General features: G+C 37.8%; 5 protein-coding genes and 1 long non-coding RNA gene across 7 annotated transcripts in view; 4 read left to right on the top strand and 2 right to left on the bottom strand.

Moving 5' to 3' along the window:
* Positions 1–12,353: 12,353 nt before the first annotated feature.
* LOC143614120 (uncharacterized) lies at positions 12,354–13,316 on the bottom strand. Its single transcript, XM_077087643.1, has 2 exons — positions 12,969–13,316; positions 12,354–12,899 (listed from the first exon to the last, which is right to left on the bottom strand). The coding sequence occupies exons 1-2, from the start codon at positions 13,314–13,316 to the stop codon at positions 12,354–12,356; spliced, it is 894 nt and encodes a 297-aa protein (XP_076943758.1).
* A 4,164-nt stretch (positions 13,317–17,480) lies between these two features.
* LOC143614123 (putative BOI-related E3 ubiquitin-protein ligase 3) lies at positions 17,481–18,669 on the top strand. Its single transcript, XM_077087648.1, has 3 exons — positions 17,481–17,615; positions 17,704–18,032; positions 18,109–18,669. Exons 1-3 carry the CDS (start codon positions 17,510–17,512, stop codon positions 18,610–18,612), a joined length of 939 nt encoding a protein of 312 aa, XP_076943763.1. The 5' UTR covers positions 17,481–17,509; the 3' UTR covers positions 18,613–18,669.
* Positions 18,670–33,918: 15,249 nt separating this feature from the next.
* On the top strand, positions 33,919–35,703 carry LOC143614126 (uncharacterized). Its single transcript, XR_013150244.1, has 4 exons — positions 33,919–33,998; positions 34,073–34,178; positions 35,163–35,243; positions 35,375–35,703. It is a non-coding gene; the product is annotated as an uncharacterized LOC143614126 (long non-coding RNA).
* Positions 35,704–40,494: 4,791 nt separating this feature from the next.
* On the bottom strand, positions 40,495–41,579 carry LOC143614128 (axial regulator YABBY 4-like). The gene is made up of 6 exons (XM_077087650.1): positions 41,493–41,579; positions 41,264–41,401; positions 41,017–41,164; positions 40,834–40,882; positions 40,674–40,749; positions 40,495–40,545 (listed from the first exon to the last, which is right to left on the bottom strand). The coding sequence occupies exons 1-6, from the start codon at positions 41,577–41,579 to the stop codon at positions 40,495–40,497; spliced, it is 549 nt and encodes a 182-aa protein (XP_076943765.1).
* Positions 41,580–47,693: 6,114 nt separating this feature from the next.
* On the top strand, positions 47,694–50,898 carry LOC143614121 (CRS2-associated factor 2, chloroplastic-like). 2 transcript variants are annotated; one of them, XM_077087645.1, is made up of 6 exons: positions 47,694–48,350; positions 49,025–49,152; positions 49,234–49,459; positions 49,580–49,680; positions 49,759–49,903; positions 50,405–50,898. In XM_077087645.1, exons 1-6 carry the CDS (start codon positions 47,723–47,725, stop codon positions 50,782–50,784), a joined length of 1,608 nt encoding a protein of 535 aa, XP_076943760.1. In that variant the 5' UTR covers positions 47,694–47,722; the 3' UTR covers positions 50,785–50,898. The 2 variants fall into 2 exon arrangements, with proteins under 2 accessions (XP_076943760.1, XP_076943759.1); XM_077087644.1 differs by having other exon boundaries at positions 49,553–49,680; positions 50,405–50,897.
* A 1,309-nt stretch (positions 50,899–52,207) lies between these two features.
* The window catches only part of LOC143614130 (uncharacterized), a 9,259-nt gene continuing 518 nt past the window's right edge, over positions 52,208–60,948 (top strand). Inside the window, exons 1-12 of the mRNA XM_077087651.1 lie at positions 52,208–52,536; positions 52,609–52,642; positions 52,713–52,889; positions 52,967–53,056; positions 53,145–53,210; positions 53,285–53,376; positions 53,460–53,507; positions 53,579–53,633; positions 59,579–59,620; positions 59,740–59,830; positions 60,077–60,151; positions 60,599–60,680. Of these exons, the coding sequence (XP_076943766.1) occupies positions 52,208–52,536; positions 52,609–52,642; positions 52,713–52,889; positions 52,967–53,056; positions 53,145–53,210; positions 53,285–53,376; positions 53,460–53,507; positions 53,579–53,633; positions 59,579–59,620; positions 59,740–59,830; positions 60,077–60,151; positions 60,599–60,680 (1,181 nt within the window). The remainder of the gene's footprint in view (positions 52,537–52,608; positions 52,643–52,712; positions 52,890–52,966; positions 53,057–53,144; positions 53,211–53,284; positions 53,377–53,459; positions 53,508–53,578; positions 53,634–59,578; positions 59,621–59,739; positions 59,831–60,076; positions 60,152–60,598; positions 60,681–60,948) is intronic.

Raw genomic sequence — 60,948 nt, 5'->3', positions numbered from 1 at the left:
TTTCCAAAAGCGAGATATAAAACGGCCATCGCGATCGGATATGATGCTCAAAGGAGTACCATGGCGGCAGACGATTTCCTTGACATAAAGCTGCGCGAGATGCTCAACACGGTAGTTTTCACGAATGGGCAGAAAGTGAGCAGATTTAGTCAATCGATCCACTATTACCCAAATGCTATCATGTTTGCTTGCTGTCAAAGGTAACTTGGTAATAAAGTCCATCGCTATACCTTCCCATTTCCACGTAGGAATTTCTGGTTGTTCGAGCAAACCAGATGGGCGTTGGTGTTCAGCTTTTACTTTAGAACAAGTCAGGCATTTAGCTACGAACACAGCAATATCCTTCTTCATACCGGGCCACCAATAAGTAATGCGCAAATCCTTGTACATCTTATCAGCGCCAGGATGAATAGAATACCGAGATTTGTGTGCTTCACTCAGGATATCAGCGCGAAGATTCTCATCAAAGGGAATCCAGATGCGATTGAGATAGCAGAGAATTCCACTCAGATTAGGGACAAAGAGTGCTTCCGCGCCACACGCTAACTCGGCGCGAAGGTTACCATTACTGATGGATGCGCGCTGCGCGTCACGAATGCGCGATTCAAGGTTGCTTTGAATTGGCGCAAAGTGAAGCTGGGTGCGCGGCAAGATACAGTTAAGCTGGCTGGGTTTACGGCTGAGCGCATCGGCTACCACATTAGCCTTACCAGGATGATACCGGATCTCACAATCGTAATCGCTGATGAGTTCGTTCCATCGGCGTTGCCTCATGTTAAGTTCCTTCTGATCAAAGATATGCTGAAGGCTTTTATGGTCGGTGTAGAGGATACACTTAGTACCATAAAGGTAGTGTCTCCAGATCTTCAAGGCAAAAACAACTGCACCAAGTTCGAGATCGTGGGTTGTATAATTCTTTTCATGAATCTTAAGTTGCCTTGATGCGTAAGCGATAACCTTGCCTCGTTGCATAAGAACACAACCGAGACATTGGTTGGAGGCATCGCAGTACACGACAAAATCATCATTACCCTCAGGTAGCGCAAGAACAGGAGCTTCACACAACAAACGCTTGAGCGTCAGAAAGGCTTCTTCTTGCTTCGAGCCCCAAATATACGGCTTACCCTTGTGCGTCAGAGCTGTTAAAGGCAAAGCGATCTTCGAGAAGTTCGAAATGAAGCGCCGGTAATAACCAGCTAAGCCCAGAAAGGAACGGATCTCAGAAGGAGAGGATGGCGTAATCCAGTTCTTGATTGCTTCAATCTTGGATGGGTCAACATGAATACCCATCTTGTTTACAACATGACCAAGAAACTGTACTTCATCAGACCAGAATTCACACTTGGAGAGCTTGGCAAAGAGCTGCTCAGCTCTAAGCTTTTGCAATACCAATCGGAGATGTTGCTCATGCTCGGCCTTGGTCTTAGAATACACCAGAACATCATCGATAAACACGATCACGAATTTATCCAAGAAAGGCCTACACACCCGATTCATTAGATCCATGAAAACGGCGGGTGCGTTGGTTAGACCGAAGGACATGACCAAGAATTCAAAATGGCCATAACGAGTTCGAAAAGCAGTCTTCGGAATATCTTCATCGCGGATACGCAACTGATGATAGCCAGAGCGGAGATCAATCTTCGAGAAACAAGAGGCACCTTGGAGTTGATCAAAGAGGTCGTCAATACGCGGTAAGGGATACCGGTTTTTAATGGTGAGTTTGTTCAACTCGCGGTAATCAATACACATGCGAAACGATCCATCTTTCTTTTTAACGAACAACACCGGAGCACCCCAGGGCGAAGAGCTAGGGCGAATGAATCCTTTAGCAGTCAACTCTTGAAGTTGGCTGGCCAATTCTTGCATCTCAGCGGGTGCAAGACGATAAGGAGATTTAGCTACGGGGGAAGCACCAGGGACAAGATCAATACGGAACTCGACTTTACGAGCGGGAGGGATACCAGGAAGATCATCAGGAAAAACTTCAGGGAAATCACGCACAACAGGGATATCGCGAAGCTTCTTCTCTTCAGCAGGCTTAACCACATGGGCTAGGAATGCAATATACTTCTTCCGCATGAGCCTTTGGGCTTCGGCGCAAGACATAAGTTTAAGACCACTGGAGGGTTTTTCGCCGTAAATGTAAAGATCACCATTTTCTCGAGGTATGCGAATCAATTTCTTGGCGCAAATAACTTCGGCGCGATTATGCGAGAGCCAGTCCATACCAATGATAACATCAAAGCTTCCAAGAGGCATAGGGATGAGGTCAATCAGAAAATCGTTTTCGTTAAGATTAAGCGTACAATCTTTAATCACTGAGTTAATTAAAATAATTTCACCATTAGCCAATTCAACTGAAAAATCTTCTTTTAAATCGTTGCGCGGTCGCGCAAGCTTCTGCTCGAAGGCGCGAGAGATAAAGCTTCGATCGGCGCCAGTATCAAAAAGTACAGAAGCATAAAATCCGTTAAGTAAAAATGTACCATTAACTACGTCATTATTCGCTTGCGCTTGGTGCGCGGTTATGTTAAAAGCTCGTCCACGCGTTACTTGGTTTGAAATCTGGTTCACCGGATTCGCTTGCGTAATCTGAACTTGTAGTCTCGGGCACGCGTTCCGGAAATGACTGGGATCACCGCAGTTATAGCACGACCTGGGTCGTGGGTTTTGGTAGGTTGGTTGTGGGTTCTGCGGGTAGACTGGTGGTGTTGGCGCAATTGGATTGGCGAGAGGGACTCTACAGTTTTCTACAAGGTGACCAGTGCGGCCACATCGGGTACAAAGTCGACACGGGGTCTGGGTTGGGTGGTGAAATCTACAGGTTGGGCAAAAGGGATGGTTTCCTGTGTAAGGTTTCTTAGGAGGCGGGGCAGGGAGTGCGGGATTGGTTATGGCATAGTTGTGGCCTATAGGAGGTGTTGGGTAGGTTGACAGAGGTTGAGGGGCGTATGCTAGAGGCTGGTAAGCGGGTTGCTGGACTATGGGCGGGTTGGTAAGCGCGTAAGCTTGTCTGCGCCTACGTTTCTGGTTATGGTTTGAGGGTTCAGGTTTGGTTTCTGCGGGTTCAGGGGCAGTTTTGGTCTTCTCAGTTCCCCGCAGGAACAGGGTTCCTGCTCTGACATGGTTGTCGCTGAGCACAGCGGCCAACTCGATGGCGTCAGAGAGGGTTACTGGGTTTCTGGCCCATACAGAATCTTGAATTTCCATGGGAAGACCCCCAAGAAATTTCTCTATGGCTCGGCGGGAAGGGGTAACAAGGTGAGGGACCAGTAAGCTTAGCTCGTGGAAGCGCGTCGCGTACTCGCGCGCTTCACCGCTGTATTGTTTCAAGTTCCAGAATTCCTCCTCCAGGCGCTTAACTTCGTTGGGAGGGCAGAATTCTCGCGTAAGAATTTCCTTGAATTCCTCCCATGTCATGCTAGAAGCAGCCTCTGCGCCACGCGCATGAGCTACTCCATTCCACCATGTAAGCGCTCTAGATTCCAGGACACTGGAAGCATACAGGGTTCGTCTGTCTGAGGGGCATTGGGTGTGGAGGAAAGTGTTTTCTATTTTCTCAAGCCACTGGAGCATCACGGTGGCTCCTTCAAGACCTGTGAACTTTGGAGGGTTACCCGCGTTGAAGGATTTAATGTTATAACTGGAGGTATTGGTATTGTTTTGGCTCAAGGCTTGGGCTATTGCGGCGGCCATTTCCTGGGAACGTTGCTGTCTACGTATGCGCGAGGCTTCTCTTCTCTGAAATCGGCGAGATAGCGGAGGCATTCTATAAAAGTTTTAATTTTAGTTAATATCTTGGTTTTATCGCAAAGTATAACTTTATAAAGCTTGGTTTCACGGAGTTAGATGCTATCAAAAGTTAAAGTAAAATAAATGACCCAAAATGCAGACTTAATAAAGGTAACAAATTCGAATCAGAAATCGACAATTCATGTATCACCATGACTTTCCGAATTCCCAATTTAAAATATACGAGTAAACGAGTATTGGAGATTGACGATTCATGTATCACCATGACTTTCCAATCTTCAATATAAAATATACAAGAAAATGAGTATTGGAGGTTGACAATTCATGTATCACCATGACTTTTCAAGTCTCCAACCTCAGAACATAATCGTAAATGGAAATTGAAAATCAACTATTCATGTATCACCATGACTTTTCGGATTTTCAAATCCCACAAACGAATATGTAAGTAAAATCAATAAAAATCGAAATTCAACCAAAATCGAAATATCGCGAAATAAAACATAAAATCATATACTGCGCGAGTGCGAGCATATTCATAAATAACGAGTAATTAACAATAAGCGCGCAAACATGAGATTTCTCTCATGCGCGAGAAGGGACTCTTAGGTATTCTAGGCCGTTACGTCTAACCACCTATCCTAAAGTCAACGAGCTCTGATACCAATCTGTAACACCCCGACCAAAGGCGGATTATACATCGGGGCGCCACATATTGTTTCATTACTCGTGACACTATTGGTGTCAATATTTATTAATACACATTTTATCGCGCACGCGCAGCGGGGAAAATAAAGAACATAAATCAAACATAAATCAATATATTATAAATTATAACATTCAAACAACATTAACTTGTCTTGATACATTTTAATTCTAGGTCCAAAAGTGAAAACGTCCTACGTGTCCACAAGCTCCAAAACAGCTACTGCAAACCTGAACATGTGTTAAAATAAACGTCAAACACTTGCGTGTTGGTGAGAAATCAAGTTTAATACAATACATAGATAACAATAAATCTGCGCGCAACATGTGTATGTCTGGTTTTCAACAAGGGTGTAATCTGATCGGGACCAACTCTAAGAGACAAGACTGCCAGTGCTCACAATTGAGCTCACAAACAAGACTAACTGTGCATGTGTATACAAAAGAGAAAATCATAAACGATAGTTCTCCCGTGTTCATCTAATGGTACCATGAAAACTGCGGAATAGACCGTCCATACGGTTAATGATCCACACATACAAATAAACAGCCAAGTCTACGTCCTCAACACATGGGATACTGCGCGACTAAAGTTCATAAACAGTTTAAGACTCAAGTTTTGTATGAACACATGAACATCCCAAAGCATTTAAAATAAAAAGGGATTAGATACGAGATAACTCACTTGCTAAACGATGCGGTGTAAGATAAAGCAAGAACCAACTTTAAACAAGCACAAGTTAACCTATAAATAAGATTATTGTTTTAATGATCTGTTTTAAGTCTTGATAATAAGTTAGCATAATTAATAAGTAAATTATTATATAATATATATATATTACCGGAAAAGCAGGGCAGAACAGGGAGGAAGACGGAGGCAGAGAGGAAGACGGCAGAGAGAGCAAGGAGCAAGAGAACAGGAGAGATTAAGTGTTTGTGTGTGATGTGTTATGAAAATATTATTATTATATATAGGAAAACCCTAGGAGACACAAACCCTAGAAAAAGGGGAAAAGATCTCAAAAAGTAAAAGAAAAGATATCAACGGTAAAAAGTTCTGAAAAGTAAAGATATCAAAAGATATGGCAGCTGCAGGGGGCAAGATAAAGCTGTCAGGGAACAGTAAAAAGCATGGGCGGGTCAGATAAAGGTACTGGTCAAGCATGGCAAAAGCAGATCTCAAAAGATTATGTCAGTCACTTTATCTGTCAACCAATGGGGTTGGTGCGCATGCTGCGCCGAAAGTAACTATTCAGACATTAGATGGGTTAGGTCAACGGCTCAAAAGATAAGACAACACAAAAGCAAACGGCTAGATTTAAACAGAAGATACAAGGGTTAAGCGCGGGAAGGCTGAGTGCGCGAGCGCGAAGGCTGGCACAACAATCCTTAGCGCACTGCGGGAAGAATCACAAATCCTTCGCGTGCTGCGTGAAGAACAAGAATTCTAAGCGCATCGCGGGAAGAACATACATTCTTAGCGCATTGCGGGAAGAACATACATTCTTAGCGCGCTGCGAGAAGAGTTCTCTCCACGCATCGCAGGAACAAGATGTCTTCACGCAGGCTTCCATGTAAGGAGTCTGGCGCGTGGAGCTGCAGACATCCTTAAGCGGGAGGAACCAAAGGACAAGCAAAGAGTTAGAAGAAAGAGGAAACAAGGCTTAAGGGCGGGACAGCGACAAGAGGGAACAGAAGGCGGAAAGAGAGAAGGAAGAGGGACGGGACGGCGGAAAGAAAGAGAGAGAAAGAGGCGGAAAGGAAAATATATTATTATTATTAAAAGTAAAATATAAGTATAAATAAATATTAAATCATAAAAGAAAGAGATCGGGTCAGAGAAACGGGTACCTGGGTCGGGTCGGATCGGGCAGATGTCACAACAAGTACCGAGGTCATCCGGGATTTGTCGAAGACGTCCACAAAATATCGAGTAGTATCGAAGCAACGGTCGGGGTGAAAGTTTCAAAAGACAGATTTAGAAAGTTAGACTTTCTTACCAAGGACTTTAGCAACCTCGATCCCATGCGCTGAGAGGTATTCGAAAAAGAACAAATGTTTGTTCTTGAGAAAATCAAAGCAGATTAAGAACGAAGGCGAAGAGCAGGAGGCAACGGAGACGGGGAATGAAATTGTATTTTTATTATTAAATTTGTAATTTTTTTATATTTTTAGGATGTTTAATGTTTTTTTATCATATAAATTAGTTTTTTAGTTATATTAAAAAAATCACAAAATTCGCTGAAGTCATCATTCGCCTGAACCACAATAGGCTCAGCGGTGGCTTCAGCAAGTGTCAAGTCAATATTCAGTCAGCACTGCGTGCCACAATATTATTGGATGAATTCAAAACCCAACTTCAGCGACAACACATGGCCTAATATGGACATAGAAATGGAGAATGGCTACAAATGCCCTTAAACACCTCACGAATTTCTCCTATGCTTAATCATTATGTTTGGTTCGAGGTAATGGGATGAAGATGAAATGAAATGTAAGAAGGAATGGAATAGACATGAGAATAAAATTGATCATTATCATGTAACATCCTAAAAATTTTAATGATGAATAAAGGAAGTTATGTTTAGTGATTTCGCGTAATTAATTAGTATCGGGTAGGGAGCGGGTCTTGGACGTGGATTAATTGAGATGGGTTAAATAAGAATGGGATTTCAGGGATATAAATACCCCCAAAATCCCAAAAATATCTTCATTTACATCTATTTCTTCACACACTCAAAACACACACATTCTAACCGATCAAGATTCGAAGCCGAGACCCGAGATTTTGTTGATAGATCTGAGTTGGTAAGGTAAGAACAAATCCAACAAAGCTAATATTACTGAAAATGGTTAGGATTGGATGGGTTAACCGGACCCGAAACCCAAACTGCCCAAATCGGACCCCTAAAACGTCGATTTTAGGCCGATTTGATGGTTGGGATTTGTAGGCGCCGATCATACGATTCCGTGGGTACCAAAATCGAGTTATTTGGCTAAGAAACGAAGGATTTATGGGCAAACAGATCTGCAGCGCGATAACTTCGCCTGCAAGATTAAGTTCGCCTGATGAACTTCGCCTTCAAGCGTAACTTCGCCTTCAAGCGTAACTTCGCCTACGGCCAAGTTCGCCTAAGGATAACTTCGCCTGAAGCCAAGTTCGCCTAAGGATAACTTCGCCTGAAGCCAAGTTCGCCTAAGGTTTAACTTCGCCTGAAGCCAAGTTCGCCTAAGGTTTAACTTCGCCTGAAGCCAAGTTCGCCCGAGGTTTAACTTCGCCTAAAGTGAAGTTCGTTTAGAAAATAAATTAAAAACCTAATGGAAAATGTGTTAAGACAGTTAATGGAAATAAAATTTTTCCAAGCTGACCTGGCAGCTCGACCCCAGCCAGGGGCTCTGCCCCTTGGACCCTGCTAGGGGCTGCCGCCCCTAGACCCCGCTGCCAGGGGCGCTGCCCCCGGACCCCCGTTCGTTGTGGGTAGTAATTAAGACTAGAAAGATGTTATAAGTAGTGATAGTTAAATTGATATGTATACTTGTTATACAGTCAGCCGTGCACAACTGAAGAAAGGGATTACGATCAACGGAGAACGTAACCGTGTTCAGGTGAGTTTCTAGCCCCATTTATGTGTTACGTTTTCGGGGCTGTGTGCATACTCAATATGTTTGTTAATACACCTATCCTAAGAGATAAGTGTATGCCTTATGTGGATAATGTGAAATGTATGAATGATTGCTTGATGGTACGTGAACGATCTTCGGATATTGCACGTACTGTCAGGTTGTAACGCTATGTATAAGGTAAGTATGTTATGTATGTTTATGTGTATGAACATGATAGAGATAATAGAAGAAAGAAATGATAATGTATTGTTGTATGGTTACGAAAAGGGTACCGAGCCCTAATAATACTCGAGGTATGATGTATGGTTGTATGGTAACGAAGAGGGAATCGAACCCTACTAATATTCGAGAACTAGGGAACCGAACCCTACTAATATTCGAGGAAGAAGGGTACCGAGCCCTAATAATACTCGAGGAAAGAGGGTACCGAGCCCTAATAATACTCGAGGAAAGAGGGTACCGAGCCCTAATAATACTCGAGGAAAGATGGTACCGAGCCCTAATAATACTCGAGGAATGTAGGGCGTAATGCTCTTTATAACATAAGATATGAAAGTAAGTTAATACAAAAGAAAGTAAGAAAATATGAAAGTAAGAAAGTATGAATGTAAGAAAGTATGAAAGTATGAAAGTATAAAAGTATGAATGAAAGAATATAATGTTATGTGAATGGTATGATTATGTGATTATCTAGAACTCACTCAGCGTAGCAGACTTTTAGTATGCACGCAGGTGAGTAGGATGAGGCAGCTCGCTTGAGGAGACACATGGCACTGAACAAGAATCTGGCATCTGAAGACTTATGATGTTTTAATTTAACGCTTTAATGTTGAAAGACAAAGGATGTTTTGAGACAAGTTATGAATTATGTAAAGTTTTATGAAAGTTTTATTTTCCGCGTAAATGTTTTAATTAACTCTGATATTTAGAACTGTGTTTATGAGTAAATCCAACACGAAAGTAGGGCTACCGGTAACGGGGCCTTACATATCATTAATTTGTTTTGTTTGGTTACAATATGGGAATGCAATGAATTATTACTTTATTCCTTTTGCTTTTGATACATTTGGTCCCTTGCCCCCGAAGCTATTACGTTTCTGAAAACAGTTCAATGAATTGTGCACAGTAACTTATCAACATCAAAAAACTATAACTTTGTTTTCAGTAGAATCGATTTTATCATTCAAAAGGGAGTGACGACACAGTTTGTTGCCCGCTTACCAACTCTTTATTGTAATTGGATTCTCTTGTTCAGTAAAAAAAAGATGATGATTCATATAAAAAAAAAGTTGTTTGGTATCCACTAAAAACGTTAAATGAAATATAAATAATAAAAATACTCCAATCTCAAAATAAAAAAAAATTACATAAAAAAATCGCAATGGCAACGGTGGTGGGTAGCAGCTCCGGTGACAACAATGGTGGTGGCGGTGGCAATCAAGCGGAAGGGGTGGTGGTTGCGGTGGCGATGGGTGGGGGTGGTGGTGGGGTGGCGGTGTCTAGCGGTGGTGGCAGCGGTGGTAGCATTGGTGGTTAGGAGGTGATGGTGATGGTAGGGTGACGAAAGCGGTGGAGGCGGACGTGTGGTGGTGGTTAGGCAGCGACGGTGGTGGTCAGGCGGCAGCAATGGTTGTGGTGGCCACGACGATGGCGGTGGTAGCATTGATGGTAAGGTGGTGGTAGCAATGGTAGTGGTGGTGGCAACACTGGCGGCGACAATGTTGGTGGCGCCGGAGGTCGTGGTGGTTGTCCAGTGGTTTTTTTTTAAGAAAATATAGTAAAAAAGGAATGGAAAAAAAAAAAGAAAAGAAAAGAAAAGGATGAGAAAAAATGACTTGGAACATATTAACTTTGAATACTAACTTACCATTAGTGCTGGTCAAATGCAATCACTTGGAACATATATTTTCAACAAGCTTTTCACATTTCATCTAACACATACAATCGAAGTTGGATTCTTAGTTTAGTCTCTTGCAGTCTTGCTAAACGTTCATGGGCTGCTTAATAAAATGAATCCATCCAAGCTAATATTTAAATAAATTCGTAATTTTACTCAAGTTCAAAATATTAATCCGCACCGTTGAATTTTCTTTTTCTTAAGTTGTTCTTTTATGTGATTTTCCCACAACTTTCCCATAACCTATAATTCGATACATATGAAGTCATCAAAACGACTTTTATCTGCAATATCTATAATGATCAATTTATTATGAATAAATAAAATGTTAGTTGGTAATACTGTGGCATAGAGTAAATTATTAATGTGATTGAAAAGTTAAAGGTGTGGGTACGTTTGAAGACTAATGAAGCTTAAGACATGTATGATTGGTATTTAGGCAACACCTATGTTCAATGCATGTTTCTGTAGATTATAGTTGTGGCTATATTCAATGTTCAATATATGACTTTGATTAGCATGTTACTAAGGCAATCATATTTGGTTTATTTATTTAAAGACTCAACAAACTCAAATACCATTCATACGGTGTACGATTTTAATTTTATAGCTTTAAAGTTATCAAAACCATACCAAAAACATAATAATAGACACAAAATTACCATCATGATATATATGCCAGTTAATTTTTTAATAACGTGACAAGCGTAGTAGTTATGCTTGCTACATAATTATTGTATACACCTAATACTAAATCAAATGTAATGATTGCGCACACCTTTAAATATGTTGTACCTTCTTGTATAATAGAGACCTTATTTTGACCGTTCAATAATATATTACCATGCAAGTTTAAGTTTCTGTCAAGGAAAATTATATTATTATTATTATTATAGAGCACGAATAAAAACTCAGAAAAACTGGTAGAAGTTTTAATACCGGATTGATTCAATCTTGACCAAGACCACATAATTTACTCAAATAACTATCCATACACAATGCTCCTGGAACCGGACTGGTTGGTTAGTGTCTAAATCGGTTCAGACCGTTCAGTTAATCACTTTTGACCAAACCCTTATCTGGGTTGTCTGATTATGACACTAAGTGGTTGAATTGAAAAATAATTTTTCAGTCAAACTGGTTTTTTCTTTCTTTCAAAATGTTGTTTACAAATTCATGATTCATGTTCTATTTACTCCGGATGTTGTATTTTGCTAACACTATAAATTGTAACGAAAAGACTATATATATATATATATGTATGTATATATATTAATTTTCTACACTCTTCAATAAAAACTTACATGGTTGACACTTGTCACTCTTTCATTAGTCCTTATATAATTAAACGTTTCCTAACTTGAATTGATATGAATAAACTCGCATGCAATTCTTTTTGTCTAAATCAACCCGTTTTATAGGATGAGTCATGAAAGTCACTATAGTATAAATATAAGTTATTCACAACGTTGCCCAAGTAATGAAACCAATACGACTAAAAAATACGGCTTGTTACATAATTGGCATGATTTGTAAATACATGTTCTAGTGGAATACACGTCCGCTCGCTCAAAGACCTCACGAAATGAAATTAACTAGCAAGACGTTATAAACTACACAAACACCAAGAGTTCAAAACTTTACAAAGATCGGATAAAAGGAACCACACATTCAACTTAAACCAGCTCATCCACTCCTATAACTATTTCAATCAATTAAGTTTTAAATTCATATTTATACCAACTTTAGTTTATAAAATTCGATTCACTTACCATATAAATATATAATCCTTCTATGAATTAGAAAAGTAAATTTGGAAAGAAAACAAAAATAAAAACAAAATATGAAACGAATTAAATTGAGCCTGATTAGTGATTAGGATGGAAAACAGAAAATAAACACCAACTAGATTTGGGTGAAATGAATCTCCAAAAATATAATAACATTCATTCATAAATCATAAATGTGTGTCTGTCATAAATCCAAAATAATATAAGGGGGTGTTTGGTATAGAGAATGGAATTGTAGAGAAATGGAATTGCAGAGAAAGGAAATTGGTCTGAAGAATGAGAATTGACTGTTCTGTTTGGTAGTACAGAGATTTCAGTAGAGAAATATAGCTGAGAATCATTTCTCTTGTTTGGTACATAGAAAATAAACAGAGAATTATATCAACTTTATCATTAGCACAAGTATTTTTTTCATAGCAAATATTTATTAAAAAATAAAAAACATATAAAAAGATGCATAAATTCCAACCAAAATATGCATTGATCAAACCAATTCACATACAAAACATAGTTTTTAAGCAAAAAACATCAACCATAATTAAAACCAATTCACATACAAAACATACTTCAACCATACACAACTATCCCATTGAACCATCGGTATACAACTCGACCATCTCAATTTTCTCTTCTATTGTCAACGCAAGAAAAGAACGTCCTAGATCCACATCTTTACCAATCAAATGAGCTGCTTTGAACCGTTTTTTCGTAGTGATACCTGGTAAAGCTTTCAACTCATCACTAACCTTTTCATAGATTTCACGAGCCTCCATACCTTCTTTGCTAAGTTGTTCACCCACCATCTCCCCAAATCGAAGCAAAACTTCCTTGATATCTTTGCAAGACTCTCGATATATCTCATCTGCATCTGTGCTTCTACCTCTTTTGCGCTTGCTTGTTACACTTCCTGTTTGTCCTTCAGATCTATCAACATTTGGAACGGCTTCATCAACAAAATCAAAGTCTTCAATATCAACAGGTGAGCTTTTTTGTGTCTCTTGAACAACATCTTTTTCTCCAAGGTCAACTGCTTTACTACCAGTAGCTCTATCCTTACCGAATATGGTACACAATTTGTCATAGAAAGGAAATGACTTGTCACGAAAATTCACAGCACCTTTGTGAGACTACAAGACAATTACAAATAAATTAGACTAAAATTTTAAAATCTAAAAAATATATTTTTTAGAATATACCTTCACGTATTCATTCCAAACACTATCATCGGCAATAATACAACATTTTTGTTCATCCCAACCAAACCCACTTGTATGCACCATATCATATACAATGCTAAAGTGTGTCTTCCATGTCTTCATCCTAGACTTTATATGTGGTTTTGCTTTGAGACCAGAGTTAGGAAGACTTACATCTAGCAATTGTTGAACACCATTTAAATAACCTGGTTTGAATCCATTGTCAGCACCAGCATACTTTCCGGATGCATGTATCTCCATTAATGCATCAATTAGCTTTGCATCTTCATCATTTGTCCAGGTATGCTTGCTCCGAGTAACTCCTCTCACTATATTTGAATCTGCCATGTCTACGTACAAATGCATAATTATACAATTAAAAAATGTTGTATGATAAGCTAAAACTCACAGGTTAGGTTTGGTGATGATTAAATGATTGATAGAAGCTGATTCCAGGTACGGCGGCGATGCTGATGGATGTTAGTATGATAAGCTAAAACACCATAACCGAACTCACAGTCATGTTCGAATTCACAGGTTATATAAAATGTGCGACTCCAAACATGACACATTATATCACCTCTATCTACATGTTGCATGTACAAAATTATCCCAAACCACCCATTTAGCAATCAATTTTTATCTTTATTAAATTAACATTCTTAAGATAACTATAAGTCTATAACACACATCAAATGCAAAAGTATGAAATCAATAATTTTTATCTATGACTCATACCTTTGATTGCAAATGCTGAATTTTCTCACAAATACAATCTTAAATGAAACCTGCATAATGCAACACAAAGAAATGAATAAAGAAAAAATTAAAGGAAAACAAAAGTTAGACGGAAATATCAAAACAGTTAACCTAACAATTAGTATAAGAGGGAAATGGACAACTACTCAAACAAAAACCCCCCATAAAGATATTACTCATGTGCATGTTACATAAAGTAAATAACAGTCAAGCTGTGACAGATAAGAAAAATAGTTTTCAAACACGATAGTTTATACATAAAAGTAGCCCATTCCCTTCTATGTTCGATTCAAACCAAAGAACCCAACTTTTGCTTAGCATCATGTAGAGCCATATAGACACACTACTTAAACTGAATCAAAATTAGCATAACAAAAAGACCCATGCTTCCCTTCTATGCACAATTTTAAGTTTTAACCCACTTTACCCAACCCTTTACAAACAATAGATACCATTCTTTAGTTACATTGCAGGGTAATAAAGCTGGAAAATCGTAAAAATAAACCATAATTGAACAAAATTAATTAATTAATTGCAAGTTAGTTGGAATAGTTGAAGAGCGATACAAGTTGTTTGTCAAACACATTAGTGGAACTATTTCTAAAGGGCAATTTGCCACCACGAATCAGTCTTTAAAAAATTAAACTTAATGATATTATCAAAAAAAGTAGAAATCTATCAAAGGAAAAAATCGACAATTAGCAATCAAACTCAGTATGGATTCAGATTGAAGATAATAACATACAGAAACATTAAACCTAACTTTACCTTCTTTTGAAAACTGCTAGCGAACAACCAACGGTGAGAGGGACGAGGGTGAATGGAGCGTCGACGAGAAAAAGCCGACGATGACTGACGAAGATGATAGACATCAGCCAAAGCTGACGGCGAGAAGAGAATGGGCCGTCGAGAGGCAGTTTTTTATTTGAACCTACAGGTGACTGCCGCTGTGTTCCTGAGTTCTATACACGGAGAGAAAAGAATTGGTTTGAAAGGAAAATGAGGAAAATGGGAGAAATGAAACCCTAGAAATCCATTTCTTCGCTTTTTTTAGAGAAACAAAATCAGAGAAATGGAAATGGTTTATTTCCATTTCTCACCTCTTTCTTTCATAAACAAACAAGAGAATTCTTTCAAATTTCATTTCTCACCCCTCAATTCCCTCTACCAAACACCCCCTAATAGATGTGAACACAAGTATTCCAAGGGTAATTAGGTAATTTCAGTAAACAGGGAGAAGAAGATCTGATGAATCGAGGGGGGCGTGATTCCAGAAATTTGCTGGGTCGCGTGTTTGGTGGGCCCCACTCCCCCTACGTATTTCCCCGCCTTTACTTTTATTTCTGTCTGCCAGTCATAAATATTATATATTAATTAAATAGTAATAAAAGAATACGTTATTATTTATATACTAATAAACTTACCTATAAGCAGCAAGTCTCAACTCAACGTCCATCCATCATCGTTCCTGCAACCACCCGCAGTCGATCACTTGTTTCTCATAAACTGCAGGTGCGGGTATAATATTTTCTCTCATGGATTTGTCCAGTTTTTCAAGTGATGATGCATCGATTGTTTTAGGCTTTCCAATTTGCCGTTTCTGATTATCAGAGTATTTAATTTCTGTTATTTTTCACTATTTTCATCTTCTACTTGTATTTCTTCATTTTAATTTCTGTTATTTTTCACTATTTTCATCTTCTACTTGTATTTCTTCATTTTAATTTGTGTTATTTTTTAATTTTAACCCCTTATCGTTGAAAGTTAATCTTGAAACGAGTTAAAAGAAAGTTTAAGGGGTTAAAATGGCAAGTTTAGCAATTGTGTTAAAGGCTTGCGATCTTAAGGTCTCATGTTTAAAATCTGACTCAGGATGGCTGGTTGATATTTGACATCCCGTCTCAGAAAGGCTCATCCATGTATTGGGGGTGGTTCCAAACGCCGTTAAAGAAAAAGTTGTTGAATGCTTTACAAGTTTATCTAGTTTGTTTGAGCGTCTAGTATTTAAGAGTTCGATTTTGTGTTTAGTTTAAGAAGGATTAGTATGATTAATTATTAAGTATAAATAGATGAATTAGGGTCTTTGTAGGTGCGCGTCAAGAATTATAATAAACGCAAAAAGTCGATCTTAGTTGAGATTAGATTTCGTGTTTGTGTTCTTGGGCCTGATTTCCGACAGTTACGGTTGGAAAGAGTGCTAGATAGTTTGATTGACGCTGAATCTACTGAGTTTGTATGGAGGTGGTTGAGTTTGGAAATTTTGAAGATCGATGGCTTGACCGATTGGGTTGTAGACCGTGTTTGTAGATACGTATAGGGCTTGATAGCATGTCTTAGTCAATAGATAATAGTTGAATCACTGGTCTGCTATTCATTGTTTTGGTTTCTATACAAGGATTCATGCCTGATAGTTTATAGTTGTAGACTTTGGCATCTATCTTGGTTGTCAATGATGCGCTTGCCGGCGATAAAGTTGAATATGTGGTGTGCTTATTCATTGCTTCTTAGTGACAATGTAGTGCTTTGCATCATATCTTAATACGTTATGCGTTGACCATGGGCGGATCTAGTATGTTAGATACGGGTTCATGGAAACCCACTGAGTTTCGGATTTTTAATAGAACGTCTATATAAAATATATAAGTGAACTCACGTATAGAATGTTGAGTGAATCCATATGCAAAATAAGTCATTGTGTAATGGTAAAGACTTTGTCTCCCTATATTAACAACCCGGGTTCAATTCTCTTCTTGTGCAAAATTTTTCCCCCTAAATGAACAAGCGTGATCCGAAAAGGTAAGCTTGTTTTATATTTGGTGAAATTACCGAGGGTCTTGAAACTTTCTTATTTTAATTTTGAAGGATTTATTTTATTAGTCGATCGGCATGTATCACATATTGCTTTGTGCATTTGTGGAGTAGGAAATTAAAGAGTCTAATGGAAAACAAACTAGACGGAGTGTATCAAATAAAACCTTATTATGGGTCTCTTATTATTTTATATAATTACTCATCCAAATTACTAGTTTTATTTTTCTATTGATACAGTTGAATGTAGTTATTTATTTAATTAAGAAAAGGTGTTTTTCCTATAAATTGATGTTGCAATGATTAGGGTTGTATGCGAGTCGACCCGAGCATGAGTTCAATATTTTCAAAGGCTAGATTTCTTCACAAAACTGCGTTTAGTATTTATATTATTTTCTAGTTTTAACTCTTACGATTAGTAAAGGGGAAATAGTTTATAACATTGACACATTTGTAATTGTATGAGTCGTAATAGCTACAATTACATCCCATATGAAATTCTATTAGATAATTCTGCGCGTGTTAGGATTGTAAACACAATATATATATTTTTTGTAAAAGGCCCCCAATTTTCGTTCGCTTTAGGACCCGAAAATGGTTGAGCCGCCCCTCCCAACTCGAACTGACCAAGAAATGTTTGCATCCGCTAGTATGAAACTTGAGTGTCTAAAAATAGTGAACCAACTGAAAAAAATTTCTGGATCCGTCACTGGCGTTGATCCTGTAGCTGCACCATTGCTTCCATTCTAGGTTTAGCATCTTTCTAAATTCTTTCCAATTTTAGTATTTCACTAGCTTTATTTGGACACATATTATTTGAAGTATTGTGGGAATCTTATGTTGCTAGGTGCATTATTATTGAAAGGTGTAAAGGCATTGCTTTTAACATTGAGGACTTGTGCATTTAAAATCTAATTCCTTTTTTCATTATTCATTTTTAGGTGGATTGTTTTTATATAAATCATTTCTAGACAATGTTGGGAGGAAGTAACAACAATTCCTTAGTCCCCATGTTTATCGACGACAACATTTTCCAATATCCTTCGAATGCATCAAATCAGTTGCAGCTATTTGGAAAAGGTGAATTTCTATTCTTCTGAACCGACAACTATTGATGTTATGTTACATACTTACATTCATCTGATTTCCTGATTTATTGACGGTGCAGTAACTTATGATCATAACAGTCCTGCTTTTCGCCCCAACAAACGTACACGGGATATCGATGCTAATTTTATGCAAAAAAAGCTTCCGGTTTCACTAAATCACAACTTTTATCATCATGATGATTCCGATCGACCTTCAAGCATATTGAACCCACACCATGTATCTACCGGCTTAAAGTTATCATATGATGATGAAGAACGGAATTCGTCAATCACTTCTGCAAGTGCCGGTATGACTTTAGCGCCATCCATTATGTCTTCTATTGGTGATAGTATTTCAACCGAACTTGATCAACACAAAGAAGAGTTTGAAAGATTCACTATGATTCAGGTGCGCACTATATTCGTTTTAAGTTTTTATACAATTTGGTCTATAGCAAAGTGACATTGAGTGAGATATTTAACAGGAAGAAAAGATGTTGAAAGGGATGAGAGACATACGGCAGAGACACGCGGCTTCTTTTCTAGCTGCGATTGAGAAAGGTGTAGAGAATAAACTACAAGAAAAAGATATTGAAATCGAAAACATAAACCGTAAAAACAAGGAACTTATGGAGAGAATAAAACTGGTGGCAAATGAAGCACAAAACTGGCATTACAAAGCGAAGTATAACGAGTCAATGGTCAGCTTATTGCAAACAAATCTTCAACAGGCATTGGCTCGTGGAAACGACAACCAGTTTAAGGAAGGATTTGGAGATACTGATGTTGAAGTGTCGTCTAATAATTACCTAAGATTAGCCAACAATGTCGGGAAGTCTACTTGTAAAGTGTGTAGGGAAAATGAAGTGTCGGTTTTGGTGATGCCTTGTAGACACCTAAGTTTATGTAAAGATTGTGATAGTTTCACGAGCGCCTGTCCGGTTTGCGAGATGGTTAAAACAGTTAGTGTGGAAGTGTACTTCTCATAAGGTATGTAACTCCCAAAAATCTTATGTTAGTGAGAGTTTTAGTGTTATTATGAGTTATTAATTATCGTAAGTTCAAAACCATTGAAGTTCTGAAGAACAATAGTTCTTGAGGATTTTGTCCGGGTAATGGGTGCCAACATGGGTAATTTCCGTTTTCAACATTAAAGGTAAATTTTACATTAAAACTCTTTAGTCATAACTAATTATTCAAGTGATGTGTTTTGTAGTTGGATTATTCGATTGATTTAAAAGTGTTTTTTGTTTACAAATTGTGTTTAATCAGTTATTTCTTGTTTGACCATAATCTTGTTATATGTTATGGTCATGGTTGCATATAGTTACTAAAGCTTGAGGTATTTGTTTGATTGTCTTGAAATTCTTAAAATAGTTTGCGTTTGAAAAACAATTGCATATTCATTATCTATAGACGTTGAGCTTGATCGAAAGATATTTCCATTTCTCCAAAGTTTACAAAATAAACGTACCGAGTTCGTAATACATCGACTAAAAACAAACTAGAACGACATACACAATCCTAATAACAATATAGAATATTGGCCCTACATTAAGTGGATACTTTTCATTCTTCCTTGGCTTGTTTCTCATTCAATTCTTTACTAGATAACCGTTTAGAGGTTATTGTTTGACTGGAAGCAGCATTATTACTTTGTGTAGCTAGGGATAATAACAATCTAATACAGTAGCATTCGTGGGCTGTGTACCCCCTAATGCTTGGGGCTGGGTCATCATAGGGTATAATAGTTGGGAGTGTGTATTTTGGACCCAACGGCGCTCTCAGATTGGCGTCCTATAGTCGAGCTAACCCGTAGGCATCCTGCACGGTCTTGGTTTCTGAACATTTTGACGGCCCCCTAAATCTCTAGTTTTAACCTATGTAAGAATATGCTTTTGACATAGCCTTACGAAATGCTAAAGTTGTTAAGTAACATGTCGAATGCTTGATAATAGTCTTTACCTACTTGAAAGTCTCAATGGTAGCCAAGGAATCCTCCGCCGTGGCTGCAAACGATTCCTAGTTTAGAAATGACTAATGTCTTCTCTAATTCTTGATTTGGTGTTATGATCAATAACGACGTTATGGTACGTATTAGAAACAACGGACAGCTAGACCTATAGCTTAATGAACATAAATACATAAACAAAAATACAATGACAAATATTCAGCCCTGAAAATAATATCGTGACATTCTACAACTGAAAAAACCGAACCCTTGATAATAAAAAACGATTATGAAAATTCAAAAACCAAATTGAACATGATTGCAGTATGTAGATTCAACTTTAGCCCATAATGAACCAACTCATACTCACCTCTAGTACAAATACACTTGCACCTATGAGCTTGCATATGTCAACATAGAGTGTTATTGTTATGCCCTTCTAATTTTACTATGACAGTTTGCTAGTTTTACTTGTCAACGTCAGTGCTACGCTATGTATAAGTGTTTAATGGCCTGTGTTTCTTTTTTTGTTTCAGTTACGATTTTAAACACTATATTCATGTTTAAGCTCTGGTGTTGAATTGACTCATAACGTAAGTATTGTCATAAAACTTGAAAACACACTCTTTAGTACCCGGTGTTAGCCATTGGGGGCTGCGTACGGAGTACCCGGAATTTGAAATTCTTTTTGGAACGACCAACTAACTAACACCGGGTACTCCGTACGCAGCCCCCAATGGCTAAAGGTAGCCCGAGCCGGCCACGAGTCCGGATGGACGGAGCCCCTAACGGTCCACCTATTGAGGGATTCCCCGGATAAAACACGACCGCCAAACGGCATGACAGCGAGAAGCCGGTAAAACTGGGTGAGATCAGGACTCGAACCCTGGCAAGCCAGAGTCATCCCTCATATCTCCCATATAAATTGGTGATTGTGAGGTTTGAACCCCGTACCTTTCACTAGTAAAGTGAGTGCTGCCACATCCAATTATATAACTAAATAAACATCTAATTTAAAAAATTCACCTTTATTATGTGACGTGGGAGGTTTTTTAGAATGTAAACGAAATTAAAAATTAAGGGCGCGTTCATTTCACAGAATTCGTGAGAATTCAAAGGAATTGGAATTAAAATCCCATGACATGGCGCGTTCGTTTCGTTAGAATTGGAATCTTAATTTCCTTCTGATGCGTTCGGTTTCCAAGGAATTGGAATTCAATTCCTTCAAATTCCTTTAAATGATGGGATTCTAAATCCTTCCAAGATGTGGAGGATTTTAAGTGAATTCGTTGGAATATTTTCTCGAATTGTCTTTTTTTTTTTAACGAGAACAATGAATAAAATACTTTGGTTTTTTTTACTTTTTTTGTTTTCGATTTATATTTTGAGTTATAATTTTATTATTATTTTTGAATATTTTTTTGAGGGGTTTTTGATCTTAATAGAAAACCCCTAAAAAAAATCATAAAAAAACATAAAAAAGTCATAACACAAAATATAAATAAAAAATAAAAAATCTAAAAAACTAAAATGTTTCCGCCGTTATTCTCGTTTAAAAAAAAAAATCTCGATTTCAATTCCTTTGTCAAACGAACGCACCAAGAATGGAATTGGATTTCAATTCCTTCAAATTCCAATTCCTATTGGAATGTTCGAATTCCAAATCCTATTCCCTCCAATTACAAATCCTATGCAAATTCCAATTCCAATTCCAATTCCAATTCCAATTCCAATTCCTTTCCATTTCGTGAAACGAACGCGCCCTAAGAGAAATGTGATTTTAAGGGATCGGAATTCTAACAGGAACGCTATAATAATTAAAACTTGGTTAAGTCAAATTAAGGATCAAGGAAGGAAATTTAAGTTAGGGCGTATTCGTTTCGCAAGAATTGAATGGAATTTAAATGGAAATGGAATTGATTTCCATTTCTTAAGGTGTACATTTTGTTGGAATTAAAATCTTAATTTCTTTTTGGTATGTTTGGTTGCAAAGAATTGAAATTGGAATTGAAATCATTTCCTTCAAATTCTTTTAAATAATGTAATTCTAAATCATTCCAAAATGTGGAGGAATTCAAGTAAATTTGTTGGAATTTTCGATCCGTCGACTAACATGGCCGCGTTGGGTGTGTTCGCATTCGGGTAGACACTTCGGGTCGTAGCGCTTTCAGGTTGGCGCTCCGGGTCGGTTTGCGTTCACTTCGACGTCCCGAGTCAGTTCGTGTTCGGTTCGACGCCTCGAGTCAGCTCGCGTTTGGTTTGATGCCCAGGGCCAGTTCGCGCTTGGTTCGACATCCCAGGTCAGTTCGCGTTCGGTTTGACGCCCCTGGTCAGTTCGCTCGTGGTTCGACATCGCGGGTCAGTTCGCGTTCGGTTCGACGTCCCGTGTCAGTTCACGTTCGGTTCGATGCTTTTGCTTTGGTTTAGCACTCTGCTTCAAAGTTCGTTCAGTTCGACGATCCGGGTCAGTTCGGCTCGACGCTCTGGGTTAGTTCTGATGCTAGACTGTCGCTATCTAGTCAAAAACTATTAAATCAGTGTCCTAATCACCTAAGCAAGCTAGGGTAAGTAGGGTGTCGAACCACAAGGAGTATGTGGTCAGTGTGAAGTGAAAATGATTCATAACATTATGAAGTGATTCAATTAACGAAGTGCTGATCACACTAGCAAACAGTTTGGTTTTAATATTGATTAAACAAGTAGACAACTTTCAAACAATTAACAAAGACAAGTCACACCTGGGGATTCAAGCAAGCAAGCAAACAGTTATCTCATGCAACTTAACAGATTAACAATCAATGATCAACACAGACTGACTAACTAGATAAACCTTAGGCATCCACGCTCACTAACACACGGCACTGGTTATCAAACGGTCCCTGCCAGTGTGACTCAACTAAGAGAAAACGTATGCTTCATCATATTCAACTAGTCAACACAATCCTATAAGCAATTATCATAGCAACTGGCACAATAATCGTTCTGATCGAAATAAACCTAAACTGACTGAGTGCACGATAATACTAGACATTAATACTCATAGATTAATCAAAGATGGTTACAAATAATTCGTTCTTAATACATGAGAAAAACTGTTAAATACAATACTCTACATCCCGGGCATGACTCAAAGGATCTAGCCGCGTCTCGGCATCTCGGGTGTGACAACTGCCCAATCCGACCCGACCCAGGTACCCGTTTTCGAATCCGATTCTTTTTATGATTTAAAATTTGATTATTAATCTTGGTAAAATTAACATTAAATAAATTATATATATATATATATATATATTTTTATATTACTTACTAATAATAATAATTCCTTTCCGCCGTCCCGCCTCCCTTTTTCTCTCTTGTCGCCGTCCCGCCTCCCTTTTTCTCTCTTGTCGCCGTCCCGCCCCTCTGCTTAACCCCCTTAAGCCTTGAACCCTTTCTCTTAACTCTTTGCTTGTCCTTTGGTTCTTCCCGCCTAAGGATGTCTGCGCAGCTCCACGCGCCAGACTCCTTACAAGGAAGCCTGCGCGAAGACCAACTGTTCCTGCGATACGCGAGGCGAACTGTTCCCGCAGCGCGCTAAGAATGGTAGTTCTTCCCGCGGCGCGCTAAGAATGGTAGTTCTTCCCGCGGCGCGCTAAGGATTGTAGTTCTTCCCGCGGCGCGCTAAGAATTGTAGTTCTTCCGGCGACGCGCTAAGAATTGTAGTTCTTCCCTCGACGCGCTAAGAATTGTAGTTCTTCCCGCGACGCGCTAAGGATTGTAGTTCTTCCCGCGGCGCGCTAAGAATTGTTCTCTGTCTGCCTCCGCCCTCGCGCGCGCTCGAATCTTCTCGCGCTAGACCTTAAGTCTTTTCTTCTGTTTAGGTCAGCCTGTATGCTTTTGAAATATCTTATCTTTTGTATGAGCACTTTAGGTCAGTTCCGACATCTGTCCGAAAAGCCACTTTCGGCGCAGCATGCGCACCAATCCTATTGGTTGACAGAAAAAGTGACTGACATAATCTTTTGAAATCTTCTTTTGCATGCCTTGAACAGTGCTTTATCTGACACCTCCCATGCTTTGACCTGTAACCTGTCAGCTTTTCCCCATCCCCTGCAGCTGCCGGCATATCTTTTGATATCTTTTGCTTTTGTTTTCTTGTGCTTTGTTAAGATCTTTTCCCCTTTTTAAGGGATTGTGTTCCCTAGGGTTTTCCTATAAATAAAACTATTTTCTTTTAACACTACACACACTACACTTAAACACTCCTCAAATCTCTCTCCCTTTGCTCTCTGCCGGAGATCTTCAGCGACGCCTCCAACTCCTCTCCTTGCCTCCTTCTTCTCGTCTGTTCTGCCCGGAATCTCGGTAAATATAAATATATAGTTTGTTTTAATTTGTTTAACTAACAAAAATCGATACTTACTGCATATATTCAAGACATTAAAACCAATCGTTAAACCAATAACCTCTTATTTATAGGTTAACTTGTGCTTGTTTAAAATTTGGATTCTTGCATTATCTTTCAACACACCTTTTTCAGGTGAGTAATCTCGTACTTAATCCCCTTTTATTTTTAACGTTTTGGGATGTTCATGTGTTCGTACAACTTGAGTCTTAAACTTGTTTATGAAATTTATGTGCGCAAAACCCCATGTGTTATGGACGTTTACTTGGCTGTTTATTTGTATGTGTGAATCATTAACCGCTTTGACGGCCTATTCCGAAGTTTTCATGGATCCATTAGATGAACACGGGAGACCTATCGTTTACGGTTTTCTTGTTTTGTTACACATGCACGTATGATTTCTTGTTTTTGTGCTCAATTGGGAGCACGGATTGAACTATGAGCTATGATCTAAGGGTTGATCACAATCTGATTACACCCTATGTTAAACCCTAGTTAAGCACATGTTGCGCGCAGTGTTTATTATCTATTTATATCTATTAAACTTGATTTCTCACCGACACGCAAGTGTTGACGTTTTATTTTAACACATGTTCAGGTTTGCTGTAGCTGCTTTTGGGAATCTCAAGGACACGTAGGATGTTTTCTTTTTCTTTGGACCTAGATTAAAATGTAACAAGACGAATTATGTTATTTGAATATTTTAAGTTATGATATGATTTATGTTACTTTACGATTCGTGTTCTGCGCGTGCGCAATGAAAATGTATTTATTAAATATTGACACCCAAATAGTGTCACGAGTAATGAAACAATACGTGGCGCCCCGATGTATAATCCGCCATCGGTCGGGGTGTTACAGATTGGTATCAGAGCTCCGTGACTTTAGGATAGGTGGTTAGACGTAACGACCTAGAATACCTAAGAGTCCCTTCTCGCGCATGAGAAATATCTCATGTTTGCGCGCTAATTGTTAATTACTCGATATTTATAAAATATGCTTGCGCTTACGCAGCACATGATTTCATGTTTATTTCGCGATCTTTCGATTTTTATTGTTAAATTTCAATTTGTTTCTTTACTTGCATATTCGTTTGTTGTGGGGATTGAAAATCCGAGAAGTCATGGTGGTACATGAATACTTGATTTTCAATTACCATTAACTTTATGTTTTAAATTGAAGATTTGAAAAGTCATGGTGATACATGAATTGTCAATCTCCAATATTCATTTACTCGATATTTTAAATTGAAGATTTGAAAAGTCATGGTGATACATGAATTGTCAATCTCCAATATTCATTTACTCGATATTTTAAATTGAGAATTCGGAAAGTCATGGTGATGCATGAATTGTCGATTTTCAATTCGAATTCATTAACTGTATTAAGTTTGCATTTAAATTCATATCTTACTTCAAAATTTGATAGCATTCTCCGCGAAACAAGCTTTACGACGATATACTTTGCGCTAAAACGAATTCCCATACCATGATATTAACAAAAACTAAAACTTTTATAGAATGCCTCCGCTATCAGCTCGCCGTCATCAGAGGAGAGAAGCCGCGCGCAGACGTATGCAGCGTCGTTCCCAGGAAATGGCCGCCGCAATAGCCCAAGCCTTAAACCAAAACAATACCAACCCCTCCGGATACAATATTAAATCCTTTAATGCGGGTAACCCTCCGAAATTCACAGGGCTTGAAGGAGCCACCGTAATGCTCCAATGGCTCGAGAAAATTGAGAACACCTTCCTCCATACCCAATGCCCTCCAGACCGACGAACCTTATACGCCTCAAGTGTCCTGGAATCAAGGGCGCTTACATGGTGGAATGGAGTAGCTCACGCGCGTGGCGCAGAGGATGCTTCTAGCATGCTCTGGGAGGAATTCAAGGAACTTGTGACTAGAGAATTCTGCCCTCCCAACGAAATAAAGCGCCTTGAGGAGGAATTTTGGAACTTGAAGCAGTACAGTGGTGAAGCGCGCGAGTACGCCATGCGCTTCCACGAACTAAGTTTGCTTGTCCCGCACCTAGTTACCCCTTCCCGCCGACCCATCGAGAAGTTTCTTGGGGGTCTCCCCATGGAAATTCAAGATTCTGTATGGGCCAGGAACCCAGCAACCCTCTCTGACGCCATCGAGTTGGCCGCTGTGCTCAGCGACAACCATGTCAGGGCAGGAACCCTGTTCCTGCGGGGAGCCGAAAAGACCAAACTCACCAAGACTGTCCCAGAACCAACAGAAACCAAGCCAGAACCCTCAAACCGTAACAACCTCAAGCGTAGGCGCAGACCCAATCATCAAACCTACGCGCTTACCAACCCGTTCGTTGTCCAGCAACCCGCCTACCAACCTCTAGTATACGCTTCTAACCCACTGTCAACCTACCCAACACCCCCTGTAGTTCATAACTATGCCTTAACCAATCCCGCACTCCCTGCCCCGTCAACTAAGAAACCTTACACAGGAAACCAACCCTTTTGCCCAACCTGTAGACTTCACCATCCAACTCAAGTCCCGTGTCGACAATGTAACCGATGTGGCCGTACTGGTCACACTGCTGAGAACTGTAGAGTCCTTCCCGCCAACCCAATCGCGCAAACACCACCAACTTACCCGCTAAACCCACAACCAACATACCCTAATCCACGACCCAGGTCGTGCTATAACTGCGGTGACCCCAGTCATTTCCGGAACGCGTGCCCGAGACTGCAAGTACAAATAACGCAAGCTAATCCGGTTAACCAAATTTCAAACCAAGTGACGCGCGGCCGAGCTTTTAATATAACCGCGCACCAAGCGCAAGCGAATAATGACGTGGTTAATGGTACATTTTTACTTAACGGACAATATGCATCTATACTTTTTGATACTGGCGCCGATAGAAGTTTTATTTCTCGCGCATTTGAACAAAAACTTGCGCGACCGCGAAAGAACTTAAACGAAAACTTTTCAGTTGAATTGGCTAATGGTGAAACTATTTTAATAAACTCCGTGATCAAAGATTGCACGCTTAACCTTAATGAACACGATTTTCTAATCGACCTCATTCCCATGCCTCTTGGAAGTTTTGATGTGATTATTGGAATGGACTGGCTCTCGCAAAATCGCGCCGAAGTAATCTGCGCCAAGAAGTTGATTCGCATTCCTCGGGAAAATGGTCAAGATCTTCATATCTACGGCGAGAAACCATCTAACGGTCTTAAACTTATGTCATGCACTGAAGCCCGGAGACTTTTGCGGAAGAAATGTGTAGCGTTCTTAGCTCATGTGGTCAAACCCGATGAAGGAAAGAAGAAACTTTCTGAAATCCCCATCGTGCGTGACTTTCCTGAAGTCTTTCTCGATGATCTTTCTGGTTTACCTCCCGCTCGGGAAGTCGAGTTTCGTGTTGATCTTGTCCCTGGTGCATCCCCCGTAGCCAAATCTCCTTATCGACTTGCACCCGCTGAAATGCAAGAATTGGCAAGTCAACTTCAAGAGTTGACCGATAAAGGATTCATTCGCCCTAGCTCTTCGCCATGGGGTGCTCCGGTGTTGTTCGTTAAAAAGAAAGACGGTTCGTTTCGCATGTGTATCGATTACCGCGAGCTGAACAAACTCACCATTAAGAACCGGTATCCCTTACCGCGTATTGACGACCTCTTTGACCAACTCCAAGGTGCCTCTTGTTTCTCCAAGATCGATCTCCGTTCTGGCTATCACCAGTTGCGTATCCGCGAAGAGGATATTCCCAAGACTGCCTTTCGAACCCGCTACGGTCATTTTGAATTCTTGGTCATGCCCTTCGGTTTAACCAACGCACCCGCTGTTTTCATGGATCTAATGAACCGGGTGTGTAGGCCTTTCTTGGACCAATTCGTGATCGTGTTTATCGATGACGTTCTGGTTTATTCCAAAACCAAGGCCGAGCATGAACAACATCTTCTGTTGGTGTTGCAAAAGCTTCGAACCGAACAACTCTATGCCAAACTCTCCAAGTGTGAGTTTTGGTCGGATGAAGTACAGTTTCTTGGTCATGTTGTAAACAAGATGGGTATTCATGTCGACCCATCCAAGATGGAAGCAATCAAGAACTGGATTACACCGTCCACTCCTACCGAAATCCGTTCCTTTTTGGGCTTAGCTGGTTACTACCGGCGATTCATTTCGAATTTCTCAAAAATCGCCTTGCCTTTAACAGCTTTAACGCACAACGGCAAACCGTATATTTGGGGCTCTAAGCAAGAAGAAGCCTTTCAAACGCTCAAGCGATTGTTGTGCGAAGCTCCTGTTCTAGCGTTACCTGAGGGTACTGATGACTTTGTCGTTTATTGTGATGCCTCCAACCAAGGTCTCGGTTGTGTACTTATGCAACGAGGCAAGGTTATCGCTTACGCGTCTAGGCAACTTAAAATTCATGAAAAGAATTATACGACTCACGACCTCGAACTTGGTGCAGTTGTATTTGCCTTAAAAATCTGGAGACACTACCTCTATGGGACTAAGTGTATCATTTACACAGACCATAAAAGCCTTCAGCACATTTTTGATCAGAAGGAACTTAACATGAGACAACGCCGATGGAACGAACTCATCAGGGATTACGATTGTGAGATCCGATATCACCCTGGAAAGGCTAATGTGGTAGCCGATGCGCTCAGCCGCAAACCCAGCCAACTCAACTGTATCTTGCCGCGCACGCAGCTTCGCTTCGCGCCGATCCAAAACGATCTTGAATCGCGCATTCGCGACGCGCAGCGCGCATCGATCAGCAAAGGCAACCTACGCGCCGAGTTAGCGTGTGGTGCAGAAGTACATCTAGTCCCTAACCTGAATGGAATTCTCTGTTATCTCAATCGCATCTGAATCCCCAATGATGAGAATCTTCGCTCTGTCATACTGAGTGAAGCGCACAAAACTCGGTATTCCGTTCATCCTGGTGCTGACAAAATGTACAAAGATTTGCGCCTTTCTTATTGGTGGCCTGGTATGAAAAAGGATATTGCTGTGTTCGTAGCTAAATGCCTAACTTGTTCTAAGGTAAAAGCTGAACATCAACGCCCATCTGGTTTGCTCGAACAACCTGAAATTCCTACGTGGAAATGGGAAAGTATAGCAATGGACTTTATCACCAAGTTACCCTTGACCGCAAGCAAACATGATAGCATTTGGGTAATAGTGGATCGATTGACCAAGTCTGCCCACTTTTTGCCCATTCGGGAAACCTACCGTGTTGAACAACTTGCGCATCTATATGTCAAAGAAATTGTCTGCCGTCATGGTACTCCTTTGAGCATCATATCCGATCGCGATGGCCGTTTTATATCTCGCTTTTGGAAATCTCTCCAATCTGCGTTAGGAACTCGTTTGGACATGAGTACTGCATATCATCCTCAGACTGACGGACAGTCTGAGCGAACCATCCAAACCCTTGAGGATATGCTTCGATCTTGTGTTCTTGATTTTGGAGGTAATTGGGATTCGCACCTACCTCTGATCGAGTTCTCTTATTATAACAGCTATCATTCCAGCATCGGTATGGCCCCATTTGAAGCACTTTATGGTCGAAAGTGCCGCTCGCCGATTTGTTGGAGCGAAGTGGGTGAAGTTCAAATCACAGGACCCGAACTAGTTCAAGAGACAACCGATAAAATCGCCAAGATCCGTGATCATCTGCTGACTGCCAGAAGCCGACAGAAGAGTTACGCAGATCGCAGGCGGAAGCCTCTCGAATTTCTAGTTGGTGATCTTGTTCTCCTCAAAGTGTCGCCCTGGAAGGGTGTTGTCCGCTTTGGGAAGAAAGGTAAGCTTGCACCTCGTTATGTTGGTCCATTCAAGATTCTTGCGAGGGTGGGAAAAGTTGCCTACAAACTGGACCTGCCGCCCGCGCTCAGCAATGTGCATCCAACTTTCCATGTATCCAATCTCAAGAAATGTTTAGCTGACGAGAACCTCCACATACCACTTGATGAAGTTCAAGTTGATGAGTCTATGCATTTCGTTGAGAAGCCTGTTGAGATTATGGATCGCGAGGTAAAGCAAACCAAGCGCAGTCGCATCCCTATTGTCAAAGTTCGTTGGCAGTCCAAGCGCGGAGCCAAGTTCACTTGGGAAAGGGAAGATCAGATGAAGATCAAGTACCCCGCACCTTTTCTCTGCGCAACCTACTTCGAGATAAATTTCGGGACGAAATTTCTTAAAGTAGGGGAGACTGTGACAACTGCCCAATCCGACCCGACCCAGGTACCCGTTTTCGAATCCGATTCTTTTTATGATTTAAAATTTGATTATTAATCTTAGTAAAATTAACATTAAATAAATTATATATATATATATATTTTTATATTACTTACTAATAATAATAATTCCTTTCCGCCGTCCCGCCTCCCTTTTTCTCTCTTGTCGCCGTCCCGCCTCCCTTTTTCTCTCTTGTCGCCGTCCCGCCCCTCTGCTTAACCCCCTTAAGCCTTGAACCCTTTCTCTTAACTCTTTGCTTGTCCTTTGGTTCTTCCCGCCTAAGGATGTCTGCGCAGCTCCACGCGCCAGACTCCTTACAAGGAAGCCTGCGCGAAGACCAACTGTTCCTGCGATACGCGAGGCGAACTGTTCCCGCAGCGCTCTAAGAATGGTAGTTCTTCCCGCGGCGCGCTAAGAATGGTAGTTCTTCCCGCGGCGCGCTAAGAATTGTAGTTCTTCCCGCGGCGCGCTAAGAATTGTAGTTCTTCCCGCGACGCGCTAAGAATTGTAGTTCTTCCCTCGACGCGCTAAGAATTGTAGTTCTTCCCGCGACGCGCTAAGGATTGTAGTTCTTCCCGCGGCGCGCTAAGAATTGTTCTCTGTCTGCCTCCGCCCTCGCGCGCGCTCGAATCTTCTCGCGCTAGACCTTAAGTTTTTTCTTCTGTTTAGGTCAGCCTGTATGCTTTTGAAATATCTTATCTTTTGTATGAGCACTTTAGGTCAGTTCCGACATCTGTCCGAAAAGCCACTTTCGGCGCAGCATGCGCACCAATCCTATTGGTTGACAGAAAAAGTGACTGACATAATCTTTTGAAATCTTCTTTTGCATGCCTTGAACAGTGCTTTATCTGACACCTCCCATGCTTTGACCTGTAACCTGTCAGCTTTTCCCCATCCCCTGCAGCTGCCGGCATATCTTTTGATATCTTTTGCTTTTGTTTTCTTGTGCTTTGTTAAGATCTTTTCCCCTTTTTAAGGGATTGTGTTCCCTAGGGTTTTCCTATAAATAAAACTATTTTCTTTTAACACTACACACACTACACTTAAACACTCCTCAAATCTCTCTCCCTTTGCTCTCTGCCGGAGATCTTCAGCGACGCCTCCAACTCCTCTCCTTGCCTCCTTCTTCTCGTCTGTTCTGCCCGGAATCTCGGTAAATATAAATATATAGTTTGTTTTAATTTGTTTAACTAACAAAAATCGATACTTACTGCATATATTCAAGACATTAAAACCAATCGTTAAACCAATAACCTCTTATTTATAGGTTAACTTGTGCTTGTTTAAAATTTGGATTCTTGCATTATTTTTCAACACACCTTTTTCAGGTGAGTAATCTCGTACTTAATCCCCTTTTATTTTTAACGTTTTGGGATGTTCATGTGTTCGTACAACTTGAGTCTTAAACTTGTTTATGAAATTTATGTGCGCAAAACCCCATGTGTTATAGACGTTTACTTGGCTGTTTATTTGTATGTGTGAATCATTAACCGCTTTGACGGCCTATTCCGAAGTTTTCATGGATCCATTAGATGAACACGGGAGACCTATCGTTTACGGTTTTCTTGTTTTGTTACACATGCACGTATGATTTCTTGTTTTTGTGCTCAATTGGGAGCACGGATTGAACTATGAGCTATGATCTAAGGCTTGATCACAATCTGATTACACCCTATGTTAAACCCCAGTTAAGCACATGTTGCGCGCAGTGTTTATTATCTATTTATATCTATTAAACTTGATTTCTCACCGACACGCAAGTGTTGACGTTTTATTTTAACACATGTTCAGGTTTGCTGTAGCTGCTTTTGGGAATCTCAAGGACACGTAGGATGTTTTCTTTTTCTTTGGACCTAGATTAAAATGTAACAAGACGAATTATGTTATTTGAATATTTTAAGTTATGATATGATTTATGTTACTTTACGATTCGTGTTCTGCGCGTGCGCAATGAAAATGTATTTATTAAATATTGACACCCAAATAGTGTCACGAGTAATGAAACAATACGTGGCGCCCCGATGTATAATCCGCCATCGGTCGGGGTGTTACATCGGGCTTCGGTTATGATGTGATAGAACATGTATGATGCATTGAGATGATCGGAAGTGATGGTAGCCCTCTTTGCTGCTCTGAAAATAGCCTGGAAAGTGAATAATGCCGTCTCGGGTCGTCAAAACGAAATATAAACTCAAACCCTAACTTTCACGATTTTGGGGACCATCGCGTAGCGCGATGGTCTCCTCTCCTGGTCCATCGCGCTACGCGATGGACCAAAGTCAACACAGATAATTTACAGGGCATCGCGTAGCACGATGCCCCACCTTCAACACACATCGCGCTACGCGATGGGTCACTTCAGTCAGCAAGTCCATATAACGCCTCGGTAAGCGTGATGGACATCCCGGGTCTTCATTCCATGCTCGTACAGGTCCAAATTAAGCGCGTTAAGTACCTTTGACCTGAAACACAATAAACATGTATGAAGTACCAAAGTTCCTAAACTAAACGAGTAAAACGACTAAGTTAACATACTAATATATGTACAAATAAACCGAACATCAAGTTCTAGAGCGTCGACCCGGACACGACTGACTGTCGACCTGGAACGTCGGCCTGAACGCGACACGAAATGTAGACCTTAACCGTCGACCTCGACCCGAACGTAGAACCAAACACGACACGGAATGTGGACCTAGATCGTAGACTCAATGGGTCAACTCGAACACGACCTGAATGTCGATCCGAACGTGACTTGGGTTCTTGACCTGAATGTGGCGGGGTTGGCTGGAGATGCAATGATTTTCGTTGTGATAGATTCCAATTCATTTGTTAAATAAACACACCCAAAATGGAATCGGATTCCATTTCCTTCCAATTCCAATTCCTACGGGAATGTCAGATCCCAAATTCAATTCTTTTCAAATTCCAAATCTTATGCAAAATCCACTTCCAATTCCATTCTATTATGTGAAACGAAAACGACCTTAGGTATTTTTATTTTATGCTAAAATTTAAAACTAAAAAGGAAATTCACACAAATTTTGTAATTAAAATCCTTTTTTTTACATAAATTTATATTTTTTTAATGTAAAACTGTAAATTTAAAGTATTAATACGTGAAAAAGTAAAAAAAAATAAAATACTTTCGTGTGGGTCATGGGTCGTGTTCGAGTCAACCATGAATATGCGTGTCGGGTTCAGGTTCACTTGTCCGATATGATTTTCGGGTTTGTATAAGACCCGCCATACCACAAACACGACACATGATTTTCGGGTTCGTATCAGACCCGCCATACCACAAACACGACCCGGCCGACTAGTAGTTTTATTAGCATGGCCATTTGTTGTTGGTCGGGTGAAGTGAAACTTGAAAGTTAATTCAAATTCAAATGGGTGTAGCAAAGGGAACCACGTTGTCAGTATAAATATCGAAAACACATGGCGTGTTGGTAGCCAATGATGATCATGTGAATTGAATTGGGAAATTAAAAATAGATTTCTCTTATCTCCAAGGAGATGGCCTGAATCTCTAATTTGGATTCCTTCTGCTTTTTGCTCCTTTCACTTGGATATCTCCAAGATAACGTACACACATCACTTATATATATATATATATATATATATATATATATATATATATATATATATCTATATATATACACACACACATATCGACACGCATTTTATTTTCAAATATAGAACATACTTGTTTCATTCTGTTTGTCCATTTTTATCTTAAAAAAACAAAGAATCATGAAGCGTAGGTATCATGGTTACAAGCCATGTTATCATTGCCACCCCATTACTTATATTAGACTGGTATGTATACATGCTACAAATATATAACATATATTTATCAGTGAGGGTTGGATATTTATGAAATATATATCTAGGTTCAACATCTTATAGAAAGGTGTTTGCTTCTGAAAATGGATCGAGATGAGTGCATTAGGGCTCTTGCGAAACATGCATGTGTTCACCCCATCATCACGCTTACAGGTTTTTTTTCGACACATAACTTTACCGATTACATTTTGGTGTTAAGGGTCTCGTATGCTACGAATAAATTGTTTTTAAGTTCAAAAGATTTCAATGAACTCTATAGCTATATATATGAATGTTGTTTTTCTTTTTAATAATTCATGATGTGATCATCACTTTTGTATGCTTGAAATGACAGAGAGAATTGTGTGAAGTGTGTGAGTCTTCTTAAGTCAACCTTCTTTGACATGATAACAACCAAATATAGACAAGCAACACCAGAGACATTCTACATTGTTAATTAATTGGTGTAGTATAATGAGCATACTTAAAAGTCATGTCTTTCCTAAGAAACCTGCTTATGAAATTGATCTATATGTGACTTAAACCCTAGTTGACAACGAGATCCTTTCATGATCATATAGATCGAAAACATATGCTATCAATGATATCTTCTTCCTTGAAAATGGAGTACTAGCTCGTATAAATATTAGAAGAGTTTAAAAGTTGTAACCGAACCATAAGTTCGTTAATTATATACCTTATAACTCTTTATTCGTGATCCTTATTCTTTGCTTAATTGAATCACTTCACTGTTATCTTTTTGCAACTATGATTTTGATAACCGAACAACTAAATACGTATTATAAATACGAATCTTTTTAGTACTTAATCCCTATGAAAACATAACCTATTAATTATATTTCATATGAATTAATCCAAAACAATAAACCGAATGATCCAAACCAATCACGCAAGCGCGTCTACAATATGTTGTCTAGTTGAATGAACTTTATATATATGGATGTGAACCTTTTAGTTTTATTTTCGTTCATTTAGGCAAATTAATTAAGTTTTTACTACTCTTACAAACATGTGAAGTTAATTAAACCGTGCATATATGTAATTTATTTATCTGTATCGTTTTGGGATTATCATTATAATTAATTGTAAACAAAATTAATCCCCATAAATATTTACGAATTCTTCGGCATTTGACAGTGTGGAGAGGACTACAGAAAGAAAACACAGAATTCTTTCAAGCATATTTCCATGCTACAGCTCCTTCAAGACCTTTTATCAGTATGTTACTCGATCTCCTTACATTTTCAGCTTTCTTTTTTCCTTTTTTTTTTCAATTTCTTCTATAGAATTTAATATTGAGATAAAATATTCAAGCATTGGCTCAATTGGTCTCTCAATTTATTTTGCAGGATATGTTCATAAAACACAAAGATTTGGGAGAAGGCACCATTTGAGATATTAATGGAAATAAGACATTCCTCCATAACCAGCACATATGCAAGCATGAACGCCACTAGCGTCATAGATTTGATACTTAACCGATCAATAGAACCATCATTCTTAGAAACACTCTAGTCCAAAGGGTCGATCAAACCCAATGAACCAACTTGTCAAACAATGGCCACGATCAATGACTCCAAAAGGTCTACCTATTTAGTAAAGCATGGAGTTATAATTATTAATTAGGGTTTAAGGAATATAAATGCTTGGTTGTAGTTTTATATATATCTTTCATATGTTGGAGTGGTAATTTGATCAGCTACGATATGATATTTCCAAATGTCTTAAAACTGAAAAAATTGTAACCTTAGTAACATCTCAATTAACAATAAATAAAAAGTAATAAGCTATTTTTATTGAAGTTACAAAGTAATGTCACATGAAGAAGGTTTTGTCAATCATTTGTCACTCTTAAATTTGAGAATTAAAGCTCTTGGATCACAACTAAAGAGGATTGGTACCCGATAATGATGAACGGAACACGTATTTGGCTAATCACCCAAACACTTTTATTGAGAAACCCACTCAAAACTCAATTACAATAATGAAACCCTACACGGTTTATATAGACCAAACCTAGACACGTTTGAGTCTAACTAGGATTCCTAAACAATAGGTGATGTAATAAACAATTAAATAAACCTAACAACCTAAACCGACATGTATTAGGAAGTATTAGGATCCATATATATTCTATAAATAACTTGTGTCTTGCTCGCCAAGTTACTTGTCTTGCATTTCAAGGAAGATCATTCGAAATTGCCAACATTCACCCCCCCAATTTCAGAATCGTACTTGGTGGGTCCTCCATCTTTAGCAAATCTCACAAGTCGCGTCTCCTTGAAATTAATCAGCACGAGAGCAACTGAAAACGGTATCTTCTCGACTCGTGCTACCAGGACGAAAACTTCGTCAAAGTCAATCCCGGAATGCTGCACATATCCTTTCACCACAAGCCACACCTTGTGTTTATTCACCGATCCGTTGACATTCCTTTTCACTTTAAATACCAACTTTATATCGATTGGTTTAACGCCTTTTGGTAACATCTTTAAACTCCACGTTTTGTTTTTCTCGATTGAAACGATCTCGACCCGTATCGCTTTCACCCACTCGGGTTTCATTTTCGCTTCATTAAAACTACCCGACTCATCACTCGATAGTAGTTCTTCGAGTTCTTCATTGGACTTTAATTCATAATCACCAAAATTTACGTGTATGACCGAAGGGCAAGTGGACCGTCTAACCGGGGTTTGCACAACATCATTCACGGCTACACGACTGCTGTTTGTTACTGTGCTGCTGCTGTTAGCGACAGTTTCGTTGCTGCAGTTGCTATATCCATTGCTGCTGCTATTGCTGCTTGCGACAGAAGCGTCGCTGTTGCTGCTGTTTGGGCCATAATAGTAGCTATCTGCTGCTGATTGGTCGCTACTGCTGCTGTTAGAAATTTCAGATCCGGATTCAGCTGGGTTGAGCATGATCGGCCCAGTTCCGGTATCAACTATATTGCCCCACATGACAACGAACATGCCCAGTTCTTCATCACTCACCATATCAGTTGCTTTATCCCCGTTCGACCCCAATTTTTCATTAAAATTAACGCCTCGACTCACGATAATTTTTCGGTTTCGTGAGTCGTATAACCTGTATGCCTTGCTACCTGGCTCGGTTCCGAGGTGAACGAGATGCCTCGATAGATCATCTAATTTTTCCAAGTGGTTAGCTTCAATTTTAGCATAAGCAACACACCCAAATACGCGAAGATGTTCAAGGTCGGTTTCGTTTTCTTGAACATCTCGTATGGGGTTTTTCCTACCAAAGTTCGTGTAGGAGAGCGGTTGAACAAATACGTCTCGTGTCGAACCGCCTCGCCCCATAAATAATTCTGAACTTTCATTGCCTTCAAGATGCTTCGGGTCATCTCCGTAAAAACTCGGTTTCGCCTCTCGACCACGCTTTCGTTTACTTTTGATTGTAGGCAAACTGGACTTCTTACTTTCAACTTTATCTTGTAAAGTCGGCTCTTATTTCTCGTTACTTTCATTAACAATGCTCCGGTTTTGTCATGCATCGTTAAGTAATCATCCTTCATCCGAACATCACACCCGGATTCAGTTGCTTGCTCGAGACTAATAATATTATTTTGCAAGTCTGGGATATAGTAGATGTCGGTTAGGAGTTTTTGTTCACCGGTCTTGCCTTCGAATAGAATGGATCCTTTTCCTTTGATCACGACACATGATCCATCTCCAAACTTGACTCTTCCGGTTATGCGATCATTGAGTTCGGAAAAATAATCTCGGTTTCCGGTCATGTGATTACTCGCGGCATTATCAAGGTACCAAACGTCTTTATCACTCGAATCGACTTTGAGTTTGTTTGGCAAAACTTTTCCTTCGTTGAGGTAGACGGTCTCTTGTATGCAATTCATCATAAAAAACGTACCGTCTACTTCCGGTTCGTCCTCGTTTGTTGTCGCCATATTTGCTTCTTTTCTGAACCGTTCCGGACACTTAGAAACAAAGTGCCCGAACTCCTCACACCGGTAACATTTAATATTTGAAAGGTCTCATTTTCCCTTTTCGTTTTGATCGCCATGATTCTGATCAACTCGGGTTTTTGATGGTTCTCGTCTTTCGGTTTCGCGACCACGTTCACGTCCCCGGGATGCATAGGATCCTCGACCTCGACCCCTGCTAGATTCACCATTGTTTCGATTAGTATAGGACTCGGAATTATGAAACATCAACTTACTTTGATTGTCGGGTTCATCTTCGTCTCGGGTTCTTTCTTCATAAGTCTTCAACCGACACACAACGTCTTCAAAACCAACAGTTTTGAGATCCAATACTTGTTCGAGTGAAGCAACAATGTGGATGAACCGTCTTGGCAAACTAGTAAAGAACTTCTTGACGAGGCGTTTTTCTTCAATCGGTTCACCAAGCGAGGCTGCTTTTGTCTTTATTCCCATTAGCTTGGCGGCATAGTTGTCAATTGTGTCCGAGTCCTGCATTTTCATAACATCGAACTCTTCGATCAACGTTTGAAGTCTCGCTTCCCTTACCCGTTCGGCTCCGAGATTTCGGGACTTGATCGCTTCCCACATCTCCTTAGCCGTATTCAAATCACCGATTTGCAAGATTTGATCTTCGGGTATTGATTGAAACAAAACCGCGGTTGCAATATTGTCTAACTTCGAATCGGTGGTACCCTTTTTTTCAACCGGCGTCCCATACTCCATGAATTTTAAACATGACCTTCATACGCATTGCCCATATTGTGTAATTCGTGGACGTTAACATCTGGCATTGAAACGATGTCGAGTTCGTACTCGTTTCTTTTGGTGCTTGATCACTCCTCGTTGACCTTCGTCGGGTTCATTTGTAGGTCACCGGTGATGATTGGGTTTCAATGTCCAGCCCTTGCTCGGCTAAAACTTTTCTGCCTTGGTATAGTCACAGGTCTTGTCAAACGTACCAGCCCTTAAATCACAGCTGGTTTGTTTGGACAAAGCCTTTCAATCACAACCGAAAGACAGCGGCGATTGTGAATGACACTCACGTACAGGGGCGTCAGGTTCTTCTTCCGGCAGCGGTTTAGACGACGGTTTCGGTTTCTTGATTGTTGATATCCAGCCCTTTGTTCACGGCTGAATAGAATTCCTATCAACTTTGATGTGTTGATCTTGAATTATGTGGATTATTTTGCCGCCTGTTTTTGATCGATGGATGCAAAAAAACAAAAAAAACAAAAAAATACTCCGCACAATTGAAAAATACAATTGGCTAGGTTCAAAGTTCAAAAACCCTTTTACCTCGGTTTGAACACTGCCTTTATTAATTCAAGATATTAGTGCAAAACACCCTTCTCGGCGTGAACACCAGTTTCGGCAACGGCTCCTTTACTCAATCGCTGCTATGGATCTCGGTTTCTTGATCGATGATAGTAAACACAAGTCCTTCTCTTAAGCTCTGATACCAATTGAAGAGGATTGGTACCCGATGATAATGAACGGAACACGTATTTGGCTAATCACCCAAACACCTTTATTGAGAAACTCACTCAAAACTCAATTACAATAATGAAACCCTACACGGTTTATATAGACCAAACCTAGACACGTTTGAGTTTAACTAGGATTCCTAAACAATAGGTGATTTAATAAACAATTAAATAAACCTAACAACCTAAACCGACATGTATTAGGAAGTATTAGGATCCATATATATTCTATAAATAACTTGTGCCTTGCTCGCCAAGTTACTTGTCTTGTACTTCAAGGAAGATCATTCGAAATTGCCAACAACTACTTCAAACCCCAATAGCATCTAGCCAGCTACTACATGACTCATAAGATCAATAATTTGTACATTATAGAACCCTTACCACCTTCTTAAAATGGAAAGAATTACTCATGGTTCTTAACTCTACGGGGTCGGTTACACAAATGTCATTTAAAGGGCTTTTTCTTTGCCTCAAGAGAATGCCTAAAATACTTTCTTTTTTAAGAAACCATATCCTTGTGAAGGAGCCTGCAAGTTATTACGACAGAAATCCATGTTCCCATCTATCTGGTATATATAAAACACTACTAATAAACTAAGCTTTAATGGATCATCTCCATCTTTAGATATTATGCCGCTAATAAGGCTGGCGCTGTCACTAATTTGACATAAACAGGCTTGAAACAAATTTATATTTTGAAAATGTAATCAGAAAATGATACATTTAGAAGGGTTTTTCTCATGATATCCTTGTCACTTATAATTTTGATTTTAACCATACATATATACTCATATGATCACTTATAAAATGAGCCAAAAACTAAATTTTATTACTGAAACATAAATGATAGTTACTTCCCATAGGACATCCTAATATTTTAATTAGCAAGACAAACCTATACACACAAGAAATTAACTTTTGACAACTTTGATTCTTCACTCCATAACATGATGTCCTGCCGCGGCATTCTAGCATCTAAACCAAGCTCCTGAACCATCACTGTTTATTCGCCACCTAAGTCTTACAATTTGCCTTCTTGATCATTCTGTTGAATGTGTGGTGAATGAGCCCACTGAAAGAAGAGAAAACATCACATAATTAATCTGAGTTCTTGGTATATATCTATGATATATCTCATGTGTTTTATTAACTGTTTGTTTTCTTAAAGGTACAATTGTACTTTGAGAGAAAAAAACGTACATTTTTGGCAGCTGCACTAAAGACTTGCTTATGAGACATGTTGGGATGTTGTGTCTTCAGCCTTCTAATCTCATCTCTGATAAATTACATATCAGAGTTGATTAACCATCAATAATATAAATCAACATAAACAACTAGTGAACTTAAATCAGTTCTTTACTTGATGAATTTGTTATATGTGGATGGGGCACGCTGCCTCTTTTCCGGGACTGCAAACGTACATATAAGTTATATTAAGCTAGCTAATTCAAATATCAGATAATAACCATACAAGGTTTTGTGTATGGCAAGGATATCAATCCTTAGTAAATATAAAACAAGATTGAAGTAAAGTTTTACTTACGCTTGTTAACGACGTGGTTTACTACTTCATGATCGTCGTCATCCTCATCATCGCTGTCTTCAACTGATGAAGTGAGAGAGGAAGAGCTATGTTTGCTCAAGGTAAGTTTAGGAAGTTCTTTATCTTCTTCACAAGCTTCCACCATCGGCTGCATGTGATAGATGCATACATAAAATCTGATGCTTTTCAACATAAGATATGATAAAAAAAGAATAGTAATATGCTGAAAATAAATGTAAAAACACACCTCTTGTTGGTTATGAACAGAAGAAAAGAAATGAAGAGGAAGAGAATTTGATCTCATCATGTTGACTGAAAGAAGACTTGTGCAATGGCCACATTTGACAGTAACTGCTGAGGATAAACAACTATTTGGTACAATAACCTAGATATAAAATAGATAAAATAATGAAGTTAAACAATAAGCCCTAATATTTTGGTTGAGTGAATGAATTGAAATGAAACAATTTAATTACCAGTAAAACTGTGGTGCAGAAACCACGATGCACATAACAAACTTGTTCCTGTAGTTGAAGATCTAGGAGATGGTTAAATGTTGACATATGACCAGAGAGAAATATTGATAAGAGATGTGAACTTGGAGGAGGATGGTGTACTTTTGTAAGCACATGGGCATATATATGTACAAATAAAGGAGTGTTAAGTGTGAACACAGGCATTCAAATTTGACATTTGCATGAAACAATTTACTCATTTTCAAGACTCATACTTTACCTAGTAGATTTTAGGATTGATAGTGTCGACCCTTTTTTATATCTTCAATCTTTTTTTTAATTTATTATTTTATATTTTTATCAATGTTATCTATTGGTTCACCTTTTTAGTTATGTTTTAAGTGAACTGAAGAAAGTATATATAATTTTCTTTAATCAAACTAAAAACACACTACAGTTGGTTTTTAACCACCAATGGTGATTGCCTCGATGATTATTCCTCAAACAATTAATCAAAGCACATCAATAATTTTCATTCTTTTAGAATAACTTCCTTAGCCTATCGAGACATTACTCACCTGTGTATCAAGCAGTGACGATCACTACAGTTTTTTGTTTGAATATATAATTTTGTATATTTTAGCAGAAACATATAACTAATGTTGAAAGGAAAAGTAACACAGATTTGGATAGAGTGAATGCATGAAGGTTAGTTTGGGCAAGTTCTTCATGTGCTGCAACTGCAATTTAGTCATTTAGTGAGTGCCTCAAATCAAATGCCATCACTTTCCTTCTTAAAAATTATTATTAGCCTCACTTTTAATGCTCTTCTCACCTACTAAACTGCGAATCCAGATTTGATCATGGCCCATGTGCTCGCATGTGCGACTTTAACATCCCCTTACGTTGACTTTGATCAATTCGTGTTCAACCTCAAAGCTTTGCGACGCCAAATTGACAAATTTAGGAAGCTAGTGATGTTCATGAGTACAAATCCGAAAAGCTCACGGAGTAAAGAAGCCGACTGGACCTATCTGAGTAAAAATGTTCACTAACTGATTAGCTCACATTACATGTAGCGCTCGAACATGTGTGATATGTTGGTTATTTTAGTGCTATTGAATTAACTTGTCGATTGAGGGAATAACATTAGACATTAAATGAGTTAGGTGACGCGGGAGTGCGGGCTCGATTTAATTCTAATGTTATTTGGGATTTATTATTGGATTTTATGCTTGGATTTAAGTAATTAATTTACTTGGGCTTAAGGGCCATATTAGATGGGCTTATATTATTTTGTTTTGACTCATGTGAGGAATCAATATAAAACATATTGATGAACACAACCCCTGGAGATAATTTCTAATCGATCGAACATACATGCCATAGAACAAAAGGTTACGATGTTCTCTGGTTCTCCATCATCACATAGAATCATCAAAATCAAATTTTGTCTACAGAAAAATCTCTGTCTTATCCGATAAATCATTGCGTGTAACCCGCAAATAGGTTTATCTGAAAGTGATTCACGATTCAAAGATTAATCTAGGAAATTGTTCAAGAAACCAATATTGAAATCAAAATTACAGGTTTGCATCATTGATTGAATTCATCATCCAGGTACGCAATTATACAACATGATATGTCCAATAACAACTATTTCTCTAACAAAACGGAAACCAGTCCAAACATGTTTGGCATATTGATGTTATATTGGAATATAAAGGATAGTGTCATTATTACAAAAAAAAAAAAAGCATTGTTGCAATAGATAGAGTACAATACAACTCAAAATGAAGATTATGAATTAGCCATCCATGTTGATTCAGCAACCGCATTGGCATCTTCAACAATTGCACAAATCGTTACATGTTGATGTTTCAAGGACCTCGAAACAATCGTCACCAAAACATATACGATATACAAGGGTAGAGCGATGATTACTTTCCATTCCACATAAATAATTTATAGGCAACTCGTCGATGAAAAAGGAAACACCAAGAAACAGAAATCAATGGTTCCACTTTAGACAGGTAACCTCTTTTATTAAAGGTTTCAAGTCTTGGATGCTGACAAACCTTTGTTGTAACACCTTTAAGATGATATATGGTTCATTCTCCATCACTCGGTCCACATCTAATTCATAAATTTTGTTAGGTTTTCTTACCGGTTTAAAGCTCGTTTATCTCTCAAGATTGGTAAGCTATGGCATTACAGTATTTAAGGATCAAGAAAAACTAATGAAAAATTTTAACAAGGTTCATATCGGGATGTGCTTGTGATGAACTTGCCTTTTGGGCGTGTTGCGTCACTCAAAGACGACCATTTTTTCTATATTTTAGTATTTTACTCCTATCATCCTTGTGTGTTTTTATATTACAGTTTAAATTAAATATAGTTTTAAGTGAAATTTATTTAGGAATTATTATTATGAATTTAATTTATTTTAATAATTATGAGAATACAAAACCAAACTAATAAACTCTAAAACCCCATTCCATGGCGTGTCAGCCATGATGTGACTCATTATTCTTGTTTTAAATCAAATTAAATCGTTAAAATCTTACCAATTTCCCATGATTCTCCTTCAATACAATAACATATCACATATTCACATTTTAATACTAATTTCACATAATCACATTGGACTTAATCATACCTCATAAGCATTCAAAGTTCTAATCCACATTAACTACTTATACAAACATCATTCAAAATTTCAAGCATTAAAATATTCAATCGATAGTTTATAGCTTGTAATTTTTCAAACCCTGGTCTCTAATCATATAGATTAAAACTAATTAATCATAGGACAAATCAGCAGCAGCCTAGTGCAAGTGGAATACCATATCATACCATACCTAGTGTCCTAACTAGTGGTCGTTGATTGGCAACTGGCCGGATTTGGGCTGATCGGCGTTTGATGATGGGATTGTGATGCAAGTTCAGAAGCGATCAATGGCTCGAGAGACTCATGATTAACAAAGACCATAAAACGAACCAAAGGTTCCAAGAACAATGTTCTTTATCAATAAACTTAATCAAAAACTAATTAAACAATAAACCCTTGATCTCAACTTATAGGTGAGAATCACAGTTAAACTAGGAAACCAAATAAGATAATATAGGAAATTCAAATAAAGGGTTAGGTTTAAATAAAAAGTTTGATTTTCCTAAGAAGGCTAGGAATGAGAGTATTTTTGTCTTAACACTTTTATATTAAAACCCACTTACTTTAATCTCAAACCCACTTACATTAATTTCCAAAACCCACTTACATCTTCATTTATCTCCTACATCCACCACCACTCCACCGCCCAACGCCACCACACCCGTCACCCACCGCCACCACCTCACCGGAAAAGTCGAAAAAAATACAATGGAAAACACTATGAAAAACACAATGTAAAAAACACTATGAAAAAAAACACAATAAAAAACACAATTGTATGACACAATATAAAAAAGCAATGGAAAAAACACAATGAAAAATACTATTGTATAACACAATTTTGTAAAACACAATTCGGTAAAACACAATTTATAAAAAACCCACTAATTTTTTATAATTTTTATATTACAATATGGTACTCATATTAAAGATAAAAAAACACTCGTTATTATGGTGAATTTGTTTTTCAATAAAAACGTAGTAAAAAAAAGTTATGAACGTTTTAAAATGATGGAGGAATTTGACATGTGCATTGCATGTGGAGAGAGAAAGTTAAAAAATGTGTTATTCCTTTTATACCCTTCCCCTTATGTTCACACTTGATTTCCCCCTAAACTAATCTCAACCCTTCATGTTCAAAATCAATTGCCAAGATTACTTCTTATCCTTCCTACAAAAACTATACTTTATATTATAACTTAACCCTTCAAATAAATATAAAAATAAATGATATCGGAGATAATCCTGCAATCATAAGTCTTACGAGTCATGTCTGACGAACGGTCTTTTGCAGGCTGGGTTTGTCACTTCTTTTAATCTTTCTTTTCTTTTTTTCAAATAAGGTTTAAAATCATTGGCTAAGGCTTAACATTTGGACATTGGGCTAAAGGTAGGTGCTCAACGTGTGTCTAACATTAATATATTTTTTATGTCCCATCTCATGCAGCCCATAGGTGCACCCCGTGGTTGAAGAAGCTAAAGTATATTCTAGTGTTTTTAATGACGCGAAGAAGAGATTTGTGAGCAAGTATTGTTGGTGGAGGATGAAAGAGACGAATCGTTTAATTACAAAAGTGTCACAACCAAACCTTTGCAAATCCTTCAATTCGTATGATTAGTATGTTGATTTGTTTGTGTTTGATCAAATTCCTAACCTAGTATATATTACCATGTAATTAAACGATCAGCGTTTAATTTGTTCCGGATTTGGGCTGATCCGCGTTTGTGAAATTCTTAACTCCTCACATTGTCGCTATTCATGGGTATTGCATTTTGTTTTGTAGTACTTTGTGCTATAAGAATTGCTCATTTTGCTTTCTGTCTCTCTCCTCACCCTCACCCTCACCCTCACCCTCTTCCTTTCCCTTTTCTCGTTTGCTCTCTTTTCGTGTCTCGTACCCTATCACCGATGAATTCTCTCTCTCTCTCTCCCTCCCCTACCACTCACCGACGGATTCACTCTTTCTTGATATCATCATAGCCGTGTTCCCATCTTCCACCATCGTAAAGTCAACTTTAGCACCACCGCCATTGTCATCACGATCTTCAACCACCACCATTGTGTTCAATAGGCAGTTGTGTAATTGCTGATATTAGGATTTCGTGGTGGTGTGGCGGTGGTCCGGTGGCCTTTTAGGGGCGACACAACCGAAAAGGGTGGATTTTGAAACCATAGATGTCGCTGGTGGTCCATTGGCCTTTTACATGGCTGTTGTGTTTTTGCTGTTGGTTGTTTAGCCATCGATGCATCTTTGCCGATGCCATCTCCGGCCGTCAGTGGCGGTGGCTGGTACTTTATGTTGTTATTCATTTATCACTTGAATCGTCAGCAAAAATTATGATGACGCTCCACTATTTGGAATGGGAAACTATGCTACATTCATAGTGGAAATCTTAGCCTTGAGTAATTTGATTCATATTTTGAGCTTTGTTATGGTTTGGTTATATATTTTTTATTTTCATTTGTGTTTAAATGTTCACGGCTTTGTTTTCTTTTGCCACAAACCAAAAACGACGCACAATTCATAAAAACTAATATATAGTATATATAATGCATGAGACAATGGTAAATTAAGACACTTGATTTTAAGATTTTTACAAATACTAATGCATAAAGTACATGCGTAAAAAGCGGTAAAATTGTCGTTTAAACACAATTCATACAATTTACAAGTGTCCTATCATCTTTAACCATAATATGCTTTTAGTTTCTATTTTAAACTAGCTTTCCACTCACGATTTTTAAGCAACCGTAATTTTTTCATGTGTTAATATTTTTGTAAAAAAAATTACACCATAAAAATGAGCATTTTATTCTCTTTAATTTGAAAATTGAAACCGTACCGTTACTAGCAGCCTGGTTCTGGTTTGGTTTCACAGGTTAAGCTTTAATAATAAATCTAATTTAAAATGATTATTAATTTAACCGTACCATCAATTCTAACTAAACACCAACAAAATATGACACTTAAGAGGATATAACAAGGAGAATGCTAAATTTAGCCACACAAATGGTAAAAATTAACGGAAGACCTCAAACGCAAAATAACAAGAATAAATATTACAAAAAAAAAAAAATCATACTGAAATTAGGTTAATTTAAAGTTGTAATAGACAAGCTTACTTGTATTAAAAAAAATTATGTTGAATTACATTTTAAATATATCTAATATATATGACAAAACATGCTAAATACTAAATAATAAAAAAGATTAAAATGCATTCAATATTTACAAATTGGTTTGGTTTCATTTAGTTGGTGTATAAACCACTAACCAAACCGTTCGCTGCGATTTGAAAAATTTTAAACCGACCGACCGACCGACCGACCGACTGACCAAAAGTAAAAAATAGACCAACCAAACCGATGGCCGGTATAAACAATTTCAAAATTTTCACTCATAGGTGTTACTTAATTCACCAGGATAGTTTTTTATAAAACTCAAAACAAAATCTCATATAGCCACTGAACTGAAGCCCCCATCCTATCATCATCATCATCATCATCATCACTCTTGAAGATATTTCCAGCAACAACTTCTCGGTCTGCAACTGCAAGTAACGAACTCATCTTCCAAAAATGACGATTTTATCCTCCCTCCCAAACCCTAACCTCTTCTCCTCCCTCCCATCACCACCACCACCACAACCACCACCCACCACCACCATCAAACCCCCAATACCCATCCCCAAATACCCATCAAAACCCAAACCCAAACCCCAATCCAACCCCGCATTCAAAACCTTCCACCACCGCTCCAAATACTACAAACCCATCAAACACCCCCACGCCCACGTCCTCTCCTCCGACGGCGACCGCTCCGTCGTCGTCGGCGACTCCGGCGTCTCCTACCAACTCCCCGGCGCCCCGTTTGAATTCCAGTACAGTTACTCCGAGGTTCCACGAGCCAAGCCGATTGCCATTCGCGAGCCGGCTTTTCTTCCATTCGCCCCGCCGACTATGCCCAGACCTTGGACCGGTAAACCGCCGTTGAAGAAATCCACTAGAAAGATTAAGCTTTTTGAGTCGGTGAATCCGAATAATGATAATAATAATAATGTTAAAAGACTGGAGATGCTGAAGCCATACGAGCTTGGGAATTTTGAAGTCAGGCCGAGGGATGAAGTGCTCGGGAAGCCGTTGACCCGAGCCGAGAGACAGGAGCTTGTTAAACGTCATGTTTCTAGTAACCGCCAGGTCAATCTTGGTAATGTATTAACACTCCACTTATAAAATGCACAAATTACAACTACGGGTGCGAACCAGCTGATCGCAGACCTTAGGCTCGACGATTTGACTTACAAGAGCTCGAGCTTGGCTTGTTTCAAGCTTTTCTTCTTAGGGGGTGTTTGGGATTTCTTATTTTACCTCCTTATAACATTTCTCATAAGTTAAACTTTGTAACTTATTAACTTATCCTCTTACAATAACAGACAATACCAAACACTTTTACTTTTCCAAAAGTTAATAAGTCATAAGTTGCTTAAAATAAGCAATCCCAAACACCCCATTAAGCTCGAGCTCGGCTTGTGTATTATTTATTAACTTTTTTAATTATTTAGATATATTTCGAGAAGCCTTAAACAAGTTTGAGCTCAAATCTAGCTCATGGGCAGTACCTTAAACGAGCCAAAGCTTGGCTCGAGCTAGGTTGTGTGATGTTAAATTAATACATAGAAGTCCAAAAAAGCTAATATTTAAATATACATATTGCTCGGCGAGCCTAAACGGTCTTCTCATACAAGGCTCGAGCTCTGGTTCGATTACTAAACAAGCTTTGAGGCTCAGGTTTCACTCAGGGTCAATAAGGCTCGACTTCTTGACTTGTTTGCACCTGTATTTACAGCCTGCTAATCCTAAATTATAAATTGGGTTTCGTAGGAAGGGATGGATTGACACATAATATGTTGGAGTTGATACATTCGCATTGGAGAAGGGATCCTGTTTGTAAAGTCCGATGCCTCGGAGTTCCCACGGTCGATATGAGAAACCTGTGTCGTGTTCTTCAGGTTCATTAAATCATTTATTTTTTAGATTTAGGTTGATTTATCTAAGTGAAACATTTATGCTAAATGTTTGTTAAAAAACAGGAGAAAACAGGTGGTAAGATCATTCTTAGAACCGGTGGTGTGTTGTATCTTTTTCGTGGTAGACATTATGACCCGCATAATCGACCAAAATACCCAGTGATGCTATGGAAACCTGCAACTCCGGTTTACCCTAAACTCATACAAGAAGCACCCGAAGGGTTGACTAAAGACGAAGCCGATGAGTTAAGAATGAAAGGAAAAAAACTTCCCCCAATTTGTAAACTAGGTAAACTTATATAGTTTAGAGTTACATATTGGCCCATTGTGTTACATAATTCATTTTACTTGATTTTAGTGATTTTAATCGTCTATTTAACAGCGAAAAATGGAGTGTATCTTAATCTAGTGAAAGATGTGAGACACGCTTTTGAAGAATCTCCGTTGGTGAAGATCGACTGTAGAGGGATGCATGCAAGTGATTACAAGAAGCTTGGTGCTAAGTTAAAGGTTTGTAGATCTTTTCTATATTTGATTAAAATTTAATCCATTACAATGCTGCAATTTCATTTGCTATATATTTTCTAGGAATTGGTCCCTTGTGTGCTACTATCTTTTGACGACGAACAAATCTTGATATGGAGAGGTCATGGTTGGAGATCTATGTACCATGGTGCGCGTATATCTTCTGGCCCTACTTCTGAAACCGTTGCAAATGATCCTACTTGTTCAGGTAATTGTGAAACTAATATTATTTGGTGACATTAAATATCATCATCATCATCATCATCATCATCATCATCATCATCATCATCATCATCATCGTACTCAGTATATCCCACCAATAGCAATGCTATGGTAGGGTCTGAGGAGGGTAAGATGTAGACAGCCTTACCTCTATCCCATAGGGATAGAGAGGCTGCTTCCGGTGAGACCCCCGGCTCGATAGTAGTTTTGAATCAAGCCTTGGACATAAGACACATAATACTCAATCATCGGGACACTGGCTGATTGGTGCATGTGCCCTTGTCTTTCGGCTATCAACGCCACCACATGATGCCTGATTAACCTTCCGCCACTTTTAACGTTATTTTCACGTGATTAGTAAAATAACGTCAAAATTAGTGCAATTTTACTTTTGCCCACCCAAGGGTTCACACATAAGACATTAAATATATATTTAGTTATAGTTTCGGTTTGTCTAATAATTCGTTTATTTTGCTTTTTACATCAGAAATAAGATCATCGATTTCGAGTCCTCGAATGACACAGTTATGGAGGCGGGCTATTGAGTCGAGCAAGGCGATGTTACTGGAAGATATTGATATGGGCCCTGATGATCTGTTGAAGGTGGTTGAGGAATTTGAGACGGTTTCTCAGGTGACAGAGCATTCGTATCCAGCAGTGGTTGTGTCAAATGAAGACAGTCAAACGCGTGATTCTGAATACGAGGATTATAGTGAGGATGAGGACTATTTTGATGAGGAATCAGAGGATGATGATTATGTTGACTTGAGTGAAAAGTCAGCTCCTCCAGGGTCGTTGCCGGTTGATCTTCTAGCAGAGCAGCTCAGTGATGGTGATGATTGGAGGCCAAACCGAAGTCGGAGATGAGAATGATCCTGACTCCGGTGTGTATATAATGGCTGAAATCGGTTGACGAACTTTTGTAAAGCTTTCAAGTCAGCTCGTTTATTTTTATTTATTTTTTTGTTTTGAAAATGTAAAAGAAAAACTACATTGTGCAAATTGAACCTGATTATAAAAGTTATGAGAATATAGTTTAAAAAATAAAATGAATATCAGAAACCAATGGTTTGGTTATGGTTTTCAAATAGTGGGAGGTAAACGTTAAAATACAAAGGATAAAGGATAAAAAAAAAGAAGGATTTTGTGACCTAAAATAAACCGTAAAAAAATTCAAGAAAAATAAAAAATCATAATTAAAAATATAAAAAAAATAAAAAAGGTAAAAAAATGCCATAATGTTTCCCCCGTCGTACTCATTCAAACACACACATACAAAATGTCGAGGAAAAAAGACATGATGATGAAAATAAACAAAAAACACGATAATAAATAAAAAAGACACAATAGATAGCAAAATATAGTGCAATATCAAGCAAAATATAACACAATGTTGAGTAATATAACACAATATCAAGGTAAAAAAAACATAATGTTGATGAAAAAACACAATGATAAATAAAAAGACGGTTTTTTTTCCCTTGACATTGTGTGTGTGCGTGTTTTGACGAGAACGATGAGGAAACATTGTTTTTTACTTTTGTTGTTTTGATTTATATGTTGAGTTATGATTTATTTATTTTTTTTGAGGGATTTTTTAAGCCAAAAATCTTTCTCAACCTTCTTGTTTTTATGTTTCTTTGTAGAATAACTTAACCCTATATTTATAAGCAACAGTCTAGTAATTTTTAGTTATCATGCTTTACTATCTTTATGGAATATTTATTCTTTATGGATTTACTAAAACAATATGCGGCTATAATTTGTATTATAGATATGTTTTGTTCATTCCTTTTCGGCCTTTCTTGTAAGGTTACAAATGTATATTTTTATCGGGTACATATGCTTAGAACTATACTAATAAATTGGTATATTTTTGTGATTAATAAAAGAAAACAATTACATGAGTCTTGTCACATGTGGTCAGTTTGATAACTGATACTTTTAGGTTGAGTACAATGTGTGAAAAGATGCTTGACATTAATTGGCTACTACCATTGGACCATTATGTTGCAGCTGCCTTTGAATTCCAACAGCTTTCTTAATGGCAGTCTTTCTCAAACCTTGATTCCTTCCACACACTCCTGATCACCAATCACACCAAAAAACCAAACAGGTAACTCCACAATCTAGTTAAATGTTTCAGCTTCATATATGTGTTTACAAAAATAAAGTAGCGTAATAATAATTACTTAGTGCTAGCATAAGTTATTTGTACGTTTTCCACGTTAAGAATTGTTTGTATTTGATCTTATTCATCCATAAATAGGAGCAGCTACGTGAACCACCGATGGCTGTTGATACAACCGACCCAAGTTACTGGTTAAACTGGAGGTTTTTCCTCTGTGCATTATGGGTCTTAATTGCTTTGATATTAGCATCAATCTTAATAATCAAATATGAAGTTTTCAACAAAAAGAAAGCGCATACGAAAGATGGCGAGCTTGATGTGGACCCCGTTGGGATATTGTACGAGGATGAAACATGGAAGACTTGTTTCAAATCGGTTCATCCTACGTGGCTGCTTGTTTACAGATTATTTGCATTTGGTGTGATGTTGGCATTACTTATTGCTAACGTTGTTATCGATGGAGCTTACGTGCTTTTCTTTTACACTCAGTAAGTGTTTTAAGTTAACATAAGAGTTAAAAAGCAATTTTTACGATGTTAATTTGATCTTGTGATAAACAGGTGGACATTTGCTTTGGTCACTTTCTATTTTGGGGTATGCAATTTTATTATTTATAATTTATATCATAAGTTTTTTGAATACTAATTCTGTATACCATGTGTAGCTTGCATCGTCACACTCGATTTACGGGTGTTACCAATATTGGAATGGAATCGATGATGATAATATCGATAATGCCATCATAGACCACGAACGAGGCACTTACATGCCAATTAACCCGCCTAGTCATGTTAGAAAGACTGCTGGTGTATGGGGCTATTTCTTCCAAATAGTCTTTCAGGCAAGTTTTTTAAGTAAACAGTTATTTCCATTGTGTTTTTGTTAAAATCGATTTTAACTTTCTTTTTTAATTAACAGATATGCTCAGGTGCGGTTGGGCTCACTGATAGTGTGTTTTGGTTCATAATTTATCCCTTTCTTACCCCTGCAGAGTACAATTTAGACTTCGTATGTTTTTTTCGTTCTTTTATACGTTCATTACATGTTAATGATATGAATCCTATATGAGAGGGTAATTTTGTCATTTTCAATATAGTTGGATGTTACCATGCATTCTGTCAATGCTGTTCTGCTTCTTGTTGATATATTTCTAAATCGCCTGGTAAGTTGCACACGAATCAGTTCAATACTATCGTACCAGCTGTCGAGTTGACCAAGTTGACTTTTTGTAATCAGCGGTTTCCTTTCTTTCGGTTGGCTTATTTTGGTCTGTGGACATGTGCATTTGTCATTTTCCAGTGGATCGTTCATGCGTGTGTATCAATGTGGTAAGCTGAGATTTTGCATCCAAATCCGTAATTTCACATGATTATAGAAAAAGATTTAAGTGCGTGTTAAAAACATATTGCAGGTGGCCATATTCCTTTCTTGATTTATCATCTCCATATGCTCCCTTTTGGTATGTAACATGTTCTTATTTACATGAGCAATGCAGGATTTGAATGGTTAATAATTAGCGATTGATTGCAGGTATTTAGGAGTGGGATTAATTAATCTTCCTGCTTATGGCGTCTTTGCACTCATAGTAAGTGGAAAACAACGTTTATTGTCGAAATTTCATGACATACGTGGGACATGATACGATGTACCAGGATCTCAACCATTTTAGTTGTAAGATTTAAGGAAGCTTCAAGATCCTAAAGGTAAGATTTTGTTGTCTTGACGAATTCAATTTAATGTTGTTTTAGTGACTTGTAGATGATGCAAAGCAACTTGTACTTTGATGATTTGTGAAAAGATATGCCCAATATTTATATGCAAAGCAATTACTATGTGATGTGATGTAATGGGGAGTTAGTTATATCTGTTTAATACTATGGCAGAAATTCTAGTAATCATATGCTAGAAAAAAAAATTATACATTGTGACTACAAGACTTGATCAAAATTATTATTATTATTATTATACCCTGAATTCAAATCACATTTTTCTGAAAACTAAAATACAATGGGTGTTAGTTTTCTATGTGGTCAAAATGCACTCTCGAGTACATTTTATATTCACAAAAACCGTCCTTTTTAATAAAAGTTGAAACTGCACATAAATAACTGAATGGCTGGCAACTCGCAAATGGCCGCATCAGTCACAACGAGCAGGAGGTAAACTTGACTAAAAGCTGGTTGGGAGCAATGGCAACCAAAGTCATTTCATCAAGTCGGTTATAAAACCAATAAATATGAGAAATGCTTATAATTTTTTTGAGTTTATGCGGATCAATCATCTTAACATTTTTATTATTAATTTTTTTCTTTTTTGTACACATGTAACTATAGCCAAGAGTTTAATATGATTGGCTTACAAAAGGAATCTAATACAATTGTTAAATACTCAAATAGTATTAAATAGTATTGTTCTTTTTTATTCTCTTGCATTTTAAAACGTTTAAAAGCCAATAATAAGTTTATCAAAATATAATCTATATTATATTATTAAGATGGAGCAAAGGATAACCATGGTAATTTCACAATTAGATGACAAGGACAAAAAAGACAATTCACAATTGGGCAAGAAAAGTAATTTACTAATGTCTTCATCCATTCTTAAAGTGTTTCATACAATTTGATAAAGCTTCATGGTTTGTAAAATTACCCTTTTATCTTTTTACTACACTAATTCAATTACTTGATAATGACCCACTAAACTAGAATTGAATTGAATGCATTAATATAACAATTGAATTAGAGTAAATCAATGGTTTTTGGAGTTAAATGTCCAATCTATAATACTTATACACATAATAATAATAATAATAATAATCTATATTATCTATATCTATATTATCTATATGATATTATTAAGCATAAGTGAAGGACAACAATGGTAATTTCACAATTAGATGATAAGGACAAAAGAGACAATTCACAATTTGACAGAAAAAGTAATTTGCCAATGTCTCGATCCATTCTTAAAGCGTTTAGTACAACTTGATGAAGCTTCAGTCTTTATAAAATTACTCTTCCGTCCTTTGAGAATGCAAAAGGCTCATTGCCTTTTAGCCAATAATAATTATTATTTAATAACTACATTAAATACATACATATATATATATATATATATATATCTTACTATTCTAATAAATGAGTACTACTATATGTCATTTGTCAATCTCTCCTTAACTCTCATAATTTTTAACTCATTTTCATAAAATCGTATCTCTTTCGGGTTAACCCGCCCCAATAATACTATCTGGATCCATTTTTGTTATTCTTTCATTATTTTCATTCAACACCAAAGATGCAAACCCTAACTCTTTCAACAGCCGTTCATTCTTTTCATTCAACACCAAAGACTACAACCCTAATTCCCGGAACCGTCGTTCATCTCTTCCATTGCCATCGCCATCGATACATGTGGTTTCCAATTCGCCGCCTCCATCACCACCTACGATACCGCATCTCCTACCTTCATTGCCACCGCCGTCGCCTCTGTCATCGCCACCGCCGGCACATTTGGATTTGGAATTGGAGTCTCGATTGGAATGTTGATGGGATATTATTTCTTCATCTAATTCGAGCATACTTTTGTTTAGGTAATCGTAATCGTTGTTGTTGTTGTTGTTGTTGTTAATATTATTATTATCCGAGTTTTTTTTCTGTTTGCATTTTTTTTAACTAATGCTATTTATTAGGCATCAAATCGCCACCGCCGTCGCCTCTGTCATCGCCACCACCGGCACATTTGGATTTGGAATTGGAGTTTCGATTGGAATGTTGATGGTATAGCATTTCTTCATCTACTTCGAAGCTACTCCTGTTGAGGTAATCGTAATTGTTTTTGTTGTTGTCATGTAACGCCCGTAAATTTTCGGTTTAAGGATTTAAATCATGTAAAGTATGTATACTTCTCGGGAGTTATCCGGCATCTTTCGTTGACCGACCATCTTCCCGGTACGTTAAGTTATCTAACCTTCCCTTCCAAGTTGCCATATCCCTTAAACTTTGAGGGCTAGTGTGTAACATATTGTTATATCATAAAAAAATAAAAATCCTAACCCTAACTCCTTTAGGCGCAGCCGATCGGACCAAACCCCCCCCTTGCGAATTTCTTCTGTGCAGCCAAGGTTAAGCCATAAAACTTCAATTCAAGGTTAGTCTAACGTCCATGAAAGTCTTTTTCACCATTAAACCCATTATTGAACACGTTAGGATTGAGTTTTGATGATAACAGTTTGCTGACAGATTCGTATATGTTTATTGTAGGGTCTGTAACGCGATGATAATCCATTTTTTTGATCGATTCTTCTTTCCATGATGTTCTACTTTGAGTCTAGTTTCCAGAAAGGTATAATATGTAATTTTTGGACAAGATTTGAATGGTTTTTATGAATTTATAAGATCGAGTGTCAAAACTGATGCGAGATGATGGATTCTGGTCTGTCTTCCTTACATCATAACTCGTTTTCAACAAGTCCAAATTAGTTGGTTCCACTTCAGGAACTTAGTATTTTGAGTTAAGAATCAAATCCAATTGGAATCGTTTAATTTGGTTTGGTAATGAATTTTATAAAAATAAAACCATTTTGTTGCGCACTGAAATAGCTGTACGTACCTTGCTGTGTTGGAGGAATTTTTATAATTTTTGTGTCCAATAAAAAAATATAACAAAAATATTTTTATAAACCTAAGACATTTATTAAAGTCTGGTAAAAATTTAATAATTTATTTCAAAGGTTATCCTATGTAATTAAATGCATCTTCGCATGCTAAAATCTACACGTTTTACTCGTTATTGATCGATAAGTTCGTTTTAGGCTTAACCGGTGGATGTTCAATTGTGTTCTTGTCGGGGCTGTTTGAAGTGAGTTTTTGCACCACAATCTTCCTAGGTATGTCCCGTATATCATACTTAAAGATATGTTCATAGGTGTTCGTTAAGTTGATCAACTAATTGTAGTTTGATTGTTATGTTCGGTTGACTAGAATTGTAGTTTGGCGCGTTTAACGCGAGGGTTGAAGTGATTAACGACCAATTCTGCTCGGGGACACTTGGTTTGATGTACGGGCTTTTGAAAAATCATTTTTATAAGTTATGGGGCTGAATTGGTTGTCGGTTACTCCAACGGGTCGGTACAACGCGCAATTTCGTTTATTGAGTAGTTGGTGCGTTGTACTTGCGAATTATCGACCCATTTGACTCGTGTAGTGTCGTGTGGACTTGTTGGCTGTGATTTTATCATGTTGGGTCCACACGGGGCTGAGTTGGATGTTAATGGCCTAATCGACTCTTAAATGCGCGTATTAGTATTAACTAGTGCTTACGGGGGTAATTTGGGAGTTCTTTATTCCCGGGAGTATCTAAGGGTCGTTTTGGTGAATGTGAGGCCTCGGGGGCTGTTGTGGTTTAGTTTGATGAGGTCGAGGGCTTAGGTAACTCGAGCCATGTTAGAACGTCTCGTAGAATAAACGAGTCCTTTCGATGTCTATTGTAACGATTGTATGTAAACCGACAGGTGTTTGAGTTTTGGGATCACTTAGGGATTTCCTAGCTCGGGGTGAATACGTGTCTTGTGTCAGGTGAGTTCATGATGCCTTTTTTAACTCTTTTTAAGTTTTGGGCTAGCATGCACACCTAAACGATTTTTCCTGATGAAACGTTTAAACTATTTTATATAGGCTTGCTAGTATATAGTTGGCCTTGGGATGTTATAGTATGTATATATATATATATATATAAATTATTGTATGGCCTATATTTGGCGATGTTGTAGTCGTATCGACTACTGATGTTACGTATGCCTATTTTGTGTTTGCATGCGTTGATGAGATGTTACGTGTTTGGGTTGTACGTTTGCTCGACCCTGATGTTATTACTTGGACGTTATATATATATATATATTTATATATATATATAGGGATGCACTTATAAGGATGTTTATATGTATATGTATATACATATATATGTATGGGAATGATTATTTATCAATGCTGATGGCTTAACTGATGTATTCTTTTTACTTTTAAACTTTTTGAATGACTATCATGATTATTATTTACTAATGTTATTTATTTAAAACTTGAACTCACTCGGCTTAAGCTGACTTTGTGTGCATGTTAGTGTGAGTTTCAAGTTAGGAAGAGGATGCCTTATCACTTGGGCGTACATGAAGCTACTTGGATGGTGAAGGGCATACGTGGATGGAAGATTTTATTATTGAACATTTTATTTTAAAAAGTTTTATAAAATATAATTAAATTGGTTTTGGGCAATATTCCCGGGATTTTGGGAACTTATTTTATTATTTATGTTTTCCGCTGAATTATACTCTGAATTGATTATTTTAATGAAATGGATCATTTTTAAGTTTAAATATTTTTACAAGTATTTTGAATGATTACCAACTATGGGGTTCCCGGGGTTCGGGGCCTTACATGACATTATTATTATTATTCGAGTTTTTTTTCTGCTTGCATTTTTTTTAACTGATGCTATTTATTGGGCATCAAATCGACTGTGTTTGTAACTCCGTAAAAGTATATGTCTGGATTTTTAGTTTTGACTTGAATCTAATTGTTGCAGTAAATCAACTGTGTTCGTAACTAAGGTGTTATGGAGCTTATGACGGGAGTAAGAAGTCAGTTGGGCCAAAGCAAATAACCTTTTGAAGGTCCACATACTTGTGCCGAAAAGTTGAACTTTAATTCAGATTTCAGACACATATAACCCGTGAACATGTTGGCAGATTGAAACTGTTTGTTCACAACCTGAACATGATGCATTTATAAAACAGTTATTCTGTGTCAACCTTGGTCCCTTTTTTCCAAAATACTAATATAGAACGTAACTTATTTCGGCTTGTGCTGTGTGTAGTATTAGTACCTAATCCAATTGACTGTCTGGTATTTTGATATGCAAGTGGGTTTTTCTCTGGCTTTTGTGATTCATGAATCAGCAAACCCGCATATTGGTAAGGCTATCATTTACATATTTATTTCTAAGAAAATATGTTTATGAATGATTAATGATTATAAATTTGTATTATTGCAGCTGTGTTGGGACGACTTCCGGGGACCACTGTTTATAGAAACATTTAACAATATCCGGAAGCATACACATACAATGGCATTGTGATTGTTAGAATTGATTCACCTATATATTTTGCCAATACAAGTTCTATTAAAGACAGGTGAGAATTATAAATTCAGCTTAAATGTGATTATTATTATTTTTTTGTGCTAAAAAGACTTTTAAATATTTTGTGAAATACGAGGCTCCGGGAGTATGAAATTGTGGTTGATCAGTCTACCAAACGTGATCCAGAAGTTGAGAGAATATATTTTGTAATCTTGGAGATGACCCGTAAGTTTAATTTTCGGTTAATAGTTAACAAATAATCATGGGCGTTATAATGGCTTGTGCTTTACAATTTATGACACCATTATTTAAAGTTATACCTCAGGAATACTCCTTAACTATGACACCATTGTCAAATTATTATTATAATTCTTTTAAGTATTTTCTTAATCTCTGCAGTGTGCTCTTGCTGCTATTGTCATTTCTGCTGTCGTTGGATTGGTCAGTATTCTTTTTATAATCTGATTTCTATTTTGCCTTCTGGTCTTTTTTTTTATTTGAATATGTATTCCAATTTGTTTACTCAAATAATCCTAATTTTTAATTATGTGTTTGTAAAGGTGGATTATGATGAGGCTATATTTCTATGGAAAGTGGACAAGAAATATTTCTTTCTTTGGCCAGTTACTGGTGCAACCACTTTGTTCCTCGGTATTGAAATCGGTGTCCTTGTTGGGATAAGCTACACCCAACCAATACGCACGCACACACACATATTTTAAAAGTTACCTAATCCAACTGACTGCCTGGTGTTTTGATATGCATGTTGGTTATTCTCTGGCTTTTGTGATCCATGAATCCGTAAACCCGCATATTGGTAAGGCTATCATTTACATATTTATTTCTAAGAAAATATGTTCCGGAATGATTAATGATTATAAATTTTTATTATTGCAGCTGTGTTGGGACGACTTCCGGGGACCACCGTTTACAGGAACATCCAACAATATCCGGAAGCATACACATACAATGGTTTGAATGGTGATGGGATATTATTTCTTCATCTACTTCCAGCCTACTCGTGTTGAGGTAATCATAATCGTTGTTGTTGTTGTTGTTATTATTATTATACGTCGTCTTATCAAAAGTTGCAAGCATGTTTGGGCTCAAGATTCTGATTCTTGATAAACAATGTAATCTGACAAATACAACCACAAATGTAGTGTACAAGGAAAATTTTTCTTATTTGTAAACTCATTGCGTAATGTTTTGCTTTGTAATTCCTGTAATTTTAATGAAAGTTGTAATTGTATTAACAATATATGATAATTATGTTATTGATTGTATTTTGTTTAACGTTTAAATATTGTAATTTTCATTAATTTTCCGTGTAATACACGGGTCTCAAACTAGTATATAATAAAATACAAGTAATGCATTTTTAATGATGATGATAATGATAATTATTATTTAATATAGATAATAAGAATACCCAAATACCTATATCTATACACTATATACTTATACTTATTATTATTATTATTATAAAGCATATTGAAAGGTTAGTTTAAAAACATTTTTTTAAGAGTTTTACACGCTATCCATATATGTTGACAAAATCTTATGTAAGGGGTGGAGATTAAATATCTTTTGTTCAATTAAATGCAATAGAAAGAAGGGACTCTTGCAACAATTTAAAATTCAATTCGTTATTATAACTTCATCTTCAATTTCAGTGGCATGGCATTGAATGCTTCACTTGAATCGATTTACCCTTATATCTACCGGCCATTAAATCCCAAAATCCGTTTCAATTGATGCATTTTTAA

The sequence above is a fragment of the Bidens hawaiensis genome, unplaced genomic scaffold (genome assembly GCF_021521415.1).
Source record: "Bidens hawaiensis isolate Kalapana, Puna unplaced genomic scaffold, B.hawaiensis_p1.1 tig00039051_1, whole genome shotgun sequence".
NCBI classification, from domain to species: Eukaryota; Viridiplantae; Streptophyta; class Magnoliopsida; order Asterales; family Asteraceae; genus Bidens; species Bidens hawaiensis.
This window is presented reverse-complemented; position numbering and strand designations above follow the sequence as displayed.

Excerpts from the sequence above, each read along its gene's own strand:
- LOC143614120 (XM_077087643.1), bottom strand. The coding sequence starts at position 13,316 with ATGGCAGATTCAAATATAGTGAGAGGAGTTACTCGGAGCAAGCATACC. Across the intron at positions 12,900-12,968 it reads TTTGGAATGAATACGTGAAG|TCTCACAAAGGTGCTGTGAA; the intron begins GTATATTCTAAA and ends ATTGTCTTGTAG.
- LOC143614123 (XM_077087648.1), top strand. The coding sequence starts at position 17,510 with ATGTTGGGAGGAAGTAACAACAATTCCTTAGTCCCCATGTTTATCGAC. Across the intron at positions 17,616-17,703 it reads GTTGCAGCTATTTGGAAAAG|TAACTTATGATCATAACAGT; the intron begins GTGAATTTCTAT and ends TTGACGGTGCAG. Across the intron at positions 18,033-18,108 it reads AAAGATTCACTATGATTCAG|GAAGAAAAGATGTTGAAAGG; the intron begins GTGCGCACTATA and ends GATATTTAACAG.
- LOC143614128 (XM_077087650.1), bottom strand. The coding sequence starts at position 41,579 with ATGTCAACATTTAACCATCTCCTAGATCTTCAACTACAGGAACAAGTT. Across the intron at positions 41,402-41,492 it reads TCTGCACCACAGTTTTACTG|GTTATTGTACCAAATAGTTG; the intron begins GTAATTAAATTG and ends TTTTATATCTAG. Across the intron at positions 40,750-40,833 it reads ACATATAACAAATTCATCAA|AGATGAGATTAGAAGGCTGA; the intron begins GTAAAGAACTGA and ends GTAATTTATCAG.
- LOC143614121 (XM_077087644.1), top strand. The coding sequence starts at position 47,723 with ATGACGATTTTATCCTCCCTCCCAAACCCTAACCTCTTCTCCTCCCTC. Across the intron at positions 49,153-49,233 it reads ACCTGTGTCGTGTTCTTCAG|GAGAAAACAGGTGGTAAGAT; the intron begins GTTCATTAAATC and ends GTTAAAAAACAG. Across the intron at positions 49,904-50,404 it reads AAATGATCCTACTTGTTCAG|AAATAAGATCATCGATTTCG; the intron begins GTAATTGTGAAA and ends TTTTTACATCAG.